Source organism: Salmo salar, chromosome 09 (genome assembly GCF_965601325.2).
Source record: "Salmo salar chromosome 09, fSalSal1, whole genome shotgun sequence".
Lineage (NCBI taxonomy): Eukaryota > Metazoa > Chordata > Actinopteri > Salmoniformes > Salmonidae > Salmo > Salmo salar.
In genome coordinates, this window is record NC_138299.1 from 27,060,103 (window position 1) to 27,132,191 (window position 72,089).

At 42.5% G+C, this 72,089-nt stretch overlaps 1 protein-coding gene across 2 annotated transcripts; it reads right to left on the bottom strand.

Annotated features, from left to right (window-relative positions):
• Positions 1–7,542: 7,542 nt before the first annotated feature.
• Positions 7,543–46,331, bottom strand: LOC106610930 (gamma-aminobutyric acid receptor subunit alpha-2). Of its 2 annotated transcripts, none has more exons than XM_014210613.3 (10): positions 45,798–46,331; positions 45,278–45,363; positions 44,518–44,639; positions 36,939–37,006; positions 33,703–33,923; positions 33,339–33,421; positions 28,500–28,643; positions 13,912–14,064; positions 10,493–10,695; positions 7,543–9,193 (listed from the first exon to the last, which is right to left on the bottom strand). In XM_014210613.3, the coding sequence occupies exons 1-10, from the start codon at positions 45,873–45,875 to the stop codon at positions 8,888–8,890; spliced, it is 1,464 nt and encodes a 487-aa protein (XP_014066088.1). In that variant the 5' UTR covers positions 45,876–46,331; the 3' UTR covers positions 7,543–8,887. The 2 variants fall into 2 exon arrangements, with proteins under 2 accessions (XP_014066088.1, XP_014066087.1); XM_014210612.3 differs by having other exon boundaries at positions 7,543–9,196.
• Between the last annotated feature and the right edge of the window lie 25,758 nt (positions 46,332–72,089).

Sequence of the window (72,089 nt, forward strand, 5' to 3'; positions counted from 1 at the left end):
CGGCTGCGTGGTCCCATGGTGTTTATGCTTGCATACTATTGTTTGTACAGATGAACGTGGTACCTTCAGGCGTTTGGAAATTGCTCCAAAGGATGAGCCAGACTTGTGGAGGTCTACAATTTTTTTTCTGAGATCTTGGCTGATTTCTTTTGATTTTCCGATGATGTCAAGCAAAGAGACACTGAGTTTGAAGGTAGGCCTTGAAATACATCCACAGGTACACCTCCAGCTGACTCAAATTATGTCAGTTAGCCTATCAGAAGCTTCTAAAGCCATTTCTGGAATTTTCCTAGCTGTTTAAAGGCACAGTCGACTTAGTGTTTGTAAACTTCTGACCCACTGGAGTTGTGATACAGTGATTTAAATGTGAAATAATCTGTCTGTAAACAATTGTTGGAAAAATGACTTGTGTCATGCACAAAGTAGATGTCTTAACCGACTTGCCAAAATTATAGTTTGTTAACAAGACATTTGTGGAGTGGTTGAAAAACTAGTTTTAATGACTTCAACCTAAGTGTATGTAAACTTCCAACTTCAACTGTGTATGCTTCAACAACGATATGCATAGAAGTATCAGTAGTAGGTGTATCAGTAGGCTATGTTCCAACCCTGCCATGACTTAGCTAGCCTATATTGACTTCGAAGATACAGCTCCTTCAAATTATTTCTATAAACACAATGTATATAGTGACTTGCGAGCCTATATCTTTCAATGTTTCCACAGTTCAAACAATGCTATTTAACAACTTTCCATCAAAGTTACCACAACCCCAGAACCCAACCTAAAGGATTATGTTCTCACAAACCAACCTATGGATAATTAATAACTCTACTTCAATGTTCCCATAAACCAACTTACTGTAAATTACTCTACTTCAATGTTCCCACAACCCCGCCAAGCTGATGGCTATCCCTATGCGGCACTTTGCCACGGGCCAGAGTAAAAGGTCAGATGTTGATTAAACAAACAAGTTGTATTAGCAGCGATCAGCGATTCAGCACCACTGAAGTGGACAGCGACTTTTTGAGGGGCAGCCATTCAGCCTGGGTGCCAGTATGTTTCTACTTTCTTGCCAACTCCTTATGGAATTGTCATGCCAAACAATGACTGACAAGGAGTAAGCAAGATACCAGAAACAATTATTGGACCAGGCTACAGCCATCCCCAGTAGAATCCCTGAAAATGGAGGAAGGCCAGCCTAACCAGGCAGTGATTAGCCTAGAAGCCTGGAACCGGGAGGCTCACCTATCTGTTCAGCCTTTTTCAGTCATATTGACTTTTTTTTTAAAACAAACCTTAGAATTGTTAATAATAGGGAATAGATTGTAAGCAAGAATGTACCTCTCCATTTCTTTGAAATCCTAGCCTACAACACAAGCAATAGTAATGATACATCTGCCTTAAAGCACATTTTCCACTGGTTACATTGGACAGTATCCAACAGATATTTAACCATGCCAGTCAATTGTGAACCAGTTCATTAATGATAGGCTATGCCACAAATCTTGCATTATTCATCAGACTTCAGACAGTAACCTAATATTACTGTGGTTTTCTCTGCCAATATCACGCCCTGATCTGTTTCACCTGTCCCTGTGATTGTCTCTACCCTCTCCAGGTGTCGCTTATTTTCCCCAGTGTATTTATCCCTGTGTTTCCTGTCTCTCTTCCAAGTCAACCAGCGTTTTTCCCGTTCTCCTGCTTTTTGCTATTTTCCTTTTTCTATTCCTCCCGGTTTTGACCCTTGCCTGTTTCTAGACTCTGTACACGCCTGTCTGACCATTTTGCCTGCATTGACCATGAGCCTGTCTGCCACTCTGTACCTCTTGGACTCTGATCTGGTTTTGACCTTTTTGCCTGTCCACGACCGTTCTCTTGCCTACTCCTTTTGGATTAATAAACATTGTAAGACTCCAACCATCTACCTCCTGTATCTGGGTCTCGCCTTCTGTCATGATAGCCAATCCCAGTGATGAATAATAGGTGCTGCTGAGGCAGGGGAGAGTAAACGCTAGTCAAATTAGTATGCAGCCAGACGCACTCCAGAAGGTGTCAGTGCAATAACATGAATAGAACCATAGAATTAGGAATAGGATCTCTATGGATAGAACTGCATGTCACCATGGTAATGCCACTCATTAGCATTCCAAACGACTCTGAGTCTCTCTACGCCAAACAAATCTACTGATGTCTGGCCAACAGGTACATGTACTTCTACACTAGGCCCCCTGGGTATAGACAAATAAAAGGGGAGCAGGAGGGTGTCCTGACCCCAGCCTATTAAAATGTCAGCTGGCATGTTATCCGTTCTCCTTTTCTGTTTACGTGCCTCTATACAGTGATTTCCTATAGAAAATCAGATCTGCTTTTGAAATGGTTCTGACACCAATGGTCCAATGAGATGCATGTTCTAACAAAAAACCATCCATCTTAATGCATGTCTAATTTCCTTTGAGGATGACCCTGAAAGGGAGGCCATGATAAATAAAAGGCTGAACGAGTCCTCTGAAGATAAGAGGAAGACCGAAGAGTAGCTGACATCACCATGGCTGTCTTAGGAGGACTATTCTATACCCACTCAGCAGTCAAAGTGAAGCCTCTCTGTTGGATGATTGACTTTTTGCCTCTCACCTGTCTTATTTTATGAAATGATCCTATGATAATCCAGACACGCAATCCCAACTCAAAGGGGGTGTTCACTTACTTTCAGACCTATCCTCTGTTGCTAGGCAACTGTATCAACACCCTGATCAGCTTGACTGGTGTACCTTTAAAAGGGAATCTCACATCTCCTGTTTTTTCCTTCACTGTTTCCTCTTTTTCTCTGTTCACCAGAGCTGTCTTTCTGTGAACCCGTTAGGAGACCTGTGAGAGAAGACTTCATTCAAATATAATACTTTATGCTTTCTATACCAGGATAGCCAAGCCTCACATGCAAACACCAACGCAGTCCAATTCCATTCATTCTCAACTTCAGGGTAAAATGGCTGACAGCCATGTATTCGGGAAGACCGTGATGAAGTCTGCATTTCTGCAACTCCTAACGCCCATCTCCAGAGAGGAAATATTAAATATTATTTCTGAACAAAACTTCAGACTACCTTGATTTCTAATAGGCTCCTTTAGAGGGGCAAGAAGTAGATGGGTGAAAGCTGAGAAGGAGAAAATTGTGAAGTGGGAGAGTAGGGTGGAGGAAGCGACTGATAGTACAAGGCAAGAGGGAGGGAAGGTAGATAGCCTAGGTCTTAGTTCACATTCTAAACTTCTCCACGGCCTAATTAATCTAAATGAGTCGACTCTGCTATGACCTTGGCTACAAATAAAGTACATAAGAGACTATATAGATGCATATTCTGAATACATTTGCAGTTTTCACACAAAAAGGCAAAGATTTGATGTTGATTACTAAAATGAATTTTCTGTTTGGTTTCATACACTTTTTTTTTCTTCAAAAGAAGGGTTTCCCAGAGGGCTAGGCAGAGGGTAGGAGGTACATAAACAGACAAACTGCATTGAGCTCTCTCAAGCCATGGTTACTCATCTTTGGATCGTTTGTCTCCTCTGGCAAAGGAGTCTGTTGATTATGTTTGGCAGGATCCTGTCCCAAATGGATCATACTGCACTGTGTCTATGGCCTGTCGACAAAGAGAGCTGAGGCAGAATTACATTTGGTATGTGGTCTGCGCTGATGTTGTTTTCGCTGTGTGGCCGGTATGGATGTTTACTGTGGTCATGGAGGTTTGCGGTTGTGTTCAGTCTGTGCATTATGTGGATGCTACGGTTTGTTGTGGTTGGTGCTGTGATTGTGGTAAACTCATGTGACCTCACCTCAGTTTAAGCAAATCTGTGCATAAACCATACAGTGAAATGTAACTTACTTTATTGGAGGACTAAGTTCACCTTAACCTCCCCACAAAAAGAAAAACATTTATATAGGAAGAAATACAGTGGACTCATTTCATGCTCCAAAATCTAAAGACTACTTAATTGTTACATTTTTGCACACAGGAAGACTGTGCAAACAAGCACACAGAAACCATTCATTAACTTTCCAACCTCTACCTTCCTAACAGAACAGTTGTCACAAAGTCTTTTTCAGTAACCCAGCCTAGACCCCCAAATTGATTTATCAATCAAGGTTATTGCTTAGTTATTAACTCTCCCCAAATGGATGCCTAGTTCTTAATTGGACAGGAATGAAAAATAAATAACAGAACCAGCTGCCACCCTGCCCTCCAAGATTTGAGTTTTACACCCCTGATTTACATCAAGCTGATAGGACAAGCCCCTACTACTGTAACCAGCACGTATTTGAGCTTTTCCAAGCCACTGTGTATTTTCAGTCTAAGGCACCCATGCCTTTGAGCTCATATAGCAGGGAGATAAAGACAAGCTACCTTGAAATCTGCAGACAGACACAGGCTGACTGGTTAAGGGGGCACAGTGAGATGCGGTAGTGGAGATACAAGTTCTAATGACACTCGACAGTTCTGCCCACTGGCAATGGGCTGGCCTTTAGAGGCCCACCTTAAAATAGATCAGGAAAGAGAGTTTATGCTTCCCCTGAAGGCCAGGTGGCATGGTATGTATGTGTGGACAAATGTAAGCTGTACTGACATAGAGGGGTTATGTGTTAGTGTGTGTCTGTGTAGAGTATATGTCTGTGAGCCTGGATACTTCTGTATGTTGTCCTTATGCTTTAGGATGCCTTCAAATAAAAACATAGTGGGGTGGGGAGAAATGATTCTGTAAAACGCTGTTCTACCTTTTCAATTGGTTGACGGATACGTCCTTGTAACTTTTCTGATGAACAGAGCAACACAACAATAGGCCCTGCCCCAATTGAAAACATTGAGTTGTTCCATTTTTACGCATCAGTTTGTCTAGTTTGAAGGCACCCTGAGTGCATGTGAAAGCGTCAGAGAATTTGTAGAATTTCGACTGTAGACAATAGTCTGGTATCTTCTATCACCCTAACTGTTGTGGTATCAGCAGTGTGGGGATTTCAGTGACACTAGGTATTCAGTAGTGTTGGGGTATCAGCAGTGTGGGGATTTCAGCAACACTACAGTAGGTATTCAGTACTGTTGGGGTTTCAGCAGTGTGAGGATTTCAGTAACACTAGGTATTCAGTAGTGTTTGGGTTTCAGCAGTGTGGGGATTTCAGCAACACTAGGTATTCAGTAGTGTTGGGGTATCAGCAGTGTGGGGATTTCAGTGACACTAGGTATTCAGTAGTGTTGGGGTATCAGCAGTGTGGGGATTTCAGTGACACTAGGTATTCAGTAGTGTTGGGGTATCAGCAGTGTGGGGATTTCAGTGACACTAGGTATTCAGTAGTGTTGGGGTATCAGCAGTGTGGGGATTTCAGTGACACTAGGTATTCAGTAGTGTTGGGGTATCAGCAGTGTGGGGATTTCAGCAACACTACAGTAGGTATTCAGTACTGTTGGGGTTTCAGCAGTGTGAGGATTTCAGTAACACTAGGTATTCAGTAGTGTTTGGGTTTCAGCAGTGTGGGGATTTCAGTGACACTAGGTATTCAGTAGTGTTGGGGTATCAGCAGTGTGGGGATTTCAGTGACACTAGGTATTCAGTAGTGTTGGGGTATCAGCAGTGTGGGGATTTTCAGTGACACTAGGTATTCAGTAGTGTTGGGGTATCAGCAGTGTGGGGATTTCAGTGACACTAGGTATTCAGTAGTGTTGGGGTATCAGCAGTGTGGGGATTTCGGCAGTGTTAGGATTTTAGGAGCGCTGGGATTTGGGCGCCAGATGTCCTGCTGCTGACTGTCGTGTGTTGGCTCTGGGAGTGCTGAGGCTGCCTAAGGGAGGTGTGTGTGTCTGTACATTTCCATTTCCCTTTAATTTGAGCATTTGGAGGTTTTGTACAGTATGAAATATATGCTTTATGAAAGGATGTGTTGGTGAGGTACAGTAAGGGAAATTATTGTTTACTTCAGTAAGATCTGTGATTCAGCCACTCCCCCGGGCTTGAAGTGGCACGAAGCCAGTAACAGTCAAGGACAGGCAAGTTCAGAGGTCAGGTTGGTAACACCAGGTCATATTACTGGACATGCTAGGTTAACACTTCCCTTCAGGCAGCTTCAAATAAAAGTCTTATGAATTCAGCCATTTTTTCTGAATATATTTTCCTGCTTCATACTATATGTCTACTGGCATAAGTATGACATTATCAATCCTCAGGCATTATGTCACTCTTATGGCAGTGTTATGTAGGCTCTGTGTACGTCCTCCTCAAGTCAAGTGAAAAATAACTACTGTCTGTTTAACTGAAGCCAATAGTTTAAAGGAGGATGTCCTCACATGTCTTGTTATCTGATTAATCAGACGGAAGCTCCAGGCTACTGTGTGAGAACGCTGACTAAATCCTTAATAGGGGAGCTCAATGCACCACCATGCATTGAGTCACTTCTAACGTTTCTGTACCATATCTATTTGAAATGTTACGGTTGGAAAATCTCCACAATTTGGCCCTTAATTACCATTGAAGAATTTGTATTTGTTATTTTATTTATTTAACCTTTATTTAACTAGGCAAGTCAGTTAAGAACAAATTCTTATTTACAATGACGGCCTACCAAAAGGCAAAAGGCCTCAGGCGGGAACGGGGGCTGGGATTAAAAATAAAATTTAGGATAAAACACACATCACGACAGAGAGACACCACAACACCACATAAATAGACACCTAAGACAACAACATAGGGTATCTAGTTGTTACAGCTCATCACCTAAGACAACAACATAGGGTATCTAGTTGTTACAGCTCATCACCTAAGACAACAACATAGGGTATCTAGTTGTTACAGCTCATCACCTAAGACAACAACATAGGGTATCTAGTTGTTACAGCTCATCACCTAAGACAACAACATAGGGTATCTAGTTGTTACAGCTCATCACCTAAGACAACAACATAGGGTATCTAGTTGTTACAGCTCATCACCTAAGACAACAACATAGGGTATCTAGTTGTTACAGCTCATCACCTAAGACAACAACATAGGGTATCTAGTTGTTACAGCTCATCACCTAAGACAACAACATAGGGTATCTAGTTGTTACAGCTCATCACCTAAGACAACAACATAGGGTATCTAGTTGTTACAGCTCATCACCTAAGACAACAACATAGGGTATCTAGTTGTTACAGCTCATCACCTAAGACAACAACATAGGGTATCTAGTTGTTACAGCTCATCACCTAAGACAACAACATAGGGTATCTAGTTGTTACAGCTCATGATAGGTATTTTTCATTGGATTTTATTTGTTATCGCTGCCATGTCAAACTGAAATGCCATTAATATGGTAATGGTAACTCATGGGACACCGCAACAAACACCTGTTCTGTTCAAGGGGAGAGCTTCAAAATGGGAGATGAACCAGATTGTGTGCTCAGAGTTTTATAAACAAAAATAGAATACTCTTTTCTGTGATTTTAACAACAATATCACCATGACAAAGCATGAGAGTAACAACAATTCCAGACATCCAGTAAAAGTTCAAAATTCATTGATTAGTAAAAACATTGTGATTTTATAGTGTGAATTATCATCATACAGTAAGTTGTACTACTATGGCTGACCACTGCGCCTATCCGGTGTGTGACAATAAACATGTATTTTTTTATTTTCTATTTTGTGCCACACCTTTAAATATACCACATTTGTGAACAACACAGTAACATTTTCCACTAAACTACATATTTACTTACAACAGGAATGCCATGGCATAGTGCCCTCACCCATGGCTAAAACAGAAATGGGCTCATATGATGGAGTTAAAAGAGTGATCAATAGAGACAACCTTGATGCCCTCAATCACACAAAATATACAAAAAAATAAGAACCCATGAATTAACTTAATTGTTAACAAACTATGTAATACTAAATAAAGTGTTACTTGATGGACTTGATATGACCAAATGTAAAGCACTTAACATGATGTATTTGGGTCCTTTGATCTACATCAGAGAAGATGGCTACATTGCTTATAAAATTGGAAACAGGAAATCACGTACTCGATAAAGGTCATTAAATGAATCTGTAAATACGAAACATCAATCTATGATAGATAAGGGTAATATTACACATTGACACACAGTACATTCCTGCAAGCTTCACTTACACTTTGTGTCCATCCACTGCCCTCTGTCACAGTGTCTTAGAGCCTGTGAGTCATTACAAAAGCTACGATAAGAACATTGAACCTTCATCCATCCCTGAACTCATGGTGAGTCTAGCGGTGTACTGTAGGGACCCACAGGATCAACACTCACTTGTGTGTACCTGTGTTCACTGTGTGACGAAAAAAATGGTGCAACATTTCTTTCCAACGTGTGAATTGATCCAATAAACAAAGAAAAGTGCAAACGTGAACATGTACAGTATGTAAGATATGATGGGCATGGTGAGGGTTAATAATGGAACAAAAACAGGAAATTGGTGTCTGTGCTTTCTAATACAGGAGTCTTCAATAAAGGGTTATAATAAGGATTTGGTCACTAGTTCTCGTGTTGATTGAATCATGGCAGTTGTTTTCTTTGCGGTTCATTAATCAGAACCTCAAACAGAAGTTAGATAAAGCATCAGAGGTTTCTTTCTTTATATAAATATAAAATCCTTACACCACTTTAAAGTTAATGTTAACCTCTTTTACAAGTATAAATTACAATTTAACTAGAAAATTGTTCAAATTGACCTGCCTATCTCCTTGTAATGAATGCACCTGCAATAGAAAGCAATCATACTGACTCCAGTGCATGCCACAGCTCCATGTAGCCTAACTCACACACAGATCCTCAGTCATGGGCCCGCAGCATAAAGTGAGTCCTGTCTCTTTGCAAAATAAATATTTAGTACTCATTTGGATGGGACCATGTCTTTTATGACTGGTTCTCTGTTCAGGTAGGTGGCCCAGTAGACCAGGTTGAAACCACCGAAGAGCACGGGGAACATAATCCGGGACATACGGTCGATTTTGCTGACGCTGTTGAAGGTCTTCTTGTTCTGCTCTGGCTTGACCTCTGGCTTGGCCTTGTTGGGGTCAGAGGTGGCGCTCTTGGAGATGGTGGGCAGACCACTTTGGTCCTTGGTGACGTTCGGGGCATAGTTTGCCACAGCAACGGCATAGGAGTTGTTCTTCTTCATGGCGGACGCCTCCTTCTTCTGCTGAGGAGAGAAATAAAATACACATTAGAGACTTTGGGGGTGTTTGCAAGAAAATGAGAGGCACTAAAAGCAGGAGGTGATACTCTGAGACAGTGTTATGACAGCTTCCTGATCCTTCAAGTGTTTGATTGTTACTAGATCATGGTGTTTGTTTTCTCAGTACCTCTCACACAGCTAAGAGCTCACCTCAACAAGGTGTCAGACAGGGACTGGAGATCAAAAGTACAACACTCCATGTCTACTTGACTTGAGAGGCAATACCTCACAATGGGATTTTAATGTCACTGAGACACTGTAATAATTAGTCTGATATGAACATGGAGCACATCTGTTGTATAGTAGCCTATAGCTACTTCACAGTAATTATGATTCTGCCTTATTAACCATCTGTGATGTGTTACCATAAAAAAGTGTCTAATCTGATAAATTGCCTGTTAAACCTTATGGGTTTCATCTGAATATCAATTTGGATTGAAATGTACAGTACCTTTAAGGTCCTCAAGGAGTGTGAATCTCTTTGAAGTCTCTCGTGACCATTTTAATTGGCCCCACTTGTCAAATATGTATTATGGCAGGATATATGTATGGCTACAACCAGCATAGATAATAATAGTTATTCTGAAGTAAAAGCACAGCCATCACTTTCAATGTCACACCCATTTCCCTGAGTATGTGAGCTGTGGAGAGAAAGTGTAATTATCAGATAGGCTGGGAAAAGAATGAGCTGAAATCAGAACTACTTACGGAATGTGATTGTTGCTGTCACATAATTCTCTGGCTTAACTGTATCAACTGTCTCTTCCTTGAGAGATCACAGATCCTTTCTGCCTTTCTCCTCTGCGTTTGAAGCACCCACACGCAGCTCCTCATCTCCTTTTATCTTCCTTTCTTTCGTCCCTCCCTCTCTTTTAATAAAGTACTGCTTTAGATTCAATATCTCAACATGGATATTCAATGAGGCGAACACTTCTGAGTACTAGACAGCTTGATTCGAGTTTAATTAATCTATTTCTATGCTTCATTTTTGTGCATTTCCTTTACATTTACATTTAATCTGTACATTAACTGAATGTATGATATTGTTCAAATTGTTATTCGTCTTAACATCTGTTGTTCACTTGTTTTACACATGCCTCGTCACATCACCAAATGGAAACTGCTGTTAGTGAATACAGTAGAGTGATAAAGATGCAGTGTTCTTAACTCAAATGCAGGATTGCATGTGACAGTCAATTTAATGAGCAGCTCCAAGCACAATACGTGACTGTCAGTGGTCAGTGTGGTTGCCATAGTTACCTTGACGTTGACCACACTTTTGCCATCCCAGGCCCAGCCTCTTTTGGTGAAGTAGTTGACGGTAGCAAACTCGATGAGGGCAGAGAACACGAAGGCGTAGCACACGGCAATGAACCAATCCATGGCCGTGGCATAGGCCACCTTCGGCAGAGAATTACGGGCACTGATACTGAGAGTCGTCATAGTGAGCACAGTGGTCACACCTGTGTCATTACAGGACAAGAAAACCAAAAGACAACAGTTCTTAGAGAATGTAGATCACAAGCTGATCAAAAATGTTGACAGTAAATTAATTTCAATGATTCACAATAGTAATTCCATCTATGGTAAGAATACTGTAGTACTGTGTTCACTTGTTTTTCCATTGTGTAAAAGACAATGGTATTTCCATCCACATTGAAAAAGCTTATTCTTGTGGATGATTCTGTGGTATTTTCAGAAAGAAAAAATGCATTTAGATTACTGCATTGCAGGAGAAGAAGAAAGAACAAACAAACCTGGAGAACTTTTTCAGCAGACACACGCATATAAATAAACAGGGAGTTGTCCGTCATTTCCTCCTTCAAACCTCTATGACTAAGATGACACTGATAGTGAAACAATGTGTTTTTTTCCCACATGGCTGCTGACGAATATGTTTTTTTTGCTCATTTTTCATTCCATTTGAGGGAACATGAAACTACATCAAACAACATCAAGCAGGCTAACGGGGTAAAATATCAATCCCCCGACTGCGAGGATCAAACAGCCCGTGGGGATGTGTTTCAGAGGCTGGAAGTGGTACCTGCATTAATAATTTAACCAGGACAATACCACAAAGTCAGACATCATAAAACAGAGACAAGGAACAAGTTCTAAAAGAAACACTTTACTTTAGATGACCTTTGCGTTAAGCCCTATCTAGCCATTCCTAACACCTAAATGACATGATACATGACATAATGTTATCTATTAGCATACTGATGGTAGACTTAGGGATCGATCCATAGTGCTAACGGGCCACGTTATAGCGCGATTGAAATGTAAAGGTCTTTTCCGATTGATCCGACATACTCAGTGTTGACCGTTAATGCAATCTATGCGAACACGGTAACATCGCCTTTGAATTTAAAATGCACTGTAGCGCGGATCTTCAGCACTACGGATTGAATCAAGCCCTTCATGTTACAGTGTATTTGTGAGATATTTGACAGGAGAAAGTCAAACAACATTTGTAGGAAATTGTTTTGTTTTAGCCCGCAATTGTTTATGTCATTCATTCCTAGCTACCACAGGGGGAGACAAGTTACAGAGTGTGCCTTTATAGCATATTCCTAACAACTTCACGACGCCTGTTCATTCTTTCGGTGAAGAATGGAAAGGGAGAGAAGGCAGATGTGTATCAAATCACAATGAAGAGAACGAGAAATCAGCCACAGTTCTTTGGCCCCTCAGAAACGGCTGGATTTACCAGTGAGTATCTGAATATGAAATCTTTAATAACCTTGCACGAATAGATATACTGTCTCAATGAGTGACTCACGAGGATTATCACTGAACATGTTCAGAATAGTAATTAATGTGTTCGATGCACTGGAAAACTGAAGGAGAATTGTGAACAGGTTAATAGACTGAAAATCCTGCAGGTCTTGAATGTGTATGGTGAGTTGACCCCAAAATGTCAACAATAAGAAAGACCGAGCTCATAATATAAAAGTATCCAAAGGAAAACAAAGCTGTTCCATTAGTGGATAGACTAGCTCTTAAAATTGCAGAAACGTATAGAAACTATTCTACAATCATTTAAACCAAAATCAAAGCATATAAAGAGAAAATGGTTAAAGTTGTTTTTATATGGGGGCTGTTTAGTTGCAACCAAGGGTATTTAGAATAAGTGATCCTTAATATGCCTGTGGTCTGTGTTTACAATGAGCACTAAAGGGGTAGTTTGATGTCAAGGCCACTTAAAATACATGAATTTTCTCCACTAAAAGACCTATTAAAAGGCCTCCCATAATGTTAAGCCATTCAACTGGACACAGGACATAATCTTTATATCAGTAAGGCTGTGAATATACAGTACTGACTGGCTTTGAATACATGGAACCCCAGTGCATAATTCGCCCTGATTATATGAGGGGAATCTACATTATGGAGCAGACAGAGAGTGTATAGAAGCCCCAGATTAGAGACCTCAGGCTTCAGGTCCAAATGGGATATACTGTATGGGTCTAGGCTTTTTTTTTTAACTCTGTGGTAGACTGGGCTTCTTGTAACAAGCATGCTGAGGGCTCGTCAGTGTGGCCTCTTGGTTTGCTCCCCTCGTCTGTGATGCCTTGGTAGTGTTTTAATCCCAGCCCCCATCCCCACAGGAGGCCTTTTGCCTTTTGGTAGGCCGTCATTGTAAATAAGAATTAGTTCTTAACTGACTTGCCTAGTTAAATAAAGTTTAAATAAAAAATAAATACATAAACAATTACCCTGTCAGATTTAACACCCCTAATTACAGCAGTGGAGTTCTGTGGTGGTTACATGAGAGACTAGTTCAGTCTGAGCTTCTACACTTCATTATGTGCATCATGTGACTACAAATCAAATAAAAATGTTGAACAGGCTCTGATCTAAGAACAGGTGTTTGACCTGACTGTAGATTAACAGGTAGGTTTTTGACCTAACTGTAGATTAACAGGTAGGTTTTTGACCTGACTGTAGATTAACAGGTAGGTGTTTGACCTGACAGTAGATTGACAGGTAGGTGTTTGACCTGACTGTAGATTAACAGGTAGGTTTTTGACCTAACTGTAGATTAAAAGGTAGGTTTTTGACCTGACAGTAGATTAACAGGTAGGTTTTTGACCTGACTGTAGATTAACAGGTAGGTTTTTGATCTGACTGTAGATTAACAGGTAGGTTTTTGACCTGACTGTAGATTAACAGGTAGGTTTTTAACCTGACTGTAGATTAACAGGTAGGTTTTTGACCTGACTGTAGATTAACAGGTAGGTTTTTGACCTGACTGTAGATTAACAGGTAGGTTTTTGACCTGACTGTAGATTAACAGGTGTTTGACCTGACTGTAGATTAACAGGTGTTTGACCTGACTGTAGATTAACAGGTGTTTAACCTGACTGTAGATTAACAGGTGTTTAACCTGACTGTAGATTAACAGGTAGGTTTTTGACCTGACCATCTAACAAGCGTTGTTTGGCTTGAAAAATGGAACATAGGATGTGTTTGACTTGACCATCAATGTGTTTGACCTGACCGTTGAGGAGCACTCATGACCTAACCACTAAAGAGCAGAGACTACAGTGAATATGTTTTACTTGACTACATAGGAGAACATATTCTGCCTGACTGAAGACAAAAGCTTGTGGCAGTAATTGCTATCTGCTATGAGTAAATAATTGTGTTTGAAAGCGATGATTTGAAGTGCTCACCAAAGACAGTTCTGGCGGGTACAGACTCTCTGTTCAGCCAGAAGGAGACCTGGGACAGGATGACGGTCATGATGCAGGGCAGGTAGGTCTGGATCACAAAGTAGCCAATCTTCCTCTTCAGGTGGAAGTGGGCCGTCATGACAGTGTATTCACCTGCAGAGAGACAATGAGAAGAAAATATACAGATGAGAATGTGTGTGATAATTGTATCTTTTTACACAAGTGTTTAAAGAGATTGTTGTCTCTGCTTGGTGTCTCTGCTAAGATCCAGTAGTGGCTACTGGTCTAGACTAGGGTTGAATGGCGGGAACCCGGTTAACGTGTCAAAAGTAGTTCTGCAGGAGGGGTGAAGTCAGGCGCAGGAGACTTAGGTACGTGAAACACGTTTAATGAGGAATGCAAGTCCAAAGAACCGAACCGACAAGGCAGGGTAAAAAATAATTCCAAAGCATGACAAACACAGTCTAGGAATGTAGCGGGACGCAGCCCAGCAACCCTAATGCCAAAACGCGTAACGTATTCTTAAGGACAAGAAAACAATAATCCCCAACCTACAACAACTGACACGAAACAATCCCGCACAACCCCCACACACACAAAACAAACAGACCCCACTAATTACGAAACACAAAACAGGTGCTACCCTAACTAGACATTACCAAACGAAACAGAAAAGGAAATCGGTGGCAGCTAGTAGGCCGATGACGACGACCGCCGAGCGCCGCCCGAACGGGGAGAAGCGCCACCTGTGGACGTTGTGACATACCGAGATTTACCATGATTTACTGCCCAAAACCACTCCCTTTTCCCATGATAAATAACTGCGAGAAACCGGTAAATTATTTATATGAACAGCATGATGTGAAATGGAACTGTTAAATGATATGCAAGGTCTTCTCTACGACCTCTGCATGATGAATCATCAACGCTCAGGGTGGGGAGAGACAGCCCATCTCAGATTGAAGGGCAGTTCACAATGCACGTATCTCTATTATCGCATCATGGTAACTTTTGTTCTTGTGACAGGTAGGACTATATTTTCTGCAGCATTGTCTATAATATAAAGAACTAATGCACATCTAATTGACCCATCTCCATCTAGCTTTCAGTGGTCACCTTATTTTTGAATTGTAAAGATGTTTTTTGTATTGCAGCTGAATAGTTTTAAAATAGACTATCACTCGAATATCATTGCTTTAAATCAGTGCACGCGTGAGCACTCTCTCGCAGTCTTTCTCTTGCTCCATCAATTCCATTCATCACAGATAATCCTGTTCTAGATTGATATACTGTATAGTGCATTCGAAAAGTATTCAGACCCCTTGACTTTTCCACATTTGTTACTTTACATAGCTTTATTCTAAAATAGATTAAATTAAAAATGTTCCTCCATAATCTACACACAATACCCCATAATGACAAAGTGAAAACAGGTTCTTAGAAAGTTTAGCAAATTTATGAAAAATACAAAACAGAAATACCTTATTTACAATGCAGTATCAGCCTTATATTTATATAATTAATGATGGATTATGCATAATAAGCTTCTAATTTATAGCCTCTGTCTCTTGCGCAATACGCAAGCACATGTGCTCCACTGGCCTCTCCTTAAAAAACGCTGCTTAGCTCTTGGCGTCCCATGCAGGATAAAGCTATACTAGAATAGCTTGCTGGATATTTTTTTGTTTTGTTGCATTTCTTATACCAATAGATCATTTGAAGAGGTGCGCAAGCTCGCGTTTGCTGAATGTTAAATACAGCAGCCAACATAAATCACAGGTAGTTTGAAAGTAGAGCAAACCCGCAATGGCAGTAGGCTACAGCGTTATTTATTCAGACCCATAACTATTCAATCTTCGTGAAGAGAAGTGAAAGCTGTCATGACGTTGGCCTCTCCCTTTTGCACACAATCCACCCTGTGTGTAAAGGGTAGAAAAACTCTAAAATTCCAGGAAAGTCTCTGGCCACATGGCCCATAGAGAGACAAAGGAAATTCTTCCAACTCATAGAATTGAAGAATCCAGCTACGAACTGATCCGCTGGTACCATTTTGTGATACTCAGAAGAGACAATATAGCCATATTACCATAAAACTGTTTATATAATAGACTCAGTTTAAGACTTGCCTCATATGGGTGTATGGAATGTATTGATAAGGATAAAGCTTTTGTAAGACATTGAGATGCTATGTACTGATGTAATGTGATAGAATTGTATTTCTGTAACCAAATCTAACTCAGTCATAGGCACGCCCCAGGGACATATACAGGACCAGGCGTCATTTGACCAGCCTGTTCGATGGGCACTATAAAACACTCCCTGATTTACATTTCCTCAGACCAGGCCTACACTCATGGCTAATAGGTTTTACCTTCCAATTCCTCTACTGAAAGGGAACCATACCACGTGGTTAACTTTTAGACTATCGATACTGACAGAATAAGAACAAGTTTTTGATATTAATTATTAGTCTGCAGCTAAGTAAATTATATCATTGAACGCGAAGACCAACGAAGCAACCATTCGATGACGACATTAATGAATGTCGCTCTGAAAGATCCATTCTAACCGAGAGAGAGAGAGAGAGAGAGAGAACGCGGACAAAACTCCCAAACAGAACTACTCTCCAACAAGAATCAGAACGACACACTGAGCGTAAATATATATATTGATTGCAATTGTTCCCGAATGAGTGAGCCTTCAATTGTCAATTGTTAATGAACTCTGTGTAAACTTCTCAGCTGACCATTTATGACCCATTGTTCAACAGGCCGACCAGCCTGTTTAGCCAGTAGGGCACATTCCGATACCAATCCTTTGTGACAATAATTACTGTTTGTATGTTTTCTGTTAATTACTTAGTGTAGTAAATAAATGATTTTAAGACAATTGATGTATGGATGATTTTAGTAAAGACTGGGTTCGTGCAGATACAACAATTTACGACGTTTTGGAATGAGACTGGACTAGAGGTAAATACACCATTTAAACTAGGAGATAATCAGCCTATACTATAATAGAATATAATATTATAGTAAAGGAAAGTTATATTAGGAAAATTATAGCTTTGTAATCTGAATATTCTCCTTGGTTGCCCCGACCTCCTAGTTAATTACAATTAAACGATTAATCAGTTTAATCGCGTGATAATAATTACAGGGAGCTAATTGATAAACATATCTTCAGTTTAATGGTACCCCCAAAGACACGACATATTGGTGCCCCGTGTGAGGAATCTAAGATAGAATTGGACTTTGCTGTGAAATTCTATATATCAATTGTGCAAACAGAATTGTACAAACAGCCTGCTATCTAAACAAAGTGATTGTGCATTTTCCATTGGGAGAAGCTATTTAGAGTGGCTCCGGTCTTATGTCGATAGCAGTGAGGGATAAATTCCAGTTTTAGTCCGTTAGGCCAAACGGTACTATTTCTGTCGGTCAATATTAACTCCTAGAGTAAGGTTAGAAATTAGAAGTTAACTGTCCGGTAACCGAGCCGAATAATTTGCCTACCGCACTAAGACAGTGTGGGCAGACCGTATGCGTATCTGTATTTAAGTACCGTGTCGCTCCGGTCAGCATAAACGCTAGCAGAATATGCTGAATGGGGTTAAGGTGAGACGTCACTAGAAAACCCACCCTTTCCATAGTGAAAGGATCCTATTTTGGTGCTTGGAAGGATAATCCTGAACCAAGTAGCAATAGCTTAGCATTACGGGCAAGCTAAGAGAGAGGGAACATTTTACCCTCCCCGTACCACGTTTAAAATTCCTCCGTAGCGCGACGGAAGTCCGACCTTTGTACTTCCGTTTAATTTCAGCATTCTGCACCCTGGTGGTGAAGAATTGCCAGTACATCTCTAGGGGAAATCCAAACGTGGAGCACGGTAACATATCCAGACAATCGCAATTGACTGGATATGACGTCTCATTCAATTTAACTAACAAGTGAAATTGCCAGATTTACCTTTCCAAGTGGATCTTTTAAATAATATCCAAAATTGATTGGGCGTCTACAATGAGACATGATTAACTTTTTCCAAACTTAACTTAGATGAAGCAATGCTCTCAGGTTAATTGAAAGTTAATTCCCAGATAGCCTATACAGGTTTGATATATCATAAATAGATTAATCAGTAAAATCTGCTTTAGCAAAGCACAGTCAGTAAAACCCATTACTGACGCTCAGCCCCAGGGAGGAGCGTACCCTAGTGGTGAAGGGTCCCAACATTTGACCTACGGTTTACACTTATGATATCCAATCAATGGAGATTGTATGGATTATTGTCTCATTCAATTTAATAAGTTAAATTGTCGAACATACCTTTCTAGGTTCTTCCAATTAAATGAGACAACTTAAACTTTGCATATTAACCTGGATGAAGCAACCTCTCAGGTAATTCAAGTTTAATACCCAGATAGCCTACCCAGGTAGAACTAATCATTGGCATTGATTAATTCAATTTGCTTTTGCAAATTCATTCACGTCCAACTTCCACAGTACTGTACAGTACTGATGGTTCATTAACGTCTATAAATAGATTAAAATCCTTTTAGCAGCTCCCCACATTCCAAACCTAATTTTGGAAAATTAGGAAAAACATTTTTCCTTTCAAATGTTCTAATAATGTGCAAGCTATCAGAGGGGGTGGTTCCCACTCGCCCGCTAATTAGTGAACCTCCACCCGTAAATGGATTGATCTCTGACCTCAGCAGCGATAACAACCCTAATTATGCCATTAGTGGAAAAGCAGACAACAATGTTTTCCAAAATCAACCATCGGGCGCAGGCCTCGTAAAGGTTCTCTCCAGTCTAGCTCTGATGTCTTGCCATCCGAGATTGCCATCTGTCCAATACCGCAGTGCACAGCTGAAGCACGAGCAGGTAACGGTAGACATAAAGGGACAGGTGGAGAGAACCGGGAAACCAATGACCAATGCAGACAAGGGAAAAATTCTGCTAGCTATGGAACTGCGTTCGAAAACTGAACAATTAAATGTAATTGCAAAAACGTACGACGATGAACAAGCACAAGCTCTTCAACAAAATCGTTTTCTACAGGAACAAAATCATATGCTACAGGAACAACTCGATTTAGCCAAAACTAAATACGATGATGTCCACGCCAAACTAGATAAATCTGAAGAGTTATCTACAAACAGGAGCGCTCAACTTGACAACATGCATGCTGTTTTGTTCAATGTTACTCAAAATAACACGGTTCTCCTCAAAGCGCTGCAGACCAAAGACGATCAGTTAATGAACACAATGACAAAGTTGGATGATAAATCAGCAGAACTTATTGAAGTCGCTGACCAAATGAATGATGAGAGAACTCAGGTGATGAGGATGGAAATATTGATTTCTAAGCAAGCAGAGGAAATCTCATCACTGAATCTCTCGCTCAGTACTCAAGACCTCTATCTGCAAACCATGACAGATAAGTTTGAGACCGAAAGGAGCAGGTGTGACACTCACGTGTCCAAAATCAGTACTCTAAGCGCTCAAGTGGACTCCGCAATGCAGCAGAATTCCACCCTTAGGTACCATCTGGAGGAAATCCAGAATGGTCACGCTCTACAGCGCGACTACCCATCCAAGCAACCGGAGCCCTGTACTCACAGGAGTGAAGACAATAGGTTTCAGACCTTGCCTCCCTCATGTGTCCCTCAGTCTTCTCCTCTTGGCCCTTCGGCACTGAGTAATATGGAGCCTCTTGGCCAACAATGCCAAGGCTTGGCTTCTCCTCTTGGCCTTTCGGCCCCAATCTCTCCACAGGATGAAGCCAACCCTCTCCGCCCGCTTGGCGCGGAATACCTTGACAAACTCGTCAAGAATTTCCCCACCTTTGACCCCGTTCCAGGTCAGCCAAACGATACTGAGACGTTCCTAGCTGACATAGAGGACGCGTTGGATGGCTACCCGAATGCTACGGGTTCTGACAGGGTTTACCTGTTGAAGCGAACGTCGAATAGACACGTGACGAGGTTCATTCGTCTACAACAGCAACACGTGCTAAATGACTATGCTAAACTTGCCATAGCTTTGAAATTAGAATTCAGTGATTCTGCGACTCGCAAACACGATAGCTCACTGGCTAACACCGTCAAACAAGCTCGGAACGAACACCCACAAGCTTACTATCATAGGCTTCGTTCAGCTTACTTTGGCCTACTCACAGAAACAGGAATGGAAGAGCTGTTACCATTCAAACAAATGTTTCTGTCGAACATGTATCCCACCTTCATTACCTACTTGGGCCCTGCCGCCCACGTTGGCTTGCCTATCTTACAACTCAGAGAGCTTGCAAGCACAGCTTTTGAGGCATCAAAAGTTCACAATGCTAAGATCCCTGACCACTCGGTTTTGAAGTTTAACCAGGAGCACTCACTCCAGTTAGAGGGTGCATTATCAGGTATTGGAGCGTCGAGAGATGACGCACAACAACAGTTTCTACCATAAAATCATGGTTCCAATAACCTCCGCGGTCGAAATAACTGTAAAGTACGTAGCCATCAACATGACTACCGCTACAATCGACCCGTTCGCTACGTTCCTGCACCCAACCCACAAAAAGTGTCAGAGCACAAGGGTAACAAAGGGTTGAAGGACGATCAAAACGTAGACCAATGTTCTCCAGAAGTCCCACTACGGGAAGAACTTAAGCGAGAACAATTTGATAAAAGGGTAAAAGATAAGTCACAAGGACTAGACGGGGAATTACCGGACACCAGGTCCGCAGGAATTAACACCGATAGCATGGACGTTAAAGTTCAAATTTCTCCCACTCTCATTCAAGACCCTATCCAGGGCCGGCTTGATCAAGAAACAAGCCCCCGGGCTCTGTCTATAGACTCTGATACAAAAGTTGCGAAGAAAAAGGTAAAACGCTTCGTTAAAGCCAAGCCCACTCAAAATCGGAAAAGTCAATCTGCGTCCACCTTGAACAGAAATGGCACATCACGTCGTTGCGAACGACCACTCCACTTTGTGGGGAATATGTCCACTAACCACGAATCTAAACGGCCATACCTGGAAACAGTCCTGGAGGACTGCTTAACTTGTCATGCGCTAATGGATTCGGGTGCGACAATATCACTCATCTCTCAAACATTGTTTGATGATCTCAAAAGGGCTTTGAAGCCAACTAAACGTTGGTTAAAAGTGGAACGATGCAACACTAAACTTCGAGGGGTCACTCAGACTACCTCGCCTCTCACATTGAGAGTCATGCTGAAACTACACTTCCAGGACGTATCGCTCGTTCACCCTGTGTATGTTACCAGCCTCGAAACTGTAACCCTGCTACTTGGAGCAGACTTGATGGATCGGTTACTCCCATTGATGGATTGGAAAACCAACCAGGTATGGTCACAGGCCACAGTGCCTTCTCCACTGACCACACTTTCTCCCCCTAACGCTAGCTGCAACGCAGTCCTTCACGAGGGGTATCTGTCGAAAGCACCCCTTGGGAAAAAGACGTTTAGAAACCTCTTGGTACAAAATCCGATCCACGGAGATAGTACGATATCTCGACACATTCCATCAGCCAACCTGATGGACCATTCTTTTCATGATTTCGAGCCAGCTGTCTCTGTGAATAAGCAACTTCCCTCCTCCTTGCAGTCGTGCAACACGATAGTTGAGATGAACTTCTCTTGCCTTTCGGACACTTCTGCAAGCACTGCGGCCGTCTCAGCAAGTAAAACATTGATGCACAGAGTATACTCTGCTTCCGATGATACACCTTCCGCTTTGTTGGGGACTGTCACCCCTTACAATGACACTAATGGAGTCAGTCCAGCAACTGACCCGATGACTCCCACTGGTGAAAAACTTTGCGATATCACAGACCGATATCCTCGTCTCAGTTCGCAGGTAATGAAGAGGTTGCCACACGCGGACGCGGTGGTGACTGACATGCCTCGGCAGCCACTGAGCGTTTTGAAGCACAAACACCAGGAGATTTGGTTGAAAGGTTACAGCCATTCTCATAACAACGCGGCCGCTGACAACTCGTACATAGGGTCCGACCTTTTCATTTGCGCATCGGACACCAACACCACCCGCTGGTGGGGGGGTCCCGAGGCACAAAGGGGGGGAATAGTAGCCCAGACCCATGATGAGCCTCATCGAGGCCGGTGGGAGGGTCAAGACTACGGACAACACCGTACGAGGCCGCCAGAGCATAAATCAAATCTAGTTGTAAACTCTCCTATGAGAACAGTGAGGAGCAGACAGGCCCCTAGACTGGGATTATCCCCCAACCTACCTTCCCCCCAACCCAGGCCCTGTGTGAAAGGGTTGTAAAAACTCTAAGAAGAGAATCTCCTACCACATGTTCCATAGAGAGACACAGGAAATTCTTCCAACTCACAGAATTGGGGAACCAAATGACATTTGTGTTCTGGAGAAGGTATGGAATATTGGTGAAGAATCCAGCTACGAACTGGTCCGCTTGGTACAATTTTGTGATACTCAGAAGAGACAATATAGCCATATTACCATAAAACGGTTTATATAATAGACTCAGCCTTGAGACTTGCATACACATGGTTGTATAGAATGTATTAATAAGGATAAAGCTTTTGTAATACATTGAGATGCTATGTACTGATGTTAATGTGATAGAATTGTATTTCTGTACCAAGTCTAACTCAGTCATAGGCACGCCCCCAGGGACACATACAGGACCAGGCGTCATTTGACAAGCCTGTTCTATGGTCACTATAAAACTATACCCTGATTTACATTTCTCCAGACCAGGTCTCCACTCCATGGCCAATAGGTTTTACCATCCAATTCCTCTACTGAAAGTGAACTATACCACGTGGTTAACTTTTAGACTATTGATACCGACAGAATAAGAACAAGTCTTTGATATTAATTATTAGTCTGCAGCTAAGTAAATTATATCATTGAACGCGAAGACCAACGAAACATCCATTCTATAACGTCATTAATGAATGTCGCTTTGAAAGATCCATTCTAACCGAGAGAGAGAGAGAACTCTCCATCAGAACGACTCTCCAACAAGGATCCCGACGACACACTGAGCGTAAATATATATTGATTGCAATTGTTCCCGAATGAGTGAGCGTTCAATTGTCAATTGTTAATATTAATGAACTCTGTGTACCTCCTCAGCTGACCATTTATGACCCATTGTCTAACAGACCAGCCATGCCTGTTAGCCATTAGGGCACATTACTCTACCAATCCTTTGTGACGATAATTACTGTTTGTATGTTTTCTGTTAATTCCTTAGTGTAGTAAATAAATGATTTTAAGACAATTGATGTATGGATGATTTTAGTAAAGACTGGGTTCGTGCAGATACAACAATTTACGACGTTTGGAATGAGACTGGACGCGAGGTAAAATACACCATTTAAACCAGAAGATAATCGGCCTATATTATAATATAGGAAAGTTATATTAGGAAAATTATAACTTTGTAATCTGAATATTTTCCTTGGTGCCCCGATCTCCTAGTTAATTACAATTAAACGATTAATCAGTTTAATCGCGTGATAATAATTACAGGGAGTTAATTGATAAACATGTCTTCAGTTTAATGGTACCCCAAAGACACGACAGCGTGACAGGGGGTGTTTTGGGTTTGTTCTATATTTTCTATTTCTATGTTTAAGTTCTAGTTTTTCTATTTCTATGTTGGGATTGTTTGGGTTGATCTCTAATTGGAGGCAGCTGATCCTCGTTGCCTCTGATTAGAGATCATATTTAAGTAGGGGTTTTTCTTCCTGGGTTTTGTGGGTAGTTGTTTTCTGTTTAGTGTATGTCACCTGACGGAACCGTTGTCGGTCGTTTTGTTGTTTTGTTAAAAAGTATATTCATTAAAAGTAAATATGAGCACTCTACACGCTGCGCCTTGGTCCCCTTTATACGACCAGCGTTACAGACATAGACATATCTGATATGGGCAGAAAGCTTAAATTCTTGTTAATCTAACTGCACTCTCCAATTTACAGTAGCTTTAACAGTGAAATAATGCCATGCTATTGTTTGAGGAGAGTGCACAGTTATGAACTTGAAAATGTATTAATAAACCAATTAGGCACATTTTGGCATACTTGATACAACATTTTGAACAGAAATGCAATAGTTCCTTGGATCAGTCTAAAACTTTGCACATAACCTGCTGCCATGTAGTGGCCAAAATCTAAATTGTGCCTACACTGGAATAACACATTTTGGCCTTTCTCTTGCATTTCAAAGATGATGAAAAATAACACGCATGTTTTTTTATTTGTATTATCTTTTACCAGTTCTAATGTGTTATATTCTCCTACATTAATTTAAAATTTCCACAAACTTCAAAGTGTTTCCTTTCAAATGGAATCAATAATATGCATATCCTTGCTTTAGGTCTTGAGCTACAGGCAGTAAGATTTGGGTATGTCATTTTAGGCAATTTTTTTTTAAAAGGGGTCCGATCCTATCAACAAAGCAAATTTGAGAAAAACGTTACAGAAGTTCTATCAACACATTGACTGTAGTACTCGCGCTGCTAAAACACTCGACCACTGCTACTCCAACTACCGGGACGCCTAAATGGCCCTCCCCACCCTCCCTTTGGCAAATCTGATCACAACTCCATTTTGCTCCTCCTTTCCTATAGGCAGAAACTCAAACAGGAAGTACTCATGCTTCCTGTTCTATTCAACGCTGGTCTGACCAATCGGAATCCACGCTTCAAGACTGTTTTGATCACGCGGACTGGGATATATTCCGGGTAGCCTTCAAGAACAACATAGATGAATACACTGATACGGTGACTGAGTTTATCAGGAAGTGTATAGGAGATGTTGTACCCGCTGTGACTATCAAAACCTACCCTAACCAGAAACCGTGGATAGAAGGCAGCATTCGTGCAAAACTGAAAGCGTGAACCTTCGCATTTAACCATGGCAAGGTGACTGTGAATATGTCCGAAAACAAACACTGTAGTTATTCCCTCCGTAAGGCAATCAAATAGGCAAAATGTCAGTATAGAGACAAAGTGGAGTCACAATTCAACGGCTCAGACACAAGACGTATGTGGCAGGTTCTACAGACAATCACGGACTACAAAGGTAAAACCAGCCACGTCGCGGACACAGACGTCTTGCTTCAGGACAAGCTTAACACCTTCTTCGCCCGCTTTCAGGATAACGCAGTGCCACCGATGCAGCCCGCTACCAAGGACTGTGGGCTCTCCTTCTTCGTAGCCGCCATGAGTAAGACATTTAAGCGTGTTAACACACGCAGGGCTGCCAGCCCAGACAGCATCACTAGCCACGTCCTCAGAGCATGCGCAGACCAGCTGGCTGGAGTGTTTACGGACAAATTCAAGTTCTCTCTATCCCAGTCTGTTGTCCCCACATGCTTCAATATGTCAACCCTTGTTCCTGTACCCAAGAAAGCAATGGTAACTGAACTAAATGACTATCGCCCCTTAGCACTCACTTCTGTCATCAAGGATCTTATCACCTCTACCTTACCTGGCACCCTAGACCCACTTCAATTTGCTCGCCGCCCCAATAGATCCACAGAAGATGCAATCGATATCTCACTGCACATTGCCCTATCCCATCTGGACAAGAGGAATACCTATGTAAGAATGATGTTCATTGACTATAACTCAGCATTCAACACCCCGCCCTGTGCAACTGGGTCCTGGACTTCCTAATTGGCCGCCCCCATGTGGTGAAGGTAGGAAACAACACCTCCACTTCGCTAATCCTCAGCACTGGGGCCCCACAACAATGCGTGCTCAGCCCCCTCCTGTACTCCCTGTTCACCCATGACTGTGTGGCCATGCACGCCTCCAACTCAATCATCAAGTTACAGACGACACAACAGCAGTAGGCCTGATTACCAACAATGACGAGACAGCCTACAGGGAGGAGGTGAGGGCCCTGGGAGTGTGGTGCCAGGAAAATAACCTCTCATCTAACATCAACAAAACAAAGGAGATGATCGTGGACTTCAGGAAACAGCAGAGGGAGCACCCCCCTATCCACATCGACGGGACCGCAGTGGAGAAGGATGAAAGCTTCAAGTTCCTCTGCGTACACATCATGGACAAACTGAAATGGTCCACCCACAAACAGTGTGGTGAAGAAGGTGCAACAGCGCCTCTTCAACCTCAGGAGGCAGAAGAAATTTAGCTTGGCACCTAAAACCCACAAACATTTCGGGCTGTATCACAGCCTGGTACGGCAACTGCACCGCCCACAACCGCAGGGCTCTCCAGAAGGTGGTGCGGTCTGCCCAACGCATCACCGGGGGCAAAATACCTGCCCTCCAGCACCCCCACAGCACCCGATGTCACAGGAAGGCCAAAAAGATCATCAAGGATAACAACCACCTGAGCCACTGCCTGTTCACCCTGCTATCATACAGAAGACAATGTCAGTACAGGTGCATCAAAGCTGGGACCGAGAGACTGAAAAACAGCTTCTCTCTCAATGCCATCAGACTGTTAAATAGCCATCACTAGCACATTAGAGGCTGCTGCCGTATATACATAGACTTGAAATCACTGGCCGCTTTAATAATGGAACACTAGTCACTTTAAAAATGTTTACATATTTTGCCTTACTCATCTCATATGTATATACTGTATTCTATCCTATTCTACTGTATCTTAGTCTATGCCGATCTCGTCCAAATATCGTCCAAATATTTATATATTCTTAATTCCATTCCTTTACTTTAGATTGTGTGTATTGTTAGATATTACTTGTTATATATTACTGCACTATTGGAGCTAGAAACACAAGCATTTTGCTACACCCGCAACAAACACATGTGACACATTTGATTTGATTTGATATATGTGTCAGACTACGAATTGTACAAATATTACAAATTGTACAAATTGCCCTATTAGATTTCAAAATTCTTATCACATTTGCTATCCTATACTTGGCACCAGAATCCCATGTTCTCCTCTGCTTTATCATGGTTTAACATACAGTATAATACAATACAGTACAGTAATACAGGTCACACTCAAAGAGATTAGCCTACTGAATCTAGTTTCATTTATTTACCCAGGAGAGCATATAGTTAGCTACATCTATGAGCTTTTATGTTTTTCTGTCATGCTTAATGTTCAGTAGCCTATGTCATACAGTACCAGTCAAATGTTTGGACACACTCATTCAAGGGAGATCATCCGTTCACCTACTCTGCGTCTCACAAAGACGCAGAGTATGTCCATTGCTCGTGTTTCTTGGCCCAAGCAAGTCTCTTCTTCTTGTTAGTGTCCTTTAGTAGTGGTTTCTTTGCTGCAATTCGACCATGAAGGCCTGATTCACACAGTCTCCTCTGAACAGTTGATGTTGAGATGTGTCTGTTACTTGAACTCCAAAGCATTTATTTGGGCTGCAATTTCTGAGGCAGGTAACTCTAATGAACTTTATCCTCTGCATCTTCCTTTCCTGTGGTGGTCCTCATGAGAGCCAGTTTCCTCATAGCGCTTGATGGTTTTTGTGACTGCACTTGAAGAAACTTTAAAAGTTCTTGAAATTTTCCACATTGACTGACCTTCATGGACTCTCGTTTCTCTTTGCTTATTTGAGTTGTTCTTGCCATAATATGGACTTGGTATTTTACCAAATAGGGCTATCTTCTGTGTACCACCCCTACCTTGTCACAACATAACTGATCGGCTCAAATGCATTAAGGAAATAAATTCCACAAATTAACTTTTAACAAGGCACACCTGTTAATTGAAATGCATTCCAGGTGAATGCCAAGAGTGTGCAAAGCTGTCATGAAGCCAAAGGGTGGCTATTTTGAAGAATCTCAAATACAATATATATTTAGATTTGTTAAACACTTTTTTGCTTACTACATGATTCCATATGTGTTATTTCATAGTTTTTATGACTTTACTATTATTCTACAATGTAGAAAATAGTAAAAATAAAGAAAAACCCTTGAATGAGCAGGTGTGTCCAAACGTTTGACTGGTACTGTATATGTATTGGATAACGCGCAATCATTTGGGCATTTTTGGGCTTGGGCTCATTAAAGGTCTTTAATGTAGGGCTCATTAAATGTCTTTAATGTATAACTCATCAGGCTCAGGTAGCATCAGGCTTGAATTTTTGATCAAAGCTCTAATCAAATCCAGACATAAGCCTATTAATATGCTTTATAATGCTTTTGAATGACACTTCCAGTTTTGGCGGGAAATACCGGGCTACCCGGGAGAACAGTGATTAATTACATTTGACATTTTAGTCATTTAGCAGACGCTCTTATCCAGAGTGACTTACAGTAGTGAATGCATACATTTCATTTCATTTCATGCATTTTTTTATTTGTATTAATTCTCAGGATGGAACATTTGTAAAATACCGGGAAAATATTCAACCCTATTCTAGACTTTTCAACTCTATTCAACTCGAAAACTCACACTCACTGCTAAGAGTCAAAATACTATTACTAGTGAGTGTGGTTTTTCATTTTCCAGTTTATTTGCCTTTCCAACCCCTCACCCAAAGAGTTTTGTTTAAAGAACATTTGATTTGAGCATGCTAAATCTCGATCATTCTGGTCTAGACTTACCAGTGCTTGATTTAATGGTCTCTGTCCCCCCAGTTTGTCCCTGAAGGTGATACTGGTTCAGTCTGGATCCATCTGGTGCTACCTCCACTGACACTGATGCGTTTTGGGTCCAAATGTACGTCACCTCGGCCATTGTGTAGGCATCTGCAGGCAATAAACGTCAATACAGTTCACACTACATAACAAGGGAAAGATAGTGATTATGAGGGCCTCTAAAGAAGGAGAGGTGAATAGAATAACTCCCCATCTACAAAGAATAGTAGGCTTTCAACTATGTCATTATGCACAGCCATGTGCTCAGCACAACATGGGGTATACTTTACAATCTGATCATGTTCAAGCATTTATATTAATCAACATCTGTTAGCGTGAAATTTGAAAATTACATTTCACATAGAAAGGAGAGAAATTCAATCACATCGAAATGCAAAACAGACAATATTTTCTGATAGAAGATCGATAGAACTTGTCAGATAGGTCTTTGTAGAGAGACACATGATATTGCTGTTTATGAAAATCCCGATATAATGAAGCATTCCCTTAATCCTGGCAAAGCGAAGGTCTGGACCACATTTTCAGCCGTTTCAAAGGTCAGACTTTTCTTGACCTTTTCTTGTACAGCAACAACCCGCACTAGCTTTTTATAGTGGAACTTGACTCGTGAACTCAGAATGAATCTAATTAACCTGCCAAAACTAGACGTTTCAGTCTCACAGGCAACCAGGTAAACATAGCTGCAACCAGCTAAACATAGCTACAATCAGCTAAACATAGCTACAACCAGCTAAACATAGCTACAACCAGCTAAACATAGCTACAACCAGCTAAACATAGCTACAACCAGTTAACATAGCTACAATCAGCTAAACATAGCTACAACCAGCTAAACATAGCTACAACCAGCTAAACATAGCTACAACCAGCTAAACATAGATACAACCAGCTAAACATAGATACAACCAGCTAAACATAGCTACAACCAGCTAAACATAGCTACAACCAGCTAAACATAGCTACAACAACCAGCTAAACATAGCTACAACCAGCTAAACATAGCTACAACCAGCTAAACATAGCTACAACCAGTTAACATAGCTACAACCAGCTAAACATAGCTACAACCAGCAAAACATAGCTACAACCAGCTAAACATAGCTACAACCAGTTAACTTCTTATGGATGGGTGGCAGTATTGAGTAGCTTGGATGAAGAAGGTGCCCAGAGTAAACTGCCTGCTACCCAGGCCTAGAAGCTAAGATATGCATATTATTAGTAGATTTGGATAGAAAACTGTTTGAATGATGTCTGTGAGTATAACAAAACTCATATGGCAGGCAAAAACCTGAGAAAAAATCCAACCAGGAAATGTGGAAATCTGAGGTTTGTAGTTTTTCAAGTGATTGCCTATCCACTATACAGTGTCTGTGGGGTCATTTTGCACTTCCTAAGGCTTCCACTAGATGTCAACAGTCTTTAGAACGTTGTTTCATGCTTCTACTGTGAATGGGGAGAGAATAAGAGCCCTTGGAATCAGATGACTGAGAAAATGACATGAGCTCAATCACACGTGCTCCCATGAGAGTTAGGTGTGTTCCTTTTCATTTCTGAAGACAAAGGAATCGTCCGGTTGGAATATTATGGAAGATTTATGATAAAAACATCCTAAAGATTGATTCTATACATCGTTTGACATGTTTCTACGAACTGTAATATAACTTTTTTGACTTTTTGTCTGAACTTACTGCGCGAGCACAGTGCATTTGGATTACTCGACTGAACGCGCAAACAAAAAGGAGGTATTTGAACATAAAGATGAACTTTATCAAAACAAAACAAACATTTATTGTGGAACTGGGATTCCTGGGAGTGCATTCCGATGAAGATCATCAAAGGTAAGTGAATATTTATAACACTATTTGTGACTGTTGACTCCAAAATCGCGTGTATCTGTATGGCTTGTTTTGATGTCTGAGCGCTGTACTCAGATTATTGCAAAGTTTGCTTTCGCCGTAAAGCTTTTTTGAAATCTGATACAGCGGTTGCATTAAGGAGAATTTTATCTATAATTCTGTGCATAACACTTGTATCTTTTATCAAAGTTTATGATGAGTATTTCTGTAAATTGATGTGGCTCTCTGCAAAATCACCGGAGGTTTTGGAGGCAAAACATTACTGAACATAATGCGCCAATGTAAACTGAGCTTTTTGGATATAAATATGAACTTTATCGAACAAAACATACATGTATTGTGTAACATGAAGTCCTATGAGTGTCATCTGATGAAGATCATCAAAGGTTAGTGATTCATTTTATCTCTATTTCTGCTTTTTGTGACTCCTCTCTTTGGCTGGAAAAATGGCGGTGTTTTTCTGTGACTAGTTGCTGACCTAACAATCATTTGGTGTGCTTTCGCTGTAAAGCCTTTTTGAAATCGGACACTGTGGTTGGATTAACGAGAAGTTTATCTTTAAAATGGTGTAAAATACTTGTATGGTTGAGGAATTTTAATTATAAGATTTCTGTTGTTTTGAATTTGGCGCTCTGCACTTTCACTGGCTGTTGTCATATCGATCCCATTACCGGGATTTCAGCCGTAAGAAGTTAACATAGCTACAACCAGCTAAACATAGCTACAACCAGTTAAACATAGCTACAACCAGCTACAACCAGCTAAACATAGCTACAACTGTTATTGTTTTCCCTAACAACAGTGGTGAAACTAACCAATACACATTTTAGTGCTGTTTTATTTCTTCATTCTGTGCTGCGACTCTTGCTGTATTTATTATTATTTTTACATAGCTACAACCAGTTAAACATAGCTACAACCAGCTAAACATAGCTAAACATAGCTACAACCAGCTAAACATAGCTACAACCAGCTAAACATAGCTACAGCAAGAAAGAATTAGAGGTCGACCGATTAATCGGAATGGCCGATTAATTAGGGCCGATTTCAAGTTTTCATAACGATCGGTAATTGGTATTTTTGGCCACCGATTTGACGATTTTCTTTATAATTTTTTATTATTATAAAAAAAAATGTACACCTTTATTTAACTAGGAAAGTCAGATTAAGAACACATTCTTATTTTCAATGACGGCCTAGGAATGGGTGTTAACTGCCTTGTTCATGGGGGATTCGTTTTTGCAACCTTCCGGTTACTAGTCCAACACTCTAACCACCTGCCTTACATTGCACTCCACGAGGAGCCTGCATGGCAGGCTGACTACCTGTTACGCGAGGGCAGCAAGAAGCCAAGGTAAGTTGCTAGCTAGCAATAAACTTATCTTAATCTTATAAAAAACTATCAATCTTAACATAATCACCAGTTAACTACACATGGTTGATGATATTACTAGTTTATCTAACGTGTCCTGCGTTGCATATAATCGATGCGGTGCCTGTTAATTTCTCATCGAATCACAGCCTACTTCGACAAACGGGTGATGATTTAACAAGCGCATTTGCGAAAAAAGCACTGTCGTTGCACCAATGTGTACCTAACCATAAACATCAATGCCTTTCTTTAAAATCAATACACAAGTATATATTTTTAAACCTGCATATTTAGTTAATATTGCCTGCTAACATGAAATTGTGTCACTTCTCTTGCGTTCATTGCACGCAGAGTCAGGGTATATGCAACAGTTTGGGCCGCCTGGCTCGTTGCGAACTAATTTGCCAGAATTTTACGTAATTATGACATAACATTGAAGGTTGTGCAATGTAACAAGAATATTTAGACTTAGGGATGCTACCCGTTAGATAAAATACGGAACGGTTCCGTATTTCACTGAAAGAAAAAACGTTTTATTTTCGAGATGATAGTTTCCGGATTTGACCATATTAATGACCTAAGGCTCGTATTTCTGTGTGTTTATTATATTATAATTAAGTCTATGATTTGATAGAGCAGTCTGACTGAGCGGTGGTAGGCACCAGCAGGCTCGTAAGCATTTATTCAAACAGCACTTTCGTGCGTTTTGCCAGCAGCTCTTCGCAATGCTTCAAGCACTGCGCTGTTTATGACTTCAAGCCTATCAACTCCCAAGATTAGGCTGGTGTAACCGATGTGAAATGGCTAGCTAGTTAGCGGGGTGCGCGCTAATAGTGTTTCAAACGTCACTCGCTCTGAGACTTGGAGTAGTTGTTCCCCTTGCTCTGCATGGGTAACGCTGCTTCGAGGGTAGCTGTTGTCGATGTGTTCCTGGTTCGAGCCCAGGTAGGAGCGAGGAGAGGGACGGAAGCTATACTGTTACACTGGCAATACTAAAGTGCCTATAAGAACATCCAATAGTCAAAGGTATATGAATTACAAATCGTATAGAGAGAAATAGTCCTATAATTCCTATAATAACTACAACCTAAAACTTCTTACCTGGGAATATTGAAGACTCATGTTAAAAGGAACCACCAGATTTCATATGTTCTCATGTTCTGAGCAAAGAACTTAAACATTAGTTTTTTTACATGGCACATATTGCACTTTTACTTTCTTCTCCAACACTTTGTTTTTGCATTATTTAAACCAAATTGAACATGTTTCATTATTTATTTGAGGCTAAATAGATTTTATTGATGTATTATATTAAGTTAAAATAAGTGTTCATTCAGTATTGTTGTAATTGTCATTATCACAAATAAATTTAAAAAAAGAATCGGCCGAATAATCGGCATCCTTTTTTTTAAACCCCCCCCCCCCCCCCCCCCCCCAATAATCGGTATCGGCATTGAAGAATCATAATCGGTCGACCTCTAGAAAGAATGTCCTGCCCCTAGCTCAATCGGTTCTTTACAGAGTAAAATAAAAGCAAGAATGGGGAGATAAGCTTACAGCTGCCAAACTTCAGTGGACAGGAGTGGGAATCCATGGGGAAATCTTCGAGGTGCATGGGACATTCTGCCTGGACCGTTAACCTGAGTAAATATACAAAGACACAAGAGTTCACATCACACCAGAACCTCACAGCTATTCTCACAGTGTTGTTGTTTTGTTATGCAACCTTGTTTCCTTTGAATGGCCTCATCACTCCTTGTTTTCAGGCCATGCTGAGACCATGTATTGTACACCTGGTTTTCATAGGGTAACTCTGCCTGCCTGTACAAAAGCAAGTAGATCTCGATGCTGGTGTGGGCTGCTGCACTGACATCACCTTGTCTGAGACCTGAGGACAGCGCTCTAATGAAACAAAGGATACCTCATAGTGTACAGCAGTGTTCCATCCTCCATGATCCTGAGCAGTTTGTTGGGCATGGTCATGTTGTGAGCCACAGATTTCTTCCCGTTGTGGAAAAAGGTGTCGGGCGTCCAGATCTTACTGGCCATCAGGTTGTTCAGCCGCAGGATGTTCATGGGCCCGTTGAACTTCAGCCGTTCGTCAATCCAACTCTGACGGAAGAACACGTCCACAGTGTACTCCTGACACAGAGAAGATGACAAAAGACCGTAGCACAGGTTGGGGTTTTGGTAATGTCCCCCCCCTTCCATCACAATATGTAATGAAGAGACTGGAATGGCAGAGGGTGTTATTAAAACATATTTAAACCTACAGCTGCATTGTAACATGTGTTTTGAAAAATTAGAATGAAATCCACTTTTATCACCTGGTCAGTCAAATGAACGTTTTACAGTCTAGAGATTTCTAGTACAATAGTAATAATGATTAGTTTTGTCTCACACACACAGAGACAGAGAGATAGAGAGAGATACCACTATCAGAAAAACACTATCAAAGCAGAGTGATGGCCCAAGAGTGATATTTTCCACCTTGAGTTAAAAAGATCCTCTGAATGAATTATACATTTGCCATTTCTTCTTCTTTTTGTAAGGCGCTGGCTCGGTGGCGACCATTTCCCCTCTTCTTTATGGTTTAAATATTTGAGAGCCATGCTGAAATGGAGGGCTGAGAATGGAGGGCTGAGAGCGTGATGGAGGAAACTGAGAAATGCTTTTAAAGTCCCTGAAGGTACAAAACTGGAGCTTGGAGAACAAGGTCAAAGGAAAGGATGAGACAAAGAGAAAGAAAACATAAAATGAAGGACTGATACAAGGACAGAGTGAAGACTGTGAAAATGATGAGTCTGGTGGTAGTGTGTGTGTGTGTGTGTGTGTGTGGGGGGGGGGGGGGGGGGATTTGGGGGTAGGGGTCTAACAGGATGCTATCTAAGAAAAAAACTGTTACAGAATTTTCCCATTATAGTGCATCTGGGTTTCCAACGGCAACAAAGACAGACAAAGACAGAAGCAGTAGTGATGCTACCCCCAAAATCACATGAAATGTTGATGGAACAACCTCAATTTAAAGGGTCAGTCCCTGTCCTACATAAAATGTATGTGAAATATATTACATACAGTTGAAGTCGGAAGTTACATACACTTTTGTTGGAGTCATTAAAACTCGTTTTTCAACCAGTCCACAAATTTCTTATTAACAAACTATAATGTTGGCAAGTCGGTTAGGACATCTACTTTGTGCATGACACAATTGTTTACAGACAGATTATTTCACATATAATTCACTGTATCACAATTTCAGTGGGTCAGAATTGTACATACACTAAGTTGACTGTGCTTTTAAACAGCTTGGAAAATTACAGAAAATGAAGCCATGGCTTTAGAAGCTTTTGATAGGCTAATTGACATCATTTGAGTCAATTGGAGGTGTACCTGTGGATGTATTTCAAGGCCTACCTTCAAACTCAGTGCCTCTTTGCTTGACATCATGGGAAAATCAAAAGAAATCAGCCAAGACCTCCACAAGTCTGGTTCATCCTTGGGAGCAATTCCCAAATGCCTGAAGGTACCACGTTCATCTGTACAAACAATAGTACGCAAGTATAAACACCATGGGACCACGCAGCTGTCATACCGCTCAGGAAGGAGACGCGTTCTGTCTCCTAGAGATGAACATACTTTGGTGCGAAAAGTGCAAATAAATCCCAGAACAACAGCAAAGGACCTTGTGAAGATGCTGGAGGAAACAGGTACAAAGTATCTATATCCACAGTAAAACGAGTCCTATATCGACATAACCTGAAAGGCCGCTCAGCAAGGAAGAAGCCACTGCTCCAAAACCCAGACTACGGTTTGCAGCTGCACATGGGGACACAGATTGTACCTTTTGGAGAAATGTCCTTTGGTCTGATGAAACAAAAATTGAATTGTTTGGCCATAATGACCATCATTATGTTTGGAGGAAAAAGTGGGAGGCTTGCAAGCTGAAGAACACCATCCCAACCGTGAAGCACGGGGGTGGCAGCATCATGTTGTGGGCGTGCTTTGCTGCAGGAGGGACTGGTGCACTTCACAAAATAGATGGCATCATGAGGTAGGAAAATTATGTGGATATATTGAAGCAACATCTCAAGACATCAGTCAGGAAGTTAAAGCTTGGTCGCAAATGGGTCTTCCAAATGGACAATGACCCCAAGCATACTTCCAAAGTTGTGGCAAAATGGCTTAAGGACAACAAAGTCAAGGTATTGGAGTGGCCATCACAAAGTGTCACGCCCTGACCTTAGAGAGCCTTTTTATTTCTCTATTTGGTTAGGTGAGGGTGTGATTTGGGTGGGCATTCTAGTTTTTCTTTGTTTGCCGGGTATAGTTCCCAATCAGAGGCAGCTGTCTATCGTTGTCTCTGATTGGGGATCATACTTAGGCAGCCTTTTTCCCACCTATGTTTGTGGGATCTTGTTTTTGGTACTGTGCTGTTAGCCCTACTGAACGTTACGTTTTCGTTTGTATTTGTTTTGTTTTCGGTGTTCATTTTAATAAAGTAAAATGTACGCCTACCACGCTGCACCTTGGTCCGATCCTTCCATCGACGAACGTAACACAAAGCCCTGACCTCAATCCTATAGAAAATGTGTGGGCAGAACTGGAAAAGCGTGTGTGAGCAAGGTGGGCTACAAACCTGACTCAGTTACACCAGCTCTGTCAAGAGGAATGAGCCAAAATTCACCCAACTTATTGTGGGAAGCTTGTGGAAGGCTACCCGAAACGTCTGACCCAAGGTAAACAATTTAAAGGCAATGCTACCAAATACTAATTGAGTGTATGTAAACTTCTGACCCACTGGGAATGTGATGAAAGAAAAAAAAGCTGAAATATATCCTTCTCTCTACTATTATTCTGACATTTCACATTCTTAAAATAAATTGGTGATCCTAACTGACCTAAGACAGGGAATGTTTACTAGGATCAAATGTCAGGAATTGTGAAAAGCTGAGTTTAAATGTATTTGGCTAAGGTGTATGTAAACTTCTGACTTCAACTGTATATCAATATACAATATATTGTTAAACATAAGCTTATATCAAAACAATTACATAAATAATGAAATACTTTGTCTTCATAAATAAAACAAGCTGAATGTATTTTACTAAAGGCTGTGTCACAGTAGTTCATATGTATAATACCTAGTATAACACTTACCATGTCTGTGTCTGACACTGGACCGAAACTTGTGACATAAATATCAGTCTTCACCTCTGTCACCCGATCTGTAAAATATACACATATTTAATATTGCTTGATATATTTTTTTCACTAAATTGCAACAACCCTTTTGAATATTTAATTCATGTTTTATATGTATCTTTGTAGGTATATCTGCTCATACGTTAACATGGCATCCACTCGCAAATCCCATGTTAAGACATGTTATGTTTCTGAGAACTGTGACGTACATCTGGAAAGAGATGTGGTTGAGAACAATCCAGTCACTGAAAGCCATGATTTCACATTAATTTTAGATGATTGCTGTCATGGCAACGCTTTGTCCACGATGCCACATTTACAGTACATTCGTCCTCTTTCCTCAGACTCCCCCATGGATGGTGCGAAGGGAACACACTCTCCTGTTAAATCTGAGTGAGAAATCACACTCCCTCTCCTCACTGCCCTTCAGACACTTTAGGAGCATCTCAATTGGCTAAAGTGGCCTCCTTTCCCAGAAAAGGCTCACTCCGGCCAACATTTGATACCTAGTGAAAAGCACAATTTAAATCTAATCCGTTACTAACATATCATCAATAGACACTTATAGAAACGCAAGTGTCCATGAAAACTCAGGCCATCACACACATTCACAAACACAGCCACACTCACAAAGAATATGGGGAAGGAACAGCAAACAACTGCCAAAAGCAAAAGGGTTCAAGCAGCACTCCAGTGATGAGTCACACTGAGTAAATGTGGAGTAAAAGTGCTACTGAGGTCTTGACAGGCCATAGTTAGGCTACACCACCATCCACACTATTACTGAGGTCTTGACAGGCCATAGTTAGGCTACACCACCATCCACACTATTACTGAGCTTGACAGTCGTCTGATTTAGTATAGCCCCCTCAACATTCCAGTCTTATATTGCCATTCTCTATGAAGAACATTGACTGTTACTCCTAATTAAGCTGAAAAATGCATGTCATCAACCACTAGCTAACTAGTTGGAGATGGGAATGACTTGTGGCTATACAACTTTTGAGTGTTAGAATATCAGTTTCAAATCAAGCTTTCTATAGGGCTCTATTCAATCCAAACCAAAATCCGTAGGTTTCTGCAGTGAGGGAAAAAAATTATACCAGGATGCTGTATGGATTACACAGTATTATCCAATTAAATCATGTTTCAGTTTACACTTGTGTATGTGTGGACAGGGTGCAACATCATTTGAGCCCTACGTTACCTCAACCAGTGTTTTGAACCCCATTATAACTTTGTTTTTTGTATTCTTTGTAACCTCAATGCTCCAGAATTAATGCCTTTTTTTCTGTCTTTGCTGAGCTTGTTAAATGTATTCTTAATTAAGAATTGATGTCAAGAGTAAAAAACAAACAAACAGAAGCAATTTATTTTGAATTACACTAAATTGTCTACAACTACCAGCCTTGATTTAAGATAACAACTCCAAAACTGGGACCTAAACTGAGTCTAAAAACTCTCAGTGAAAAAAAAGACAATTTCCCATAAATAAATCAGTCATTTCCCAGTACACATCTGGTGCATCTGTCTTCATTCAGATTCCCATTAGACCAAATAACTCTACTGCCTAACTCTAATGCTTCTGTCATTGTCACAACGTCCACAGAAGGTGGCGGGCGTCGTCACCGGCCTACTAGCTGCCACCGATCCATGTTTCATGTGTTTGTTAGTTATGTCTGTTTTGTGCGCACCTGTTTCGTGTTTGTAATTAGTGGGAGGGTATTTAGTTTGTCAGTTTCTTGTTTGGGGTTGTGCGGGATTGTTTCGTGTCTGCTGTTGTAGGTTGGGGAATTTATTTTCCTGTCATTTTTGTATCTTAACGTTTAGGCGTTAGGGTTGCTGGGCTGCGTCCCGAATATTTTAGAAGACTGTGTTAGTCTTCCGTTATTGGAAGTTTCCCTGCCTTTTCGGCTTTATATTTTGGACTGAGTTTTCCCTTTATTAAAATACTACGTGTTTCACGTACCTGAGTCTCCTGCGCCTGACTTCACCCCTTCCTGCAGAGCTATCTTATGACAGAATCCCGCACCACAAATGGAGTCAGCAGGAGCTGATGCACCAGCCCCATCCGTGGAGGAACAGGGTAGCCAACACGCCAATGTCCTTCATCGCTTGGGGACTGCAATGGATCAAGTGTTGGCGCGCCTGGAGAACTGGGAGAGACGTGCTATTCCACCTGCCCCAGCTACTGTCCACCACCCTGTTTCCCCCTCAGCACCGACGGAGTCCAGCCCGAGTGGGATTAAGCTCGCGCTCCCGAGGGAGTTTGATGGAACGGCCGCTGGGTGTAAGGGGTTCCTACTCCAACTGGAGCTGTACCTGGCGACCGTTCGCCCCACTCCCTCGGGAGAGGAGAGGATGAGTGCCCTCGTCTCCTGTCTCACGGGTAGAGCCCTGGAATGGGCCAACGCCGTCTGGGAGGGCTCAGATTCAGCCAGGGACGACTACCCGGAGTTCACCCGCCGTTTCCGGGCTGTATTCGATCATCCACCGGAGGGAAAAGCGGCGGGTGAGCGACTGTTCCATTTGAGACAGGAGACGAGGAGCGCACAGGACTTCGCGTTGGAGTTCCGGACCCTCGCCGCTGGAGCGGGGTGGAACGAGAGGGCCCTTATTGACCATTTTCATTGTAGCCTGAGGGAGGACGTTCGCCGGGAGCTGGCATGTCGGGTCACTACAAACACCCTGGACCAGTTTATCGATCTGTCCATCAGACTGGACAACCTGCTGGCTGCTCGTGGGCGTTCTCCTCGGGCCCTTTTCGTTCCACCTCCCAGTCTTCCTGAACCAACACCCATGGAGATACGGGGGACTGCAGCTAGGAAGACCGGAGGGGGGGGGGTCTCTCCTGTGCCCACTGTGGTCGCAGAGGGCACACTGCCGACCGGTGCTGGAGAGGCTCACCCAGGAGTACAGAGGGCAGGCAGAGTACCACGTCGACACCCCAGGTGAGTCAGCACCATTCTCACCCAGAGCCCTCTGTTGGTCACATACATGTCTCAGTGTCTTTTCCTGAGTTTTCCCCGCACTCCCAGTATAAGGCGCTAGTCAATTCAGGCGCGGCTGGGAGTTTTGTGGACCGTGGGGTCGCCCATAAGTTAGGGATCCCCCTTATCCAGTTGGACCAACCCTTCCCCGTGCATGCCCTAGACAGTCGACCACTTAGGTCGGGCATGGTTAGGGAGGTTACTGCGCCACTGGTTATGGTGAGTCGGGGGGTCATGAAGAGCGTATTAGCCTCTTCATTATTGACTCACCAGCATTTCCGGTGGTACTGGGTATTCCCTGGCTAGCCACTCACAATCCCAAAATTTCATGGTAACAGAGGGCTCTTAAGGGGTGGTCGAGTGAGTGCTCTGGCAGGTGTATAGGGGTTTCAATCGGTGCTACTACGGTTGAGAGTCCAGACCAAGTCTCTACCGTGCACATTCCCTCAGAGTATGCCGATTTGGCTATCGCCTTCAGTAAAACGAAGGCGACTCAATTACCACCTCATTGACGAGGAGATTGTGCGATAAACCTCCAGGTTAACGCTGCATATCCCAGGAGTCACGTGTATCCTCTGTCTCAGGAGGAGACAGTAGCTATGGAGACATATGTCACTGAGTCCTTGAGGCAGGGATACATCCGGCCATCCAAATCACCTGTCTCCTCGAGCTTCTTTTTTTGTGAAGAAGAAGGATGGAGGTTTGCGTCCGTGCATTGATTATAGAGGTCAAAATGCCATTACGGTGGGTTTTAGTTACCCATTACCTCTCATCGCTACTGCGGTTGAGTCATTTCACGGGGCGCGCTTCTTCACAAAGTTGGATCTCAGGAGCGCGTACAATTTGGTGCGTATCCGAGATGGGGACGAGTGGAAAACTGCATTTAGTACTACATCTGGCCATTATGAGTACCTCGTCATGCCATATGGGTTAAAGAATGCTCCAGCCGTCTTCCAATCCTTTGTGGATGAGATTCTCCGGGATCTGCTCGGTCAGGGTGTGGTGGTGTACATCGACGACATTCTGATTTATTCCGCCACACGCGCCGAGCATGTGTCCCTGGTGCGTAAAGTGCTTGGGCGACTGGTGGAGCATGACTTGTATCTTGTATGTCAAGGCTGAGAAGTGTGAGTTCTCCAAACGAGCCGTCTCATTTCTGGGGTATCGCATTTCCAGATCCGGGGTGGTGATGGAATCTGACCGCATTTCAGCCATGCGTAATTGGCCGACTCCGACCATGGTTAAGGAGGTGCAGCGGTTCTTAGGGTTTGCCAATTACTACTGGAGGTTTATCCGAGGTTTTGGTCAAGTGGCGGCTCCCATTACCTCACTGATGAAGGGGGGCCCGGTGCGGCTGCAGTGGTCGGCGGAGGCGAATAGAGCTTTTTGTCGGCTTAAGGCCCTGTTTACCGATGCTCCGGTGCTGGCTCACCCGGACCCCTCTTTACCATTCATAGTGGAGGTGGAGGTGGACGCGTCCGAGGCAGGGGTTGGTGCTGTCTTGTCGCAGCGTTCGGGCTCGCCTCCTAAGCTTCGCCCCTGTGCTTTCTTTTCTAAGAAGCTAAGTCCGGCGGAGCGTAACTATGATGTAGGGGACAGGGAGTTGCTAGCTGTGGTTAGAGCCCTGAAGGTGTGGAGACATTGGTTAGAGGGGGCGCAACACCCTTTCCTCATCTGGACTGATCACCGTAATCTGGAGTACATCCGTGCGGCGAGGAGACTGAACCCACGCCAAGCCAGGTGGGCTATGTTCTTTACGAGATTCCAGTTTACTATCTCGTACATCCCAGGTTCCCGGAACACCAAGGCTGACACACTGTCTCGCCTCTATGACGCCGAGGAGCGGTCCATCGACTCCACTCCCATAATTCCAGCCTCCTGTCTGGTGGCACCGGTGGTCTGGGAGGTGGATGCGGACATCGAGCGGGCATTGCGGTCAGAAACCCCTCCCCCTCAATGTCCTGCAGGGCGGAAGTACGTCCCACTTGGTGTTCACAATCGCCTGATTCGGTGGGCACACACACTACCCTCCTCGGGTCATCCTGGAGTTGAACGGACAGTGCGAGGTCTTAGAGGGAAGTCCTGGTGGCCCACTTTGGTGAAGGATGTGAGACTCTATGTCTCCTCCTGTTCGGTGTGCGCCCAGTGTAAGGCGCCTAGACACCTGCCTAGGGGGGAAATTACAGCCCCTCCCCATTCCACAGCGGCCATGGTCCCACGGCCATGGTCCCACTATGGGGTGCCCGAGGACATCGTCTCTGATCGGGGTCCCCAGTTCACGTCCAGAGTGTGGAGTGCGTTTATGGAGAGGCTGGGGGTCTCGGTCAGTTTGACTTCGGGTTTTCACATCCGAAAGTAACGGGCAGGTGGAACGTATTAGCCAGGATGTGGGCAGGTTCCTGCGGTCCTATTGCCAGGACCGTCCAGGTGAATGGGCGAAGTTTTTACGATGGGCGGAGATGGCGCAGAACTCTCTGCGTCATAAATCCACTAACTTGTCACCCTTTCAGGTGGTATTAGGATACCAGCCGGTCCTGGTCACTTGATATCAGAGCCAGATAGAAGCTCCTGCGGTGGAGGACTGGGTTCAGCGCTCGAAGGAGACCTGGAGTGCCGTCCAGGAGTGCCTGAAACGAGCTGTAGGACGGCACAAGGAGAGCGCTGACCGCCGTCGCAGTGAGGCCCCAGTGTACAAACCGGGGGACAGAGTCTGGCTCTCAACCCGGAACCTGTCCCTCCGCCTGCCCTGCCGGAAGCTGGGTCCGCGATTTGTGGGGCCGTTCAAAGTCCTGAGGAGAATAAACGAGGTGTGTTATAGGTTACAACTTCCATCATATTACCGTATTAACCCCTCGTTTCATGTGTCTCTCCTCAGGCCGGTGGTAGCTGGTCCGCTACAGGATGCTGAGGTGCGGGAGGTCCCTCCGCCCCCCCTGGACATCGGGGGGGCCCCGGCGTACACAGTCAGGTCCATCTTGGACTCCCAACGTCAGGTAGGGGGCCTGCAGTACCTCGTGGACTGGGAGGGGTACGGTCCGGAGGAGAGGTGCTGGGTACCGGTGAGGGATATTCTGGACCCAGCCCTGGTGCAGAGATTTCACAGACTCCACCCGGATTGCCCTGCTCCTCGTCCTCCAGGTCGTCCTCAAGGCCGGTGTCGGCGCGCTGCGGTAGCCGCGCATCGGGGGGGGGTACTGTCACAACGTCCACAGAAGGTGGCGCCACTCCCCGGTCGAGCGGCGCTCGGCGGTCGTCGTCGCCGGCCTACTAGCTGCCACCGATCCATGTTTCATGTGTTTGTTAGTTATGTCTGTTTTGTGCGCACCTGTTTCGTGTTTGTAATTAGTGGGAGGGTATTTAGTTTGTCAGTTTCTTGTTTGGGGTTGTGCGGGATTGTTTCGTGTCTGCTGTTGTAGGTTGGGGAATTTATTTTCCTGTCATTTTTATATCTTAACGTTTAGGCGTTAGGGTTGCTGGGCTGTGTCCCGATATATTTTAGAAGACTGTGTTAGTCTTCCGTTATTGGAAGTTTCCCTGCCTTTTCGGCTTTATATTTTGGACTGAGTTTTCCCTTTATTAAAATACTACGTGTTTCACATACCTGAGTCTCCTGCGCCTGACTTCAACCCTTCATGCAGAGCTATCTAATGATAGTCATCTTTTAATAATATCTACAACTAGATAAACAACATAAATTATAGCACCTTGTGGGCTATTTCTAGGATCCATGAAAAGCATTAAGTTAAGTTAAATCCTCATTAAACAAGTCAAGGAAGCATATTCAACCACACCAACACCTTCAGTGTAGGCTGTACTGGGAACAGTGAGAGGCTACAGTATAACCATCATCGGTCATCTTTAACGGACCAGATATTATAAATGACACCACTCACACCTAGGGATATACTTCGGCTGGCGCAAGTGCCAAACACGTTAGTTTGCCATTTAAGCATGTAAGAACTGGCGTTCTGGCATTTTCCACCCCATGCGCCAGGTTCAGCAAATTGCCTGTCTAGTATCAGGTCACTTGCACTGAGGTGGGAGGGGTGAAAATATGTGAGGTGTGTCCTTGAAAACATGCGCAAAAGTGACAATTTCATGCAGCGCAGGTCTTAGCGGTAATAAGAGGGAAGAGTGTCCATTCCCTCATTGATGGCTGTTTTTTTTGTCCTGCCCAATGCGTATATATAATGGTTTTATTATATATATATATACAGTATATAAACAAGCTTGAAAAAAGAAAATGTTTAATCTCAAAGTAATGTAAAACTTTTAATAAATATATCCTGGAGTGCTATTGGGTAGGCAGGCTTTTGTTCCAGCCCTATTTGAACACACCTGATTCTACTAATCAAGGTCCTGCTGAGCAGATGATAAGCAGAATCAGTGTAAGAGCAGGGTTGGAGTAAAACCCTGCACACCCAGTATCTCTCCAGGAAGAGGGTTGGCCATCACTGTTCCAAAATGTGAGATTTAAAAGCACTTTAAAAAACGCTGCATTTCAATTGTATTGATACGGTAAGTATGACATGTTAGCTGGTCACCTCCAAGTCCAGGTCGTAATCGGTTGTCATAGCCATCCAGAAGGCGGTCCAAGATCCGGGTGAACAGAGTGATGTTGTTTTTGAAGGCCTCTGAAGCATATGCAGACGATTCCACTATTGATCTAAGTAGGAGAAACATAAATTATTGTGAGAGAGATGTGCGGGGAAAATTAATTGACGTAACAAATATGTAATTCAGTCAACCTCTCTGCCAACTTCCTCTTGATAAGATCACTGTGTGTGTTATTTAATTCATGTGGCTCAGTTTGTTTCGTACAAAGACAACCATCCTCACTCTCATTAGTTCATTATGGAATAGACAGTTCCACTTCGCCAAAGAAAGTTCTAAGCATTTCTGAAGAGAAACTGGAAAATACCAAGGAATTGTGCGCCAATCAAGTTATCACATCACTGAGTTTTCCCCCATTCAGATTCATACCAATGTTCTAACTCCCTGGAGCTGTGCGTAATCTTTACCCTCTCATTTACACGTCACCGCGCAATTGGTGTCTCAGCTCGCAACACAAATTGTGCCATCGTGTTATCACGCTTTTTTGTGTGCAAAATAGTACTTTCACGTCAATAACAGCTATATTCCAATCTAAGAACCATTGAGATCGGCGAAAAGCTATCGAGGCGATATAGAACGCGCAGACAAATGTGCAACAGTGTTCTTAGTACGCACAATCACTGTGTATTGTTTTTTTCTACTGATTTCTATACTGTATATATATATATTTGATAATACAACGAAACTTACCTTGACTGACACAGTACCATCAACGAGAAGAACACCGCTAGATAATGCGATAAGTCCCATCGCTCTCTCATTGCTGAAATCCAAACCTACAGAATGGGATGCCCAATTAAAGGTAATATTCAGAGCACGAAATTCCATTCATGAAGACATTCGATTCAAATGCTGTGCGGTGCCATTCATTCTGAATTATTGAATTTTGTTAACTAATTAATGTAAACGATTTATATAAACATTTTTCTCTTTCCAAAATCTAAAGTAGTCGCGCGCTTTATAGCCTACATGCATACTTCAAATTTGATGGCAACATGCAAATAAATATTATTTCGACCCCTTCATAAAAAAACAATAGGCCTACACATTTTAAAATAACTTATTGAAGTTATTGAAAACTCCTTCATTATTATTTGCTGGAATGAGGAGCAATTAGATTTTTGGAAACGTTTTGGAAATCTCCAAACCTTCAAGGAAACTGTCGCGTTAGTCGCAGCAAAACAATAAGGCGGGTTGACAACAAGGCTACCTGACTAGCGCGAGGGATCTCCTTTTGATTTTCTTCTGACAACCCAGATGTAAAGTTGCGCCCAAAAGCGCTGGGCATCAACTAAATTACACCACAGGGATGTGGGAATACATCCGGAGTGGGTGTAAAGATGATAAGGACGAGTTTGACTATATTTCAAACCCTGTGAATCCAAAACACCGATTGTAGATACTGTCCACCCGTATACAAGTGCCGTGGTTCCCGGATAAATTCGTTATTGGCTCCCGCCTATAACCTGTAACCATGCACACGCGCGCCCAACTCCGTGTCTCGAAAGTCTGAGGAAGATGAGCAAGACAGATGTTCTTGGTCCTATTTATAGCTTCCACCCATTGGCCGCCAGAATAAATCCCAGATTTGATATCAAATGAAATAGATGAAAGTTCTGTAAAAGCTGCTTTCTCTGCATCCAAAAGCGCATCACTACCGTGTAGAAACAAGAACTGGTTTTATTAAGTGAAGGAGCTGGAAAGATGCGAGGATGTTACGGGCGGCACTTTTGATGCGCTCACATGCGGCGTCACTTACCTCAGAAATGTATACTGTATGTCCTATATGCAGTAAACCTATGCCCCGCCTGCGAATTATGGCCTTGTCTTTTAGATTTGCAACACGTTGTTAGAGTGCAGTTTATTTTCAAGACGACTTTATAGCCACCATGCAATAGCGATTAAATATGTGCTTTCATGTGGGAAAGTGTTTTTTATTTATTGTTTAAATAAATGTATGTTTAAATATAAAGTAGTGAAATAGTTGATACAATGACAATGATACAAATACAATGATAAAATGGAGGAGGGGGACATTAGGCTACTCAGTGATGGAGAAAAATAAATAGCTGGGGCTCAGCTAACTCTGAAGAGGAGTACACGCTCCTATGTAAATGTCATAATGTCCATGTGATTGAATAATAGCCATTGATGATATAACTAACTCATGATGATAATCACTTCCTCAATAATTCAAATACAAAATCATTTTAGCATACCTTTCTTCACTGGGAATAATAATGACACATTTCACACACACACTGAGCTTTTACACAATAAATACTAGCACTTTTACTCACTTTCAGACCTTGAGCATATGAGGTGTGGAACTCACAAAAATTCAAATGAAATTAGCAAGATTTAAATCAAATCACCACACACTGTAGTCCAGTCTATTGAATGAGCAAATGCTCAGATATCAAATCAAACAAATAACACTTAAATCATATGACCACAATTCAACTCATGAAAAGCCTAACAGTCCAATGAAATGCACAACTCTCATTTAATGTAATTGGATTTGGAGTGTAAGGTAAAGGTAATACTCAAAGGTAATACTGTGTCTGTTTAGGCTTTCAGGCAGTATGTGCCTGTAATATCAACTACATATGTGAGAAAGGCTGGGAATAACACACTTCAAAGATAAAGACTTTGGCTAATAAACATGAATATATTTTGCCCGTGAGGTGGGGGAGGCCAGACCAAATATCAATTAGGGCACCCGAAAGGCTGCATACAATGGGGAGTGTTATTGAGAATATAGGCCAATAATGTTTCTCGGAGACAGAGGGGTTTGGGGACATTCTGTTCTGCTTTGTTCATAATGTATTTGTGGCAGACTTTGCCCTGCCCAGCAGGAGAAAGAGAAGGGGCAATTAACGCACATGGACTATGGTGTGAGACAGGGGCCTGGGAAGAATAAGTTGAGTTTTGCAGGAGATAAGATGAGCTTCCTGAAAGAGCATACTGTAGGACAGTGTGTCCATCTGACGTCTGGGAAAGCATGTTTGTTGAAAAGAGGGTCATTTAGGGGATTGCCAGCCTCCAGCTGAGAATCTACATTAGGTGAGAATGTGGGGTCACAGTGACCTACCACAACAGACACTGCACAGAGGTTGGGTCCCATGGGTTACAACAACAAAAATGCAAAAGTATTATTACGTTTGGTCACTCACTATCTCAACAGGCCTGTTTTTCAACAACAATTCCCATCGTAGAAGACCACATTTTTACCAGCATGTCACATACCAGAGGAAAAGAAACTCTAGGCCACCTTTACTCCACACACAGAGATGCATACAAAGCTCTCCCCCGCCTTCCATTTGGCAAATCTGTTGGGGGTTACCCTGGGGGTCGGGTGTGGGACTACACCAATGCCATGATTACTGTATATATGTGATAACCTTTGTATGCTTGCAAAGCACAATAATGGAAAAGTAATGGGTAAATGGAGATGTACTGCTTTAGTTCTCAGGCTGAGAACTAAAGCACCTGGTGATAGTCATGCAGCCTCAAGGCCGAGATAGCAGAGTGAGAAACCACAGTCTAGACATGTTTTTCTCATCTTAGATACTTTGTATCTAATCCAATGCAACAATGTTAAGATATGATTGACGGTAGGTTGTAAAAAAGAGTGTTGTCTCCTGTTTCGCCACACAGATCTTTACTATAGACTACAGAGGTATTCTGTGTGTACTTAGTCCCCTCCTATATTCCCTGTTCACCCACGACTGCATGGCCAAACACGACTCCAACACCATCATTAAGTTTGCTGACCACACAACAGTGGTAGGCCTGATCACCGACAATGATGAGACAGCCTATAGGGAGCAGGTCAGAGAACTGTCAGTGTGGTGCCAGGACAACAATCTCTCCCTCAATGTGATCAAGACAAAGGAGCTGATCGTGGACTACAGGAAAAGGCGGGCCGAACAGGCCCCCATTCTCATCGACTGGGCTGTAGTGGAGCGGGTTGAGAGTTTCAAGATCCTTGGTGTCCACATCACCAATGAACTATCATGGTGCAAACACACCAAGACAGACATGAAGAGGGCAGGACAAAACCTTTTCCCCCTCAGGAGACTGAAAAGATTTGGCATGGGTCCCCAGATCCTTAAAAACTTCTACAGCTGCACCATCGAGAACATCCTGACCAGTTGCATCACCGCCTGGTATGGCAACTGCTCGACATCTGACCATAAAGCACTACAGAGGGTAGTGCGTACTGCCCAGTACATCACTGGGGCCAAGCTTCCTGCCATCCAGGACCTATATAATAGGCGGTGTCAGAGGAAAGCCCATAAAATTGTCAGTCACTCCAGTCACCCAAGTCATAGACTGCTACCGCATGGCAAGTGGTACCGGAGTGCCAAGTCTAGAACCAAAGGGCTCCTTAACAGCTTCTACACACAAGCCATAAGACTGCTGAACAATTCATCAAATGGCCACTGGACTATTTGACCTCTGTAGAGGCTGCGATACAGACCTCTGCAGAGGCTGCGATACACATAGATTTTATTTTGGTGAGCAGTGGGTGGCAGCACTGCGCCAATTTTGTGAGGCTTGTGCTGGTGAACCACAGACAGGAAGTGGCATGAGTGCAGACAGTTGTCTAGAGGCGAGAGCATGCTGCCACTGCACAGCTGTGGAATCCATGTTTGATTTGGATTGGGGGGGGGGGGGTAGCATCCATCAATTTGATTTAATTATTTCTTGCTCAGTGACGCAAACTCCATCTTCCCAATGTATCTCCATCTCTTCATTCAAAGCCTCAATCATGTGCATTCTTACTGACAGTTGTGGCTGCTTCCTGTGATGTATTGCTGTCTCTACCTTCTTGCCCTTTGTGCTCTTGTCTGTGCCCAATAATGTTTGTACCATGTTGTGTTGCTACCATGCTGTGTTGTCATGTGTTGCTGCCTTGCTATGTTGTCGTTTTAGGTCTCTCTTTATGTAGTGTTGTCTCTCTTTTCATGATGTGTGTTTTGTCATATATTTATATTTAATCCCAGCCTCTGTCCCCGCTTACCTGGGTGAAAATAAAATTGAATGTTAATGTATTTGTCTGGCCACCAAATCAAACTGCACAACAAAATATTTAGGAACATATGCGATCAAAATGGTGGCTTTAGAGACATGCATATTAGTCAATGCTGACCTATAATCTGCCTCAAACTCTGTCTCTCTGAATGCTATGGCAGTCCATGGCAGAGCTGAAATAAACTCACAATAGATTCTGCACTTGACATTTACAGCTTCACGTCTTTTGTCACTACTGTAAGTGAATGCTCAAATTACTGTAGTCTAAACCAGTCGTGGCTGTGACACTGTTGCAGAAGTGTGATTACAATTCGATACAAGTACGATACAAGGCACTCAAATCATTGCTATAGATTACACCTTTCACCCTGAGGAATTATTTGAAAGGGAAATTCCCTCCATCCATGTCTGTTCCTGATTCCATTAATGCAGAAAGATAAGATTCTCAGTCTGACCCTATAAGCGAAAGGCTTCTTACCCTCAGGAGAAATGTGTATACAGCACTGAACATGTCACAACTGATTTGAGCTGCAGGAAAGGCAGCTTGGGATATGTTCGGTCTATGAAGTAGTAACATCACTGTATACATTTAATAGCATCCGACATGTATCTAAATATGACATGATTCAGTATCTATTTTTTTATGGTGAATTTCTGAAAATAATATATGTAATGTTAGTGATACTATTATGAGGGCTTTAGGACCTTATGATTGTAAATTACCTAATCTATTTCTAACATTTAATAAGATCAGATTTCTTTCCAATCATATTGCATCTGTCTACAAATCCTAGCATGCTTATCTGTCTGTGGAGCACACTGAATATTGAGCAACATTGTCTCGATATCCATACACAGAGCCTTCAGAAACCTTTTCCACATTTTGCTGTGTTACAGCCTGAATTTAAAATTAATTTAATTGATATTTTGTGTCACTGGCTTACAAACAATACCCTATAATGTCAAAGTTGAATGAATTTTTACAAATGAATAACAAATGAAAAGCTGAAATGTCTTGAGTCAGTAAGTATTCAACCCCTTTGTTATGACAAGCCTAAATAACTACAGGAGTAAAAATGCGCTTAACAAGTCACATAATAAGTTGCATGGACTCACTCTGTGTGCAATAATTGTGTTTAACATGTTTTTTGAATGACTACCTCATCTCTGTATTCCACACATACAATTATCTGTAAGATCCCTCAGTCGAGCAGTGAATTTCAAACACAGATACCAAAACGACCAGGGAGGTTTTCCAATACCTCACAAAAAGTGCACCTATTGGTAGATGGTTTCAAATTTAAAAAAAGCAGACACTGAATATTCCTTTGAGCATGGTGAAGTTAGTAATTACACTTTGGTGTATCAATACATCCAGTCACTACAAAGATACAGGCGTCCTTCCTAACTCAGTTGCCAGAAGAGGTCGAAAACTGCTCATGGATATCAATATGAGGCCATTTTTTTAAATTTAACTAGGCAAGTCAGTTAAGAACAAATTCTTATCCACAATGACAGCCTATGAACAGTGGGTTAACTGCCTTGCTCAGAACTACATATTTTTACCTTGTAAGCTCAGGGATTTGATCTAGCAACCTTTCGGTTACTGGCCCAACACTCTAACCACTAGGCTACCTGCCACCCTCAATGGTGAATTTTAAAACAGTTAGAGTTTAATGGCTGTGATAAGAGAAAACTGAGGATGGATCAACAACATTGTAGTTACTAACCTAAATGACAAAGTAAAAAGAAACCTGTACAGAATAAAACACATTCCAAAACATGCATTGTGTTTGGAATAATGCACTAAATTAAAACAAAAATAAAATTGTCAAATAAATTAACTTAATGTCCTGAATACAAAGAGTTATGTTTGAGGCAAATCCAACACAACACATCACTGAGTACCATTCTTCATATTTTCTAGCATGGTGGTGGCTGCATCATGTTATAGGTATGATTGTCATCGGCAAGGACTAGGGAGTTTTTTAGGATAAAAAGAAACGGAACAGAGCTAAAAACAGGCAAAATCCTAGAGGAAAACCTGGTTCAGTCTGCTTTCCAAAAGACACTGGGAGAAATGTTTTCCTTTCAGCAGGACAATAACCTAAAACACAAGGCCAAACATACACTGGAGTTGCCTACCAAGACGATATTGAATGTTCCTGAGTGGCATAGTTACAGTTTAGACTTAAATCGGCTTGAGACTTGAAAAATGGCTTGAAAATGGCTGTCTAGCAATGATCAACAACCAACTTAACAGAGCTTGAAGAATTTTAAAAATAATAATGTGCAAATATTGTACAATCCAGGTGTGCAAAACTCTTAGAGACTTACCCAGAAAGACCCACAGCTGTAATCACTGCCAAAGGTGATTCTAACATGTATTGACTCAGGGGTGTGAATACTTATGTAAATTAGATATTTCTGTATTTAATTTTCAATACAGTAAAAAAAAAAAAAGTTCACTTTGTAATTATGGGGTATTGTGTGTAGATGGGTGAGAGAAAAAAATACAAATAAATCATACATTTCGGATTCAGGCTTTAACACAACTAAATGTGGAATAAGTCAAGGGGTATGAATACTTTCTGAAGGCACCTTAAATTAATATGGCTTTATGAGAGTGCGGCTATGATTAATATATGCTTTTATTGGTCAACACAGAAATTGTCATGATCTTGCTACATATTGCACCCACAGAAAAATCTGCTTTCACTTCTGATGCATGAACATGAGTTATAGAAGGTATTGTGTAGAGGATTCATTTCTCTCTGATGGCTTCAGTCTCACATCAACCAATAGTCATTACTCAAGAGGCCGTGTATATTTAGCATTGTGTGGAAACTGTACCGCAGTACAATGAAAACTCAAAGTTCATGCCAGACAAATAAGATTTCTGTTGGAAATCTTATATATATATATATATATATATATATATATATATCTCTTTATTCCACAGCAGTTTTCTTCAATCCTAGTTCTGTGGACCCATGGGGTATGGAGGCTCTTGTCTGACTTCCAAAACTGTATTACTTTATTTAAGCTTAGTTCAAATGAAGTGTAAGAGTATAAATATCATAGAAGTAACTCCCCACACAGCATTCGACGTATCTGGCACACCACGCATACTCTAGTGAACCCCAGTGAGAAGCAAAGAAGCTGATTCCTCATGTGTTCAGGCAGTTCAGATACCCTATTCCCCCCGCCTGAACCTACTCTCAACGCCCTGTTGGGAAAAGGCCATAGGCAGACATTCAGGAATAATTTGATTCTGTTTCTCATGTCTTTATTACTCCTTCCTTTACTACACTGCAGCTTAGTACTTTCATGGGACTTGGTGCTTTGCTTAATTATTGGATTGTTTTCATACACTGTACCAAAAAGCTGGTGTGCTAAATATTGCTGCAGAATAATTTTCCGATTAGTCCAATTATTGCAAAAGGGGAAATGTGCTGTTTCGTTTGGCCAAATTTGTATATGACATGAGAGCGGTGCAAGTACTTTGAGGTTGCTCTAAAGCAGAAAGGTGGAACAAACGAGTCTGGAGCAGGTTTTCTTACATTGAACAAAGTTCTCTATTGAGGTATTTCTTTCTTCTCAAACAATCCCACACAATCAAGGATGATCATAACAGGAAAACACAAATCTTCTTGTTTACAGGAACAAGGAACACAAGGTGAGTAACTTTTAACTACTACATCAATTACGGGTGTGTCCCCGCCTTAACTATCCGTTCGTGTTGAGCTCCCTTCGGGTGGTGGTGTGGATCCGTGGTTGCCATTCCCAAGAGGTAGTTTGTCCTCTTCTTCTCCCTTCCGTCTGGTAAGTCCTCTCCTTTGGAGAAGCAATCACACTTTTTTTTCCTCCAGTCTCCCCCACTGCCGGTTCCCTCCTCTCTCTTGTAGGGGGAAGAGAATAGGTCATTAGTACTGTCAGCTGTGCTTAATTGGCTCTGATCACCTTGACTCACATGCCGGGCCGGGCTACTGTCCGGGGGATCAGCCTGCCCCCTGGTGGTCCTTTCATAGACATTTGTTGACATTTTATGAAATCTAACATTTTTCTCAGATACTCCAAAGCAGCTGTTCTGGTTGAGTGACTGGGATGCTAAAACATCTTTTACAACAACAACCAAGACCCTGGCCTGATATCTACGTTCAGGCATATTAAAGAGGATCAATCAACATAACATAATGATTCATGTAATTTGCTCTACGCTATGACAGTTCATACCAGAGGTGAGACCAAGTCATTGTTTTACAGTCACAAGTAAGTCTCAAGTCTTAGCACTCAAGAGAAAGATTTTGGGTATCATCTTTCCAAGGGCTCCATCTGAATTTACCTACTGACGTTCCTCTGCACTGCCACGCGCAACTTTTTCTCGGCTGGCACAATTTGATTGGCTGCTGTCCGATTCAAACTGTAATCCATTAAATGAAGAGTTGATGTGCTGCACACTTTTTTAATAGCATAATTTTTATTATTTTGACTTGGGGAGGGTATCAAGTCAGTTCGAGTCAAAAGGCTCAAGTCCAAGTTAAGTCACGAGTCATTGGTTTAAAGTCAAAGTCGAGTTGCAAGTAACCATATTTGTGACTCGAGTCGGACTCGAGTCCAAGTCATGTGACTCGAGTCCACACCTCTGGTTCATACCAATTGACACAATATAGTCTTGAGGCATGCAATTATTGCTGTAGTCCGTGTCATCTGTTATGATAGGTGCTATGTCACCTGTCGTTGTCATGAGTTGCTATCTACAACCTAAAAGGGTTGTTCGGCTGTCCCCATAGGAGTACCCTTTGAAGAACCCTTTTGATTCCAAGTACAACCCACTCCACAGAGGGTTCTACATGGAACCACAAAAAGTTCTACCTGGAACCAAAAAAGGGGTTTTCTATGGGGACAGTCGAAGAACCCTTTTGGAACTTTGTTTTTCTAAGAGCGTAGGCGTGTAATCATGGAGGGTGGAAAATGCCCAAATAATGACAAATGATTGATTGACATAGATGAGTTATTGTTTCTGTTAACCACTTGGAGTGGTTGGTTTATGCCAGTTGAGAATTGGATTGCCCTGACCGGAATTCACACACAATTCTGGTGAGATGTTTCGATCTGCACCCAAGTGAACAGTCCATTACCATTTGGTGTCTTTCTTGCAAATAGCTTCCAACAAGTTGATTTGTGAAGCTGCCAAATGAACGACAGTGGGTGAGATTCCAATAGCTCTCCAATGATCTCCACATTAGATCCAGGCCCTAACTCCCTTCCCTCTCCTCAGGGAGTCCAGTCTGCCTGCTGCTGTATGGATATCCATTGATGGATGGGTGGAAGGGGACCAGCATGTTTGGCGGTTTAAGGGACTAAAATTGAGGGCTGATCAAATCAAATGTATTTATATAGCCCTTCTTACATCAGCTGATATCTCAAAGTGCTGAACAGAAACCCAGCCTAAAACCCCAAACAGCAAGCAATGCAGGTGTAGAAGCACGGTGGCTAGGAAAAACTCCCTAGAAAGGCCAAAACCTAGGACGAAACCTAGAGAGGAACCAGGCTATGAGGGGTGGCCAGTCCTCTTCTGGCTGTGCCGGGTGGAGATTATAACAGAACATGGCCAAGATGTTCAAATATTCATAAGTGACCAGCATGATCTAATAATAATAATCACAGTAGTTGTCGAGAGTGCAACAAGTCAGCACCTCAAGAGTAAATGTCAGTTGGCTTATCATAGCCGATCATTGAGAGTATCTCTACCGCTCCTGCTGTCTCTAGAGAGTTGAAAACAGCAGCTCTGGGACAGGTAGCACGTCCGGTGAACAGGTCAGGGTTCTATAGCCACAGGCAGAACAGTTGAAACTGGAGCAGCAGCACGGCTCGGGGGACTGGGGACAGCAAGTAGTCATCATGTCAGGTAGTCCTGAGGCATGGTCCTAGGGCGCAGGTCCTCGGAGAAAAAGAGAAAGAGAGAAAGAGAGAAAGAGAAAGAGAGAGAAAGAAAGAAAGAAAAGAGAGAGAAAGAAAGAAAGAGAAAGAGAAAAAGAGAGAAAGAAAGAGAAAGAAAGAGAAAGAGAAAGAGAGAGAAAGAAAAAGAGAAAGAAAAAGAGAGAGAGAAGGAGAGAAAAAGAGAGAAAAAGAGAGAAAGAGAAAGAGAGAGAAAGAGGAAGAAAGAGAAAGAGAGAAAGAAAGAGAAAGATAGAAAGAGAAAGAAAGAGAAAGAGAGATAAAGAGAAAGAGAGAAAGAAAGTGAAAGAAAGAGAAAGAGAGAGAAAGAGAAAGAGAGAGAGAAAGAGAGAGAAAGAGAAAGAGTGAGAAAGAGAAAGAAAGAGAAAGAGAAAAAAGGAGAAAGAAAGAGAAAGAGAGATAAAGAGAAAGAGAGAGAAAGTGAAAGAGAAAGAAAGAGAAAGTGAAAGAAAGAGAAGAGAGAGAAAGAGAAAGAGAAAGAGAAAGAGAGAGAAAGAAAGAGAAAGAGAAAAAGAGAGAAAGAAAGAGAAAGAAAGAGAAAGAGAAAGAGAGAAAAAGAGAGAGAGAAAGAGAGAGAGAAAGAGAGAAAAAGAGAGAAAGAGAGAAAGAGAGAGAAAGAGAAAGAGAAAGAGAAAGAGAGAGAAAGAAAGAGAAAGAGAAAAAAGAGAGAAAGAAAGAGAAAGAAAGAGAAGAGAAAGAGAGAAAAAGAGAGAAAGAGAGAGAGAGAAAGAGAGAAAAAGAGAGAAAAAGAGAGAAAGAGAAAGAGAGAGAAAGAGAAAATAAGAGAAAGAGAAAGAGAAAGAAAAAGAGAGAAAAAGAGAGAAAGAGAAAGAGAGAGAAAGAGAAAATAAGAGAAAGAGAAAGAAAAAGAAAAAGAGAGAAAGAAAGAGAAAGAAAGAGAAAGAGAGATAAAGAGAAAGAGAGAAAGAAAGCGAAAGAAAGAGAAAGAGAGAGAAAGAGAAAAGAAAGAGAGAAAGAGAAAGAAAGAGAAAGAGAGATAAAGAGAAAGAGAGAGAAAGAGAAAGAAAGAGAAAGTGAAAGAAAGAGAAAGAGAGAGAACGAGAAAGAGAAAGAGCGAGAAAGAGAAGAGAGAGAAGTAGAAAGAGAAAGAAAGAGAAAGAGAGAAAAAAAGAGAAAGAGAAAGAAAGAGAAAGAGAGAGAAAGAGAAAGAGAAAGAGAAAGAGAGAGAAAGAGAAAGAGAAAGAAAGAAAAAGAGAGAGAGAGAAAGAAAAAGAGAGAGAAAGAAAAAGAGAAAGAAAAAGAGAGAAAGAGAAAGAGAAAGAGAGAGAAAGAGAGAGAAAGAGAAAGAGAGAGAAAGAGAGAAAGAGAAAGAGAGAGAAAGAGAAAGAAAGAGAAAGAGAGAAAGAAAGAGAAAGAGAGATAAAGAGAAAGAGAGAAAGAAAGTGAAAGAAAGAGAAAGAGAGAGAAAGAGAAAGAGAGAGAGAAAGAGAGAGAAAGAGAAAGAGAGAGAAAGAGAAAGAGAAAGAAAGAGAAAGTGAAAGAAAGAGAAAGAGAGAGAAAGAGAAAGAGAAAGAAAGAGAAAGAAAAGACAGAGAGAGAAAGAAAGAGAGAGAAGAGAAAGAGAAAGAAAGAGAGAGAAAGAGAGAGAAAGAGAAAGAGAAAGATAAAAAGAGAGAAAGAGAAAGAGAAAGAGAAAAAAGAGAAAAAAAGAGAAAGAAAGAGAAAGAGAAAGAGAGAAAAAGAGAGAAAAGAGAGAGAGAAATAGAGAAAAAGAGAGAAAAAGAGAGAAAGAGAAAGAGAGAGAAAGAGAAATAAGAGAAAGACAAAAAGAGAGAAAAAGACAGAAAGAGAAAGAGAGAGAAAGAGAAAATAAGAGAAAGAGAAAGAGAAAGAAAAAGAGAGAAAGAAAGAAAGAGAAAGAAAGAGAAAGAGAGAAAGAGAGAAAAAGAGAAAGAGAGAAAGAAAGCGAAAGAATGAGAAAGAGAGAGAAAGAGAAAGAGAGAGAAAGAGAGAGAAAGAGAAAGAAAGACAAAGAGAAAGAGAAAGAAAAAGAGAGAAAGAGAGAGAAAGAAAGAGAAAGAGAGATAAAGAGAAAGAAAGACAAAGAGAAAGAGAAAGAAAAAGAGAGAAAGAAAGAGAAAGAGAGATAAAGAGAAAGAGAGAAAGAAAGCGAAAGAAAGAGAAAGAGAGAGAAAGAGAAAGAAAGAGAAAGTGAAAGAAAGAGAGAGAAAGAGAAAGAATGAGAAAGTGAAAGAAAGAGAAAGAGAGAAAGAAAGAGAAAGAGAAAGAAAGAGAAAGAGTGAGAAAGAAAGAGAAAGAGAAAGAGAAAGAGAAAGAGAAAGAAAGAGAAAGTGAAAGAAAGAGAAAGAGAGAAAGAAAGAGAAAGAGTGAGAAAGAAAGAGAAAGAGAGAGAAAGAGAAAGAGAAAGAGAAAGAGAAAGAAAGAGAGAGAAAGAAAAAGAGAGAGAGAGAAAGAAAAAGAGAGAGAAAGAAAAAGAGAGAGAAAGAAAGAGAGAGAAAGAGAGAGAGAAAGAAAAAGAGAAAGAAAAAGAGAGAAAGAAAGAAAGAGAGAGAAAGAAAAAGAGAGAAAGAAAAAGAAAGAAACAGAAAGAGAAAGAGAGAGAAAGAGAAAGAAAGAGAAAGAGAGAGAAAGAGAAAGAGAGAGAAAGAGAAAGAAAGAGAAAGAGAGGAAAAGAAAGAGAGAGAAAGAGAGAGAGAGAGAGAAAGAGAAAGAAAAAGAAAGAGAGAGAAAGAGAAAGAAAGAGAAAGAGAGAGAAAGAAAGAGAGAGAAAGAAAGAGAAAGAGAAAGAGAGAGAAAGAAAAAGAGAGAGAAAGAAAGAGAAAGAGAGAGAAAGAGAGAGAAAGAAAAAGAGAGAGAAAGAAAGAGAAAGAGAAAGAGAAAGAGAAAGAAAGAGAAAGAGAGAGAAAGGGAGAGAAAGAGAAAGAGAGAGAAAGAGAAAGAGAGAGAAAGAGAAAGAAAGAGAAAGAGAGAGAAAGACAAAGAAAGAGAAAGAGAGAGAAAGAGAGAGAAAGAGAAAGAAAGAGAAAGAGAAAGAGAGAGAAAGAGAGAGAAAGAAAAGAGAGAGAAAGAAAGAGAAAGAAAGAGAAGAGAAAGAAAGAGAAAGAGAGAGAAAGAGAAAGAGAGAGAAAGAGAAAGAGAGAATAAGAGAAAGAAAGAGAAAGAGAGAGAAAGAGAAAGAGAAAGAGAGAGAGAGAAAGAGAGAGAGAGAGAGAGAGAAAGAAAGAAAGAAAGAGAGAGAGAGAGAGAAAGAAAGAGAGAGAGAAAGAAAGAATTAGAGACCATACTTAAATTAGAGAGACCTTGCCTTAACAGGAAGCCAGTGTAGGGAGGCTAGCACTGGAGTAATATGATCAAATTTTTTGGTTCTAGTCAGGATTCTAGCAGCCGTATTTACAACTAACTGTAGTTTATTTAGTGCTTTATCCGGGTAGCCGGAAAGTAGAGCATTGCAGTAGTCCAGCCTAGAAGTAACAAAAGCATGGATTAATTTTTCTGCGTCATTTTTGGACAGAAAATTTCTGATTTTTGCAATGTTACGTAGATGGAAAAAAGCTGTCCTTGAAACAGTCTTGATATGTTCTTCAAAAGAGAGATCAGGGTCCAGAGTAACGCCGAGGTCCTTCACAGTTTTATTTGAGACGACTGTACAACCATCCAGATTAATTGTCACATTCAACAGAAGATCTCTTTGTTTCTTGGGACCTAGAACAAGCATCTCTGTTTTGTCCGAGTTTAAAAGTAGAAAGTTTGCAGCCATCCACTTCTTTATGTCTGAAACACAGGCTTCTAGTGAGGGCAATTTTGGGGCTTCACCATGTTTCATTGAAATGTACAGCTGTGTGGCATCCGCATAGCAGTGAAATATAACATTATGTTTTCGAGGTAAAATATATAGTGAAAACAATAGTGGTCCTAAAACGGAACCTTGAGGAACACCGAAATGTAAAGTTGATTTGTCAGAGGACAAACCATTCACAGAGACAAACTGATATCTTTCCGGCAGATAAGTTCTAAACCAGGCCAGAACTTGTCCGTGTAGACCAATTTGGGTTTCCAATCTCTCCAAAAGAATGTGGTGATCGATGGTATCAAAAGCAGCCCTAAGATCTAGGAGCACGAGAACAGATGCAGAGCCTCGGTCTGACATCATTAAAAGGTAATTTACCACCTTCACAAGTGCTGTCTCAGTGCTATGATGGGGTCTAAAACCAGACTGAAGCGTTTCGTATACATTGTTTGTCTTCAGGAAGACAGTGAGTTGCTGCGCAACAGCTTTTTCAATCTTTTTTGAGAGGAATGGAAGATTCGATATAGGCCGATAGTTTTTTATATTTTCTGGGTCAAGGTTTGGCTTTTTCAAGAGAGGCTTTATTACTGCCACTTTTAGTGAGTTTGGTACACATCCAGTGGATAGAGAGCCATTTATTATGTTCAACATAGGAGGGCCAAGCACAGGAAGCAGCTCTTTCAGTAGTTTAGTTGGAATAGGGTCCAGTATGCAGCTTGAAGGTTTAGAAGCCATGATTATTTTCATCATTGTGTCAAGAGATGTAGTACTAAAACACTTTAGTGTCTCACTTGATCCTAGGTCCTGGCAGAGTTGTCCAGACTCAAGACAACGGAGCTTTGGAGGAATACGCAGATTTAAAGAGGAGTCCGTAATTTGCTTTCTAATGATCATGATCTTTTCCTCAAAGAAGTTCATGAATTTATTACTGCTGAAGTGAAAGTAATTCCTCTCTTGGGGAATGATGCTTTTTAGTTAGCTTTGCGACAGTATCAAAAACACATTTTGGATTGTTCTTATTTTCCTCAATTAAGTTGGAAAAATTGGATGATCGAGCAGCAGTGAGGGCTCTTCGATACTGCACGGTACTGTCTTTCCAAGCTAGTCGGAAGACTTCCAGTTTGGTGTGGCGCCATTTCCGTTCCAATTTTCTGGAAGCTTGCTTCAGAGCTCGTGTATTTTCTGTATACCAGGGAGCTAGTTTCTTATGACAAGTGTTTTTAGGGGTGCAACTGCATCTAGGGTATTGCGCAAAGTTAAATTGAGTTCCTCAGTTAGGTGGTTAACTGATTTTTGTCCTCTGATGTCCTTGGGTAGGCAGAGGGAGTCTGGAAGGGCATCAAGGAATCTTTGGGTTGTCTGAGAATTTATAGCACGACTTTTGATGCTCCTTGGTTGGGGTCTGAGCAGATTATTTGTTGCGATTGCAAACGTAATAAAATGGTGGTCCGATAGTCCAGGATTATGAGGAAAAACATTAAGATCCACAACATTTATTCCACGGGACAAAACTAGGTCCAGAGTATGACTGTGGCAGTGAGTAGGTCCAGAGGCATGTTGGACAAAACCCATTGAGTCGATGATGGCTCCGAAAGCCTTTTGAAGTGGGTCTGTGGACTTTTCCATGTGAATATTAAAGTCACCAAAAATTTGAATATTATCTGCTGTGACTACAATGTCCGATAGGAATTCAGGGAACTCAGTGAGGAACGCTGTATATGGCCCAGGAGGCCTGTAAACAGTAGCTATAAAAAGTGATTGAGTAGGCTGCATAGATTTCATGACTAGAAGCTCAAAAGACGAAAACGTCTTTTTTTTTTTTTTGTAAATTGAAATTTGCTATCGTAAATGTTAGCAACACCTCCGCCTTTGCGGGATGCACGGGGGATATGGTCACTAGTGTAACCAGGAGGTGAGGCCTCATTTAACACAGTAAATTCATCAGGCTTAAGCCATGTTTCAGTGAGGCCAATCACATCAAGATTATGATCAGTGATTAGTTCATTGACTATAACTGCCTTTGTGTCACGTCCTGACCAGCAGAGGGCGTATTGCTTAGTCTAGGTCAGGATGTGGCAGGGGGTTTGTGTTTGTTTAATGTTGGGTTGATGATTGGGACTTCCAATTGAAGGCAGGTGTGTATAGTTGCCTTTGATTGGAAGTCCTATATAGGTGTGTGTGTTTGTCTTTGGGGTGGTGGGGAATTGTTCTGTGTTGAGCCTATGCTTTGCCAGACTGTTGGTCGGTCGTCCGTTCATTCTCGTGAGTTCGTTTTGTTGTTTTGATGTTCATTTAGTCTGTAAATAAATACACACGATGAGCATACACATACCTGCTGCGTTTTGGTCCTCTTCTCTCCAGTACGACATTTTTAAGGATGAGTACGACTTATTTTATGACAGAATTCCCCACCAACAAAGGACCAAACAGCGGAAGAAGGCTGGCGAGGTAAGGGAGACCGAGAGACACCCCCAATAATTTTTTAGGGGGGGGCACAAGGGCTGTTTGACGGGGCAAGAGCTGCCCGCCAGTCAACAGTCGCCAGAGCTGCCCGCCAGTCAACAGTCGTCATCAGAGCTGCCCGCCAGTCAACAGTCGTCATCAGAGCTGCCCGCCAGTCAACAGTCGTCATCAGAGCTGCCCGCCAGTCAACAGTCGTCAGAGCTGCCCGCCAGTCAACAGTCGTCAGAACTGCCCGCCAGTCAACAGTCGTCAGAGCTGCCCGCCAGTCAACAGTCGCCAGAGAGGCCAGACTGCGCTGAACTGCCGGAGTGGCCAGACTGCGCTGAACTGCCGGAGTGGCCAGACTGCGCTGAACTGCCGGAGTGGCCAGACTGCGCTGAACTGCCGGAGTGGCCAGACTGCGCTGAACTGCCGGAGTGGCCAGACTGCGCTGAACTGCCGGAGTGGCCAGACTGCGCGGACCTGCCGGAGTGGCCAGACTGCCCTGACCTGCCGGAGTGGCCAGACTGCCCTGACCTGCCGGAGTGGCCAGACTGCCCTGACCTGCCGGAGTGGCCAGACTGCCCTGACCTGCCGGAGTGGCCAGACTGCGCTGAACTGCCGGAGTGGCCAGACTGCGCTGAACTGCCGGAGTGGCCAGACTGCCCAGACTGTCCCCAGTTGCCAGACTGCCCAGACTGCCCAGACTGTCCCCAGTTGCCAGACTGCCCAGACTGTCCCCAGTTGCCAGACTGCCCAGACTGTCCCCAGTTGCCAGACTGCCCCGACTGTCCCCAGTTGCCAGACTGCCCCGACTGTCCCCAGTTGCCAGACTGCCCCGACTGTCCCGAGTTGCCAGACTGCCCCGACTGTCCCGAGCTGCCAGACTGCCCCGACTGCCTGGAACGGCCTGCACCTGAGCCACCTCCAGGATAGGTGGGTTGGGGAGGGAGGGTGTAGCACAGTGCCGTCGTTGACGGCAGCCACCCTCCCTTCCCTCCCTTATGGTTTAGGGGTTATTGTTTGTTGGGTTTTTGTTGGGGTATTGGGGATTTTCTTGTTTTTCTTTTTTAGGTGCATCCTGGAGTCTGCACCTTGAAGGGGGGGTACTGTCACGTCCTGACCAGCAGAGGGCGTATTGCTTAGTCTAGGTCAGGATGTGGCAGGGGTTTGTGTTTGTTAAATGTTGGGTTGATGATTGGGACTTCCAATTGAAGGCAGGTGTGTATAGTTGCCTTTGATTGGAAGTCCTATATAGGTGTGTGTGTTTGTCTTTGGGGTGGTGGGGAATTGTTCTGTGTTGAGCCTATGCTTTGCCAGACTGTTGGTCGTTCGTTCGTTCATTCTCGTGAGTTCGTTTTGTTGTTTTGATGTTCATTTAGTCTGTAAATAAATACACACGATGAGCATACACATACCTGCTGCGTTTTGGTCCTCTTCTCTCCAGTACGACATTTTTAAGGATGAGTACGACTTATTTTATGACACTTTGAAGTGAGGGATCTAACATTAAGTAGCCCTATTTTGAGATGTGAGGTATCACGATCTCTTTCAATAATGGCAGGAATGGAGGAGGTCTTTATTCTAGTGAGATTGCTAAGGTGAACACCGCCATGTTTAGTTTTGCCCAACCTAGGTCGAGGCACAGACATGGTCTCAATGGGGATAGCTGAGCTGACTACACTGACTGTGCTAGTGGCAGACTCCACTAAGCTGACAGGCTGGCTAACAGCCTGCTGCCTGGCCTGCAACCTATTTCATTGTGGAGCTTGGGGAGTTAGAGCCCTGTCTATGTTCGTAGATAAGATGAGAGCACCCCTCCAGCTAGGATGGAGTCCGTCACTCCTAAACAGGCCAGGCGTGGTCTTGTTTGTGGGTGAGTCCCAGAAAGAGGGCCAATTATCTACAAATTCTATATTTTGGGATGGGCAGAAAACAGTTTTCAACCAGCGATTGAGTTGTGAGACTCTGCTGTAGAGCTCATCACTCCCCCTAACTGGGAGGGGGCCAGAGACAATTACTCGATGCCGACATCTTTCTAGCTGATTTCCACGCTGAAGCTATGTTGCGCTTGGTGACCTCTGACTGTTTCATCCTATCATTGGTGCCAACGTGGATAACAATATCTCTATACTCTCTACACTCGCCAGTTTAAGCTTTAGCCAGCACCGTCTTTAGATTAGCCTTAACGTCGGTAGCCCTGCCCCCTGGTAAACAGTGTATGATCGCTGGATGATTAGTTTTAAGTCTAATACTGCGGGTAATGGAGTCGCCAATGACTATGGTTTTCAATTTGTCAGAGCTAACGGTGCGAAGTTTCGGCGTCTCAGACCCCGGAATGGGAGGAGTAGAGACCGGAGAAGGCTCGGCCTCTGACTCCGACTCGCTGCTTAATGGGGAGAACCGGTTGAAAGTTTCTGTCGGCTGAATGAGCGACACCAGTTGAGCATTCCTACAGCATTTCCCTCCAGAAGCCATGAGAAAGTTGTCCAGCTGCGGGGACCGTGCGAGGGGATTTATACTAACGTTACTATCTGTACTTACTGATGGCACAGACGCTGTTTCATCCTTTCCTACACTGAAATTACCCTTGCCTAACGATTGCGTCTGAAGCTGGGCTTGCAGCACATCGATCGTTCTCCTGTATATTATGAGTACAGCGACTGCAATTAGAAGGCATCATGTTAATGTTACTTAGCTTCGGCTGTTGGAAGTCCTGACGAACCATGTCCAGATAAAACGTCCGGAGTGAAAAAGTTGAATGAAAAAAGGTTGAGTGAGGGAAAAACTAAAAATATAAACAGTAATTAAAAAGTAAAAACCGTAAAGTTGTCAGGTAGCAAAGTAAGGTTGGCAACAAAAACGCACAGCAGCACGTAAACAAGTCTGCAAGTTGTGACCAGCTGATGTGGTTTAAATGATTTTACAAGGCTGATTGAGCTCAGCGCTTGTAATTCACTTGGAGGGGTTGATTGACGTCATTAGGGAATCCATCCCTTAACCCTTGGCTGTAAGTGTTTTGAATAGGGTGTCGGTGACATGGGTGCCTCTTATACTTGTTCATTCACTGAATCCTCATGGGATTGGGAGGGCATTTCAGACCACAAGGTTTAACTAGTTTGTTAGGGTTTTGAGGATTTTCACAGGTGCATGCTCAGTGTGGGAAAGTGTGCCAAGAAATGTGAAAATGTGATGTATTTCTCCTTTCTTTATGCTGCTATACTCAGTAATTCAGCAACAACAGTGTGTTCCTTTGTCAGATTTATAGACATAAAAAAACTTGAATCCAACAATTATAATAAATCACTTTGGGCTGTCCCTCTGTGTACACACTGGTTGAATCAACGTTGTTTCCAAGTAATTTCATTGAAATTACGTGGAACCAAAGTGGAATCAACGCTCAATTGACGTCTGTACATGGAGCAGATGGAGCAGTCGGCAGAGCCGAGGAGTGAACCAGAGCCAATCCGGGAGAAGAGGGAGAATTGGGAGAAGAGGGAAATGGGAGTGTTGTTGAGTTGGTGGAGGATGCACAAATTTTTCACAAAGGAACGTGTTGTCAGTTTGGTGCCACCTGAGTCAGCTCCCCGTACTCGTCCTGAAAAGTGTGTTGAAGTTCCGGAACAATTGATACCGGCTATACGCACCAGGTCTCCAGTACGTCTCAACAGCCCGGTACGTCCTGTGCCTGCTCCTCACATTCGCCCTGAAGTGCGTGTCACCAGTCTGGTGCCACCTGTCCCGGCTCCATGCACTAGGCCTTCAGTGCGCCTGCCAGTCCGGTGTGTCCTGTTCCTGCTCTCCGCACAGGCCCTGAGGTGCGTCTTACCAGTCTGGCGCCACCTGTGCCAGCCCCACGCATCAGGCCTCCAGTGAGCCTTCCCGTTCCAGAGCTTCTGTCGACAGTTCCCAGTCCAGAGCCTCCTGAGACGTTTTACAGTCCAGAGCCTCCTGAGACGGCCCGCAGTCCGGAGCCTCCAGCGGCGGTCTGCGGTCCGGAACCTCCGGTGATGATCCGCGGTCCGGGTCCTTCGGCGACGGTCCAGGGTCCGGTGACACAAAAGCGGAGGGATTAGCGGGCGGAGCGGGGATTACACCCCGAACCGGAAGGTGGAGTCAATCACCACCTTCCGGAGACACCTGAAACCCCACCTCTTTAAGGAATACCTGGGATAGGATAAAGTAATCCTTCTAACCCCCCCTTAAAAGATTTAGATGCACTATTGTAAAGTGGTTGTTCCACTGGATATTATAAGGTGAATGCACCAATTTGTAAGTCGCTCTGGATAAGAGCGTCTGCTAAATGACTTTAATGTAAATGTAAACCGGAGCCGCCTCCTCTGCTGGAGGATCTGGGGGATGAGAAGGTTCTTCGTCCTGCACCAGAGCCGCCACCGACATTAGTCACCCACCCTAACCCTCCATTTTTTGTTTTTGTTGTTGTTTTAGGTGGCGTTCGGAGTCCGCACCTTTGGGGGGGGGGGGGGGGGGTACTGTCATGTTCTGACCATAGAAAGCTGTTATTTTCTATGGTAGAGTAGGTCAGGGCGTGACATTTTTTTTTCTAGTTTAGATTTTCTATGTTATGTTCTAGTTTTTGTATTTCTATGTTGGGCTTTTTTGGGATGATCTCCAATTAGAGGCAGCTGGTCATCGTTGTCTCAAATTGGAGATCATACTTAAGTAGTTGTTTTTCCCACCTGGGTTTGAGGGAGATTGTTTTTGAGTAAGTGTATGTTGGAACTCTTCATCACGGTTTGTTGTTTTGTTCATTCAGTTTATTTGTATGTATTGCATAGTTTCACAGTTTAATAAAGAAAATGTGGAACGATACACACGCTGCGCTTTGGTCCGCTCCTTCATCCTATGACAACCGTGACAGTCTGTTAGTTCATCATGTCTGTCTGCCTTGTCATCCCTTATTTGTCTGTGTTGTCATCCAATTTCCTACTACATTGGACAATTCAAATGTCAACCTTCTGTTGTACTCAGGAGCAGTGCCGCAATGGGTGTGTCTCAAAGCATCTCACCGTGAATTTTTGAGAAGGTATGACCGGACCATAGAGACCAACAGGGAACACTTTGAAGCATCACAGCAATTACAGTTACAGAGGTCATAAGGAGAAAACCCATGTGTTGACCTGATAATCAATTTAGTAGTCACCTCAATAATCAATCAAACAATTAAGACCAAAAATTCAAGGGCTGTCTAGTGATGGCTTTAACATTTTTCAAGACATTGAAAAGACGTGTAATTCAAAATAATTAAATTACAATCATTCTGCTTATTAGATACTATGAAGAGAAACAACATCAATGATATCATGCTGTTATTAAAACATCTGCACTGTAATTTCCAATAACCATATGCAAATACATACACACATTTTCTGAGTCTCAACATCAAGGTGATATGTTTGATGCTGCATCTGAAAATGTTGTTAATAACTGAGGAAATCATAACCAAACAACTTCACCAGGAATTAAGAGCTGTGAATACTATTTTACCTCAATGGGCACATTGCTAATCAGTTATGAATAGCTATGGTTGTATATTTCATAGAGGAGTATTAAGCAACTTTTGTATGCCATCTTATGGGGAAGTTTGGAAGGACAAATATTTCAAAGGATTAAACTTGGGAAATGTGGTTTTGGTGTTCTTTACAAAAAAAATTGCTTTGAATTCTGTACTCAAGATGGCAAATAATCAGAACTAAAATACTTTTAATTTAAGCCCAACTAAGTAAAATTTGAACCATAAAATGTTTTTACAGTGTAGCATGCAGTGTAGTATCCACCCAAACCCGAATACCCAAGACTCGACCCGGGACCACGACACCTGCATAGCCTACAGCATATAATTATTTTGCTAATAAGTTTAATTTATTGACTTACAGAAAGCCTAGCCAACATTTAAAGACCTATTCGTTAACCAGAAGAGCAACTTGGCTCATAAACATAATTTGTTTGTCATTCGGGTCGAATAATGTCTGGTCTAGACCCGGATCCGTTAGCGTACTGATCCGGTTTAAGTCTGATTGTCCTCGGGTCCGTTCGGGTTCGGGTCCAACTTTTTTGCAATAACTTTTTTTCCTTATTTTTTCTCTAGTAAACAAACTTCAGTTAGTGCTAAATACGGCTGCTAGAATCCTGACTAGAACCAAAAAATTTGATCATATTACTCCAGTGCTAGCCTCCCTACACTGGCTTCCTGTTAAGGCAAGGGCAGATTTCAAGGTTTTACTGCTAACCTACAAAGCATTACATGGGCTTGCTCCTACCTATCTTTCCGATTTGGTCCTGCCGTACATACCTACACGTATGCTACGGTCACAAGACGCAGGCCTCCTAATTGTCCCTAGAATTTCTAAGCAAACGGCTGGAGGTAGACTTTCTCCTATAGAGCTCAATTTTTATGGAATGGTCTGTATACCCATGTGAGAGACGCAGACTCAGTCTCAACCTTTAAGTCTTTACTGAAGACTCATCTCTTCAGTAGGTCCTATGATTAAGTATAGTCTGGCCCAGGAGTGTGAAGGTGAACGGAAAGGCTGGAGCAACGAACCGCCCTTGCTGTCTCTGCCTTGCCGGTTCCCCTCTCTCCACTGGGATTCTCTGCCTCTAACCCTATTACAGGGGCTGAGTCACTGGCTTACTGGTGTTCTTCCATGCCGTCCATGGGAGGGGTGCGTCACTTGAGTGGGTTGAGTCACTGACGTGGTCTTCCTGTCTGGGTTGGCGCCCCCCCCCCCCCCCCCCCCTTGGGTTGTGCCGTGGCGGAGATCTTTGTGGGCTATACTCGGCCTTGTCTTAGGACGGTAAGTTGGTGGTTGGAGATATCCCTCTAGTGGTGTGGGGGTGGGGTTATATCCTGCCTGTTTGGCCCTGTCCGGGGGTATCATCGGATGGGGCCACAGTGTCTTCTGATCCCTCCTGTCTCAGCCTCCAGTATTTATGCTGCAGTAGTTTATGTGTCGGGGGGCTAGGGTCAGTCTGTTACATCTGGAGTATTCCTCTTGTCTTATCCGGTGTCCTGCGTGAATTTAAATATGCTCTCTCTAATTCTCTCTTTCTCTCTTTCTTTCTTTCTCTCAGAGGACCTGAGCCCTAGGACCATGCCTCAGGACTACCTGGCATGATGACTCCTTGCTGTTCCCAGTCCACCTGGCCGTGCTGCTGCTCCAGTTTCAACTGTTCTGCCTGCGGCTATGGAACCCTGACCTGTTCACCGGACGTGCTTGTTGCACCCTCGACAACTACTATGATTATTATTATTTGACCATGCTGGTCATTTATGAACATTTTAACATCTTGACCATGTTCTGTTATAATATCCACCCGGCACAGCCAGAAGAGGACTGGCCACCCCTCATAGCCTGGTTCCTCTCTAGGTTTCTTCCTAGGTTTTTGGCCTTTCTAGGGAGTTTTTTCTAGGGAGTTTTTCCTAGCCACCGTGCTTCTTTCACATGCATTGCTTGCTGTTTGGGGTTTTAGGCTGGGTTTCTGTACAGCACTTTGAGATATCAGCTGATGTACGAAGGGGTATATAAATACATTTGATTTGATTTGAGTAGGAAAATATAGAGTGAAAAATGTGTTGATGTCATATAGCCCCTGATAGCACCTATTGAAATGTATCTTGTGATCAGACCTGTGACATCCGGTGAGATCCGATCACCGTTGCCAGGTGGGAAAAGGCTTTGGGACAGGTTGTGAGCTGGTCTGGTGAAACCATTCCCTGAGGTGTATGAGGACACAGGAACTGTAATGTGGCCAAGTGTGAACACATTGAGCGCATTCATTTGCCTTTTGATGATGATAAAGAAGACACTTCTTCACAATTACTGTTTATATTCATTCAAATAGAAAGCTTTATGATGTTATGATTTTATGATGCTCTTGTAATGCTACTGGAGAACTCTTCAGTTTGATAGGATGACATCTAAATTGTCAGTATCTCTGTTTGCCATCATTCTCACTCCAGAGAGTGAATCATATCGCCATGCTGGTGGTGTCAGACAGGTTACCACAGCAACACACCACACACTGCATCTGGGAAATTTTCCACTGAGGATGGTGTCATCTTGGAAATAGAACACGTGTGTGAATGGGGGGAGGAACAAAGCTGACAATGAGCAGACAAAATTGTTTGACAGGGTTAGTGTTAGGTTTGAGCCAGAATGTGGACACCAGTCTAGGGTTAGGGTGGAGGGTTGAGGGTAGGGTTAGGGTTGAGCCAGGATTGGACATGAGTCTAGGTTCAGGGGTAGGGTTGGGGTTAGTGTAAGAGTTAACAATATGAAGAAAAAATAAAAAAGACAACAACAAAAGAGTTAACAATATGTACAATCGCCGTGGCAAATAAGGAATTCCATTATTTCAGTTGGACCAAATCAGAAAGGACCACCCTAACCATAAATCCCTTTGGTCACACTAATTGTACCGTGGCAATGCACCCCACAAACAAACTTGTTGCGGTTGCACTTCACTTGAACTTCCATTTTAATATGTAATTTAGCTCCATGCTCCAGTTGTTAGTGGTTTTCGGCATCTGACGCTAAGTGTGTGTGTTTTGTGTGTGTGGTGTGTGTGTGTGTGTGTGTGTGTGTGTCTGTGTGTGTGTGTGTGTGGTTGCTCACAGAGCATGCGCATGGGTTAGCCCTAGGCTGTACATATGAGTGTGTCTTTGTTCTATAAATACACAGTTGAACATGCCTGCCTGTGAGATTCAGACTCTCCTCAGACACAAACACTAATCACAGTTGGCAATTTGTGTGGAGGAAGAGATCAGGAAGACCCCGGTCTGTTACTTTGTTTGTTTATATCTCTCTCTCTCTCTCTCTCTCTCTCTCTCTCTCCTCTCTCCTCTCTCTCTCTCTCTCTCTCTCTCTCTCTCTCTCTCTCTCTCCTCTCTCTCTCTCTCTCTCTCTCTCTCTCTCAATTCAGTTTCAATTTAAGGGACTTTATTGGCTTGGGAAACATATGTTACATTGCCAGAGAAAGTGAAATACTGTAGTTAACAAACAAAAGTGAAAAAAAAACTATAAAAAATGAACAGTAAACATTACACTCACAAAAGTTCCAAAAGAATAAAGACATTTAAAATGGCATATTATGCCTATGTACAGTCATGGCCAAAAGTTTTGAGAATGACAAAAATATTAATTTTCACAACGTCTGCTGCCTCAGTTTGTATGATGGCAATTTGCATATACTCCAGAATGTTATGAAGAGTGATCAGATGAATTGCAATTAATTGCAAAGTCCCTCTTTGCCATGCAAATGAACTGAGTCCCAAAAAAACATTTCCACTGCATTTCAGCCCTGCCACAAAAGGACCAGCTGACATCATGTCAGTGATTCTCTCGTTAACACAGGTGTGAGTGTTGACGAGGACAAGGCTGGAGATCACTCTGTCATGCTGATTGAGTTCGAATAACAGACTGGAAGCTTCAAAAGGAGGGTGGTGCTTGGAATCATTGTTCTTCCTTTGTCAACCATGGTTACTGTCGTCCCGTGTGGCTCAGTTGGTAGAGCATGGTGTTTGCAACGCCAGGGTTGTGGGTTTGATTCCCACGGGGGACCAGTACGGGGCAAAAAAATGTATGAAATGTATGCATTCACTACTGTAAGTCGCTCTGGATAAGAGCATCTACTAAAATGTCAAAATCTTACCACCAAGGAAACATGTGCCATCATCATTGCTTTGCACAAAAAGGGCTTCACAGGCAAGGATATTGCTGCCTGTAAGATTGCACCTAAATCAACCATTTATTGGATCATCAAGAACTTCAAGGAGAGCGGTTCAATTGTTGTGAAGAAGGCTTCAGGGCGCCCAAGAATGACCAGCAAGCGCCAAGACCATCTCCTAAAGATTCAGCTGCGGGATCGGGGCACCACCAGTACAGAGCTTGCTCAGGAATGGCAGCAGGCGGGTGTGAGTGCATCTGCACGCACAGTGAGGTGAAGACTTTTGGAGGATGGCCTGGTGTCAAGAAGGGCAGCAAAGAAGCCACTTCTCTCCAGGAAAAACATCAAGGACAGACTGATATTCTGCAAAAGGTACAGGGATTGGACTGCTGAGGACTGGGATAAAGTCATTTTCTCTGATGAATCCCCTTTCAGATTGTTTGGTGCATCCGTAAAAAAGCTTGTCCGGAGAAGACAAGGTGAGCGCTACCATCAGTCCTGTGCCATGCCAACAGCAAAGCATCCTGAGATCATTCATGTGTGGGGTTGCTTCTCAGCCAAGGGAGTGGGCTCACTCACAATTTTTCCTAAGAACACAGC

Bases quoted from the DNA above. Each gene is read 5' to 3' on its own strand.
- LOC106610930 (XM_014210612.3), bottom strand. From the start codon at position 45,875: ATGCCCAGCGCTTTTGGGCGCAACTTTACATCTGGGTTGTCAGAAGAA. The intron at 44,640-45,277 runs GTAAGTTTCGTT...TCTCCTACTTAG, and splicing joins ATGGTACTGTGTCAGTCAAG to ATCAATAGTGGAATCGTCTG. The intron at 9,197-10,492 runs GTAACTATGGCA...TTCTCTCCTCAG, and splicing joins AAAGTGTGGTCAACGTCAAG to CAGAAGAAGGAGGCGTCCGC.